The sequence below is a fragment of the Phodopus roborovskii genome, unplaced genomic scaffold, assembly GCF_943737965.1.
Source record: "Phodopus roborovskii unplaced genomic scaffold, PHOROB, whole genome shotgun sequence".
Classification (NCBI taxonomy): domain Eukaryota; kingdom Metazoa; phylum Chordata; class Mammalia; order Rodentia; family Cricetidae; genus Phodopus; species Phodopus roborovskii.
In genome coordinates, this window is record NW_026126599.1 from 9,282,836 (window position 1) to 9,354,924 (window position 72,089).

The following is a 72,089-nucleotide window of genomic DNA, read 5'->3' on the forward strand; positions in this document are numbered from 1 at the left end:
TAATCTTCAGATTAAGCAAATAAAACATAGGCAAGGTGGGCATAGAAATTTGTGGGACACAGAGAATGATGCTCAGAGGTTCTCTAACAGGTCCGTGCTAGATCAACCTAGATCAGCCTAGGCCAGGAAACACTGAACACCAGCTAATAATGAAGAAAAGCTTATTTACCTCGTGGTTTTTTTTTGGGGGGGGGGATCCAAATCCAAAGGTGCGTCCAAGCATGGTGGCACAATCCTGCAATCCTAGTATTTGGGAGATAGAGGCAGCAGGACTAAGAGTTCTAAATCATTCTCTACAACATAGTGTGCCCAACAGCACCCTGGGTTACAGGAGACCCCCCCACTCCCATCACACAGCACACATACACACACACCATGTATGTATGCTAGAGTCTGGCCTTTTCATTTTTTTCCATTTGTGACCAATTTGTGTCTGAGAAATTTGTATGCAAGTAAAGTATATAAAACAGATATACAGATCAAATGTTTCTTGATAACCACAAGGAACTTTATATAAAACAATTCATTTCTGTGCATACAATTTCACCCTCTATGAAAGATAAAAGCAAATTTTCATACTAATGAGATAGGTATGCTTGTTTGTTTTATATAAAGAATTAAATCCTAGCTGAATATTAGATGTCATGGGATCATCTTCAGTACTTTGGTTTTTATAATCACTAATACTGGGAGACCATTTTGCATAAACACTTAGTATAGTGGCAGAAGTGTCCATTTCAAAAACAAAAGTTCTGCCCCAACTCCAACCGAAAACTCAACAAATGTGTATGAAACTCAAGGCAGCAAATCACGTAACACTTTTTAAAAATAGAGCATTCCTGATTGAGGCTTAGAAGGGAATAGCAAAGCTTTCCTCAGTGATCTGAATGGGGACGTGGACAGTACATGCAGAAAATATCCATCATAGTGTTCTTCCCAAATATGACTATCTATACTTATCTTCGTCATCTAGCTGGATCCCATAAACCCTGACTCCCTGTTTATCTCCATGGAATAACCTAGTTTCCTTCTTCAGCTATATGCAGTGACCGTACTTCTCTTCAATAAACACACCTTGATCCTCCAGGCTGCTGAGGTTACATGGTTGATTTTGAGTTAACATTTAGCATTGCACACCAGAAACTTTACTGTGGTCAGATTTTTTTTTTTTTGCTTGTTTGTTTTCAGCTCCCTCATTCACTCGTGGGACCCCCCACAACACAGGAAACTGTGGGCTAGTCATGGGTGAAGAAGGTATGTTGTATTCATATTCTTGGTGACTACCTGGTTATTGAGCCACATAGGAGGTGCTTAGTAGCTACTGAATGGCTCCAGAAAGAAGACTCTTGGGAAGAGAGCACAGGAAATACAGTGGAGATTTCTGGAAGCTTGGTAAGAAGGTGACTGGGAGTCTGGCCTTCCACCCCAGCACTCAGGAAGCAGAAGCAGGTGGAACTCTGAGAAGCTGAGACAAACCTAGTGTACATGAGTTCAAGCCCAGCCAGGGCTGGATATTGAGATCCTGTGTTTTACAAAGGAAATAAAAATAATAATTTACAACTCTTATTCACCCTAAAAAGAACTCTTCTAACATTAGATCTTAGAGGAAACTGAGGCCTCACAAAAAGGACTTTATAAATGGACATTTATTAGGCATCAAAGATCACAAATGTATCTACAAGCAACATTTTAATGATTTATTTTTATCCTTTTAAGTGTGTGTGTGTGTGTGTGTGTGTGTGTGTGTGTGTGTGTGTGTGTGTTTGACATATGGGCAGGTACCCCAAGGAGGTCAGAAGGGGGCATTACATCCCTTGGAGCTAGAGATATAGACAACTAATGAACCCACTGGATGTAGGTTCAGGGTGTCTGGATGTGGGTGCTGGGAACTGGACTCTGGTCCTCTGCAAGAGCCACAAGGTATCATCTTTAAAATAAAGAGCTAATCCAGAATTAGCTGTCAGTGAAACCTCATGCACACAGTGTAGGGAATACACCACATTCTCATGCAATGAACAGTAGAAGACGTTAGGAGGCACAGACTTCTGTCAATGTTATTTAAAAAGGAATGAGTCTAAATTAGGGTTTAGTAGTGGCATCTAAATTAAGAAAGTGACACCCAATAACAGATTAGCTGTCTGGAAATGGTAGGGCTAATTAGCATGGCATAATTTAAGATAAATATATTTTTAAAGCAGAGCAATGAGCATATAGAATTTTTAAAGTGAGCTCTTATTAATATCTTAGATTTGTCTCCTCTCAGGCAAGCTAGAATGGGGGGGGGTATTCACTTAATGCAAATCCAGAAGACATCTTTGCCACTTTCCCTTTGGGGGCCCTCGGGGTAAACCAGAAGCCTCTGTGAGCTCCAGTTGCCTTGTCTGTAAACATTGGGCTTACAAAGATGATAACCCTGGCAACAGTTTATCAGTGGTAACCCACACAAGCGAAGGTATTTCTCTCTTTCCTCACTCCTACTTTATGTCTCCATTCTTATTGTAGTTTCTCCTCAACATATATATGTTTTTGTCTGGGTCTATGTTACTGTGAGTGGCATGGCCGTGTTCCTGACTTTGAATTTTGTTTGCCCAAGGCAAGCCTATGAATGATTAACCCAAGGTCTGTTTGGTTTCTTTTGTTGCATGTTTTCCATTCTTCTTTCTCCTCTCAGCGAATACTGCTTGTGTATTGAATATAAGCTGTGTAACGACATTGAAAACGGCATCCTAGATATGACAGGATGATCAAAGAGAAGATACCCACATCTCAAAGGTGCATGGAGCCAGCCAGGTAAAAGGGCAGGACAATGCCTGGGGGGGAAATGGAGTTCAGAGATGCTGAAGAATTTCTTGGTGCTATGCTGTGGAGAGCAAAGGGGGAAAGTGTGGGCACAGAGCTGAAGCAGCAAGGCTAAGGGGTGGCCCTGCAAGCCCAGCAGGGGACTAACAGTTACCTAGTGTGGCAGGGGCTCACCAAATAGCTTGTACAGCGTAGTGAAGGCACCAAGCCAGAATTTTGAACCCCAACCTTTTTTTTTTTCAGAAGAACTCAGAACTGTCATGCAAGAAGCAAAACATCTGGGTCACTAATATGCCTAGATAGTTTTGCATAGAGCAACTGAGATTTGGATTCAGTGGGTTAAAAGTTAATTGGTTGTCGAAGTCCATGTTCTGCCATGGGTCTGACCAGCCACCTTGGACCCTGTTGGCTCCCAAAGACCAGACCACAGCCGAAGTCATACAGATCTGAGTAGCACATACTACTACCCAGTGCCATGGTGACGCCAGGGCTGCAGCTGGCAGCCATGTCTGGGTCCATGGCCCCACTGCAGCCAGGGTCTGCACTGATGTCCTTGGCTCCTGTTACCATTGAGTGACCTGCTGATTCCAGTGCTCTGGCTGCCACCTGGGGCAGTGTTGGTGTCCAGGGGACATGCTGCCACTGGGGTCATGCCGATCTGGGTAGCCTTTGCCCCTTCCTGGGGCCATGGTGACAACCAGACCTGGGATGCTGCTGAAGACCACGCCTGGGTCCATGAACCTAAGCAGCTGAGGTCTGTGCTGAAGTCCATGGCCCACGTTGCCACCAAAGGCCACAAGGAGCCTGGGGTCTGGGCCACAACCTGTGGCCTTATTGGTGACAGGGAGGGGAGGGACGAATGTTTTTGTTAGAGCCATCCTGATCTGAGTGGCTGGGGCTTCCACCTGCAGCCAGGATGTTGACCAGGCTGAGCTGCTGCTATGGCCCAGGTACCACTAGGGCCCACACAGAGACCCAGGATCTGGGCTGCAGCCTGTGGCCTTGTTGGAGCCTGGGGACCATGCTGCAACAGGGATCATACAGATCTGGGTGGCCTGTATTGCCACCTGGGGCCATGGTATCACCTGGGGCCAGTTTGTTGCTGAGGGCCATGTCTGGGTCCATGGTTCTACTGCAGCCCAGGTCCATGTTGATGTCTGAGGTTCCTGTTATCTTTAAAGGCTATGCAGATGCCTGAGGTCTGGGGTCATATTGGTGTCCAAGGACCACACTACTTCTAGGGCAGGTGACCGATCTGAGTGACCTACACTGCCATCCAGGGTAATGATGACATCAAGACCCAGCTGCTGCTGAGGGCCATGTCTGGGCCCATGGTCCCACCATGGCTGTGCTAAAGTCCAAGTATTGCCACCAAAGGTCACACAGAAGCCCAGGGTTGGCACCACAACCTGAAGCCTTGTTGGTGTTTGGGAATCATGTTGCCACCAGAACCATATGTACCTGAGTGGCCAGTGCTTCCAACCATAGCCATGATGTCATCTGGGCCCAAGTTGCTGCCAAGGACCAATATCTGAGTCCATGGTCCAACTGCAGCTGGGGTCTGTCAGTCATGTCCCCTCTGGGACCATAGGAACCATGCATGATGAAATCAGAGGGCCATGCTGAGCCGCCCTGCCCTTCTCTGGTCCAGGGAAAGCTGGCCCTGCCATGCTGAGCTGGCCCCTGCACCTGGGAGAGATGGTCCCACCCCTCACCACAGGCAGGGATGATTGACACTGTGTGCAAGGATATAGGGAAGCTGCCTCTGCCCCCTCACCTGAGGTGGGTGGCTTCAGTGGCCAGGGCTGACCAGCTCAGCTACCACCCAGGCCCACAGCCCAGCCTTAGGTAGGCCCACCCTAATATGTATCCCATCTAGAACCCACTGGAGCTTGTGAAGGGCCTGGTCCTGTGGAATGACACCGGTAGGATCTCTGTGACTTGGGAAGGCCACAGGATATCTCAGAGGAGTTCCAGGGAGGATCCAGTGATGAGGGTGTACCAGAAACCAGAGGCCTTGAACCAGACCAGTGACTCATTGCAACGAACACTGGCTAGTAAAGCTGATTAGGCAAAAGGGTATTCTAGGTGACACAGCATGGCTCCAAGTGCCCCCAGGATGAATGAAGAGGCAGGAGAGGTGTGAAAGATGGAGAATTAAAGAAGTTTTGGGGGTTTTTCTTCTTGTTTTTGTTTATTTGCTTGCTTGGTTTTACTTTGGTTTTTTAAATTTTCTTTTGTGGGGGTGCCGTAGGGGTGAGGGAAAGGAATGGAGGGACTAGGAGATGAGTGGAATTGGGGTGCATAATATGAAACTTCCAGAGAATCGATAAAGAAGTCAAATTTTTAAAAGAAGTTAATCATTGTTTCCAATGAACATCACTGTAATAGATCTCTCCCCTCTCTCTCTCTCTCTCTCTCTCTCTCTCTCTCTCTCTCTGCACACACCATGTGAAGTGGGAAAGCAATGGGTGGTACGAGTGAGCAGACAGCAATCACCTCTGTCAAGTTATAAACTTGGGGAGAGAAGGAGGGAGGGACGGAGGGAGGGACTGAGGGAGGGAGAGAGGGAAAGAGAGATTAGAGAGGCATCAGGCTGTTCCTGGCTCTAAATTACTTCATACCGTATGAAGCATTCAGGCTGTGCTTTGCCCATTTTACAAGCAGCATTTAATATCGCTGAAGGTACCAATCCTGAGGCAGAATAAGTATACACCTCATTCTGGCTATGAACCCCAGGACCTGCACAGCCTCCCCTAGGGGCACTGAGGAATGACTTACTCCTAAAAGTGCAGGCTACAAACTTACCAAGTAGGGTGGGGACATAGACCTATTAAAACCACATCAGGAAACCCAGGCCGAAGAGCTCATCAAAGAGACCAGGCCAACAGAGGATAAAATGCTCTCACCCGAGCCACATGTAAAGGAGGATGCCTAATGCCGGATGACAATGGCCCCACTAACCTGTCATCTCACCATCCAGTGTTTACGTCAAGGGCAACATGAACAGCAAACTCCTGATTGTCCTCGTGACCTCAGCTCCATCACTGGTCCCCACTGCCTCACTGGTCCACTGAAAGCATGTCCATCTCTCTGTCCATCCAGTGACCTTGAGGTCCAGCTGAGCTCCGTGACCAAGGATCTACTCTGCTTGCCTCCACACGCCTCTAGCTAGGTTCATTAGTATCTATCATCTGCAGCGGCTTACTCTACATTTGTATTGGCTCTGCTGCTACTTCCAGAAAGATCTCTTTGAAGTCTGTGGCCTCTTTTGTACTATTCTATAGCCTACATGTACACACACACACACACACACACACACACACACACACACACTACAACCTATATATGCTGTGTGAAAGGTTATGTATAATCTGAATTAATGTTAGTAATTAAGATCAGAATAAAAGAACCTGTGGTTGCCAAGAGCTGGCTATGAAAGCAGATCAGGACTTCTTGATATATAACAGAAAAAAATAAAACATAGCATAGCTTGAGAATTTATTGTTAACCAATGGCATGGTTGAAAGACATGAGTGTGTTCCATATTTTAGCACAGTAGGCCAATGATAGTTAGGTAATGATATTACTTAAAAGGGGAGAGAAGTGGTTGAGTTCACAGATCAAGACCAAGAAGCAAGAAGTGAGCTAGGAGCTTCAGGAGAGCAGAGGGGCCCAGGAAGAGGAGGAGATGTGCTGGAGAGGGGCCTTGTAGTCTGACATTCATGGTGTCCTAGATTGTTTTCTATTGCTGTGACAAACACCATAACCAAAAGCAACTTGTAGAGGAAAGGGTTTAGTTCATCTTATGACTCCACATCAGAACCTCTCATCTAAGAAGTCAGTGTAGGAACTCACTGTAGGAGGCAAGAACTGAACATTGACTAGAGAGGACCGCTGCCTACTGCCTTGTTAGCCATGGCTTGCTCAGCCTGCTTTATTATATAACCCAGGCCCACCTGCTCAGGGGTGGCACCACCCACCATGGTCTGGACCCTCCCACATCAACCATTAATCAGTAAAATGCCCAAAAGGCCAATTTGAAGGAAAAATTTCCTCAGTTGAGGTTCCTTCTTCCCAAATGACCATAGATTGTGTCAAGGCCTCTCTCTCTCTCTCTCTCTCTCTCTCTCTCTCTCTCTCTCTCTCTCTCTCTCTCTCTCTCACACACACACACACACACACACACACACACACAAAGCACACTGACCTATACTAGAAGTCTGAGGATCAATGCTCTAGAAATACTGAATAGATTTTGAGTCTACTTCCTCACTAGGAAAGAGTTGATGGGATAATTCAAACAGCGAAGTAGGGAAAGGTGATGAAGAACCCTCCAGTGGCTGCTCCAGTGGCCCAGAAGAGACCAGAGCATGTCAAAGCCAGTCCATAGTCATGCCCCAGCACTGAAGTACAGAGATATCATCTTAGCTACTTTTCCTATTATTGCGATGAAATCCCCGACAAATGTGATTGAAGGAAGTAAGGGTTTATTTAGGCTATCTATCCATCATGGCAGTGAAGTCACGAGACAGCTAGCTGCTGGGTATGTTTGCATCTGAAGTCAGAAGCTGAGAGTGATGAATGTCTGTGCTCAGCTAATTTCTCCTTCTGAATAGTGCAGGCCCAAACCCTGGGGAATAGGAGGTGTGGGGCTTTCTACCTTAATGAACGGAATCTAGATAAATTTTTCCAAGCAAGCCAAGATGTGCTATGAGGCCGACAACAATCCCTATGAGGCTGACAACTGATATTAACCATGACAGAAACTGGGTGAGTTTTTCTGCTTGGCTTCTTTGACTTGGGCAAGATACTATTACTATACAGTGTGTGTTGTTTGCATCAAGGAATGTGCGAAAAATACACTGTGTTCTTTCTAGCTAATTGATGAACTCAATTTGTGGATTCATTCTGTTTTAGGATTCTAGAAACTAATGAACAGGAAACTCATAGTCTCTCTCTCTCTCTCTCTCTCTCTCTCTCTCTCTCTCTTCTCTCCTCTCTTTCTCTCTATCAGGCAAAGAGTTCATCTGAAGCTATCCAGAGCCCTAAGTCCCTCTGGATCATTAATGAACACAACCTCCCCATCTCTCTCTCTCCCATGTTCTCCCTCTATGTTCCTCTCCCCCTCTCTCTCCCTCTCTTTATCTCTCTCTCTCTCTCTCACTCTCTTCTTTCACCTTTTTGTCTCTTCATCTCTTCTTGGGTATTTTCTTGTTTTGAGACAAGTCTTCACACATCCCAGGCTAACCTTGAACTTGCTATGTTGCTATGAGCTCTTCTACCTCCACTTCCTGAGCATGAGGGTTACCCCACACCCAGCTCTCCAGGTTTCTTTTAAAGAACTGCATAGGGTTTTGGACATTGTTAGATGTACCATCTAAGATAAACTAATAGGCAGAGAGTTGGCAAAGAGCCTGCACTGTAGTCCAAAGGCCACCATCATTTGCAGAGTCCCTCAAGCTGGGAAGGAGTTTGTTATTCAAACCCCAAACTGATGGAGTGAGATCCACCCACATTAGAGAAGACTTTCTGCCTTACTCGGAAGTCATCTGTTTAATGTTAACTTCATCTTTCATAGGAATATCCAGAATGATCTTGACCAGGTGAAATGTGGAACTGGTTGATCATAATAGGCCCTGAACCTTCCTGAGGCTGTCTAGATCTCAGTGTCACGAAAACTGTGTCAGCTAAGGTAGCAGCTAAGGAGCCCTTGAATAATCATTGTCCTCAGACAGAATTTTCCAGAAAATAGCCATGGAAGTAGAAGGAATGGGAGCTGGAGAGGAAATTACCAGAAGGGTGTGGCAGAGGTGTGTGACCGTGATTGAAACACATTATGGACATGTATGGAATTATCATAAAACACATTGTTATACATAATGAACATATGCTAATAAAATGCAAAAATAGATGACTCTGAAGATCAAGTTTCAACATGAGCCTTGGTGGAAACAGGCCATAGAGCCATCCTACTGATTTTTACTAGTCTTACATGCTAGTAGTCCACATCAGGCCACACGTGTTCCCAGCTTGAGTCCTCCTTCAGCCAGGAGGAGCTATTACCAAGTTATAGATTTGCCAATCTTACATCTTTGAAATAGTTGCCAATAAAATAAACTATTGCTGTATGGTTTTACAGAGGTGCAAATAAAATTCTGTTGGGTGAATCATTGAGTAAGTGACTTCAGAGTCAACTAAGAAATCTTAATGATGAAATTAATGTCCCAGATCTCCAGTTCCTTCCTGGGGCTGCTACTGACTATTTTCTCAATTCAGTTTCAAAAGAAAATTGTCAATCTTATGAATAGAGTTTTTATTTCCTCAGGGAAGAGCTTCATTCTTGGTGTGCATCAATGGTTTATTTCCACTGGTGGAGAGCTGGCTCATAATCCTTTATCATTTTTCTTTTTACTGAACTTAATACATATTTATCCTCCTGTGATGAAGTAGCACTTCGCTCCTTTTTTCTCCCCACAAACTTCCTTTCCTACCTCCAAAATCTCCATGGCCTGGCTCATTAAGGATCTCCTTGAGAAAGTGGTCCTGAAAGCCACACTTGTGCTGACATTTAGTGTGCTACAAAGAAAACCCACAGGCCTCAAGGGGAAGTCTCATAGCTTTTTGACCACAAATTTAATCAAGTACAGGTTGAATGCCAAGAAAAGTTTTAATTGTGCATATACAGTAGATAACCTTTCAGATATAAATGTTAGGCCACCAGTAGTGTTATCAAAATATGTAACATGGGAACACGTTATTAAAGGACAGAAAAAATGATACACATGGTCCATAAATCTGCTTTCTTATGACTATTTGCAGGAATTCACAAATGCAAAACTTTGTGTTTGATTTTATGAGACTGAATCTTCTGTAGTAATAGCCCAGGCTGGTCCTTATATAGCCAGTGGGATCTTGAAATTCTGCTGCCTCCAGCTCCCAAGTACTGGGATTACAGGTGGGTACCACGCCTGGGCGCTCACATAAGCATTTACACATAGACTGGATAATGTTTTCCTTTAAGTGAATCTCACTGGAGCTGTGAGGCAGAAAAGTTTGCTGATGTCCGATGTACTTCGGTAATGGCTTACTTTTCTTTCCATGTTAAGATTTCTAAAAGCATATTTCAAATGCCAATTTGCATGGTGTGCCTGCAGGGGGGAGGGCATGGTCTTGTCACTGCTTGATAGCAGCACCACCTGGCTTTACATTCCAGGCAGGGCTCATCCTGCCACCCTGCAGGTCATTCAGCAGTCAGTATCTTGAATGTCCTCAAGGTTTCCCGTGGGTGGGACGAAAACCCATACTCATCTCCAAGTGAAATGTGATATAGGCTTTGCCTAACACACTTGCAAGAGAAGAGCTTGAGCCAGGCCTTCTGGGGCAGTGAGTCTCAAAGTGTATCCCAAGCAGAGGGCCATTCTGTGACCCATGATGCACCAGGATTAACATCCTAGCCAGGTACCTCCCACAGAAGTTGCCAGGAAAGTCCCCAGAGTGCCAGGCAAAGTTCAGGTTGGTAGGCTCTGGAGAAGTCCTCAGATTCCTCAGAGAGATGTTCAATGTCAATGGCATCCCATGCCATAGGGACAAAACCATTCTATCCCATAATCATAACCCTGATGGGAGGCAGCTGCACTGGGCCAGCCAGGGCACCATGCCCAGGGAAATGGGGAAAAAGGCCCTCTCTAGACCCTTGGAGGACCAGAGACTGGCAAAGGGATGGAAATGCTCACTTCCTTCCTCCTCTTACCCCTTCAACCTGCTGTCTGCCACAGACCTTCAGTCAAAGGGCGACAGCTAGAATGTTCAGACCAATCACATAAATTGGCTGGATGACTCTTCAGATTCCAGAACACTTGGAAATGATAATTCTGCCAAGAGTGGCTCTGTAACCGATGATCTGGGTGACAGGTTGCAGTTAAAGACATCATCTATTGAACCTAAAAACACAGTAAATAAGGTGTTCATAATTGCATCACTGCAGGAAGAAAAGGCACCTTTAAAGCTCATTCAAAATAGCCTCCTCAATAACTAATAGAGAATCCTAGCTTCCACTGGGACACTCAAAAAGCTAAATAGAAATGTGCTGATTTTTGCTATCAGTGCTATTTCTGTTGGTTGGGTGTGATGGCACATGCCTTTAATTCCAGCACTCAGGAGGCAGAGGCTGGTAGATAAATCACTGTGAGTTCATGGCCAGCCTGGTCTACAGAGCATAGTTTCAGCTAGCCAGGACTACATAGTGAGACTCTATCACAAAGTATAAAAGAGGCTGACTGACACCATTACTCTGGTTGCTACTTGCTTTCTATTGGCCTGGAGATTTAGGTAAAGAGCAAGTATTGGGAGACAGATGCTTAGGACAGAGTCTGTTTGCTGGTTGGTTTATTCATCTTGCGGCTAAGGATGAAAACAAGGGCTTCCCACATGCCTGGCAAGCATTCTTCTACTGAGTTATACTCCCAGCTAGAGGTCAGCTTCTGATATGGACAGAACAGACTGGCCGTCTTGGTGGGCCGCCAGTTAGTCTGAGAGCTGGATGCCAGGCTTGGCAACCTGCCAGCGCGACAGGTGTGTTGTAGCTGTGCCATCTGTAGTGCAGGGGCTGTCCTCTCCATTGCTGTAGAGCAGAGGAAGCCCTAGACCTGGCTCAGGGGAAACTTTCTAGGATGTGTGGCACTCATGCCACACATGCCCTAGTGGAAACCATAAGCAGGTACAGGGACAGAAGCTGAGTCACAGTGAAACAGGCATGCTATCCAGGATGCTGGGGCTAGTGGGTGAGCCTGAGGACCAGACAGATGTGGCTCAGTCGAAGCAAGGGGAGACCACCCACGGCACTTTTGGTTGTGATGTAACAGAGAGAGCACAGGCAGACAGATAATGTTAAGACAGCATAGGGTAGGGGTGGGGATGGTGTGGGGAGTGAAACAGACAGCCGGAAATGGAGGGGAAAACAGACATTGAGAGAGAAAGAAAAGCAAGAGAAAGAGGGAAAGGGAACAGGAAGGAGGGAGGAAGGAAAGAAGGGAGGGAGGGAGAGAGGGAGGAAGACAATTTCCAGGCCCACCCAAGCCCTGAATCTGGAAGTGCTCTGGGGCCCAGACTAGCTACCCCTCAGAGATAGGCTCACAGAGGAAGAAACCTTCTGTCTGAGCCAAGTGCATTTCAAAACCAAAAACCCACCATATGTCATGTTAGATTGCAAAATGAGTCCTTCCCAGGAGTTATTCTTGTTCTATCCCAGAACCCTTCTAAACACACTGTTAAGACCCAGACCACAGCCACTGAGACATGCAAGCTGACTGACGGCTCTGTTATCCGGAGTGCACGCAGATGAAATAGAGGAGACAGCACTCTTCCAAAATAATTTAACTCTGTGTGCTGAAGTGAGCACAGATATTCAGATTTAATAGATTTTTCATTTAAATTAGCCTTCTGCATTTGCTGCATCATATAATTGATATGTCATAAAAGTACTAATCTTCCTTTTTCTTTCCTTTGTTCTTTGCTCCTCTTTTCCTTTCTGTCTGAAACAGGATCTCTCCCCACCCCGCATGTTGCCTAGGCTAGCCTCAAACTCCTGGACTCAAGTCATCCTCCAGCCTCACCCTCACAATCAGCTAGAATATGGGTGCTCACCATTGTACCCTGCTTCTCTTTGGGCTAACAAACACCCCAAGTTGCAACTATCATCAGGTTTGTTATTTTGTTGTTGTTGTTGTTTTGTTTTGTTTTGTTTTTTGCTTTTTGCTTTATTTTTGTTACTGAACTCATTATGTAGCCATTGTTGATCTGGAACTCCCTCTATAGAGCCAGTTGGCATTGAACTCATAGAGATCCATCTGCCTCTACCACCCATTGTTCTCTTTGGTCTGGAAGCAGATCTCTGGCATTTCCATTAGTGGCCGCTTGGGTCTCGAAGCTACTATGTACCCTTTGAACTAGCCACCTTTCCCATACCCTGAGAGTGTGCAACAACGTACCTCTAGATGTGACACTAAACTTTCGATCAGAGAAACTGCTCCTCCGGATTAATGGTTCACTCATTTTTTCCAGAAATAACTTAATGGTTTCTTTCTTTTCTGGGTTCATGCTTGTCAAGTTGAGAACCTTTCCTTGTACTTTTACAGTGGAATTGCTGAGCCCAAACCAGTAAAGGAAATCAAACAGGGCATCTGCCTTGAATTCGTAGGCAAAGCTCAAATTCTCTCCATTCAGCACTTTAGTTCCCGGAGGGAAGAAATTCTTCACTACTTCCTGGAAATCAAACTGAAGGAGAGAAAAGTTACATGACACGGAGGACAAAACCGTCACGGACATACAATCAACCACAACCCGGACGTCCGCTGTCTTGCTCTCCCAGGAAAGGAAGCAGTTCTCCTGCTGAAAGTACAGCTCACCTGAAGTCTGTAGCTTTCTCCAATCACTGAGGAGATGGCCATGTCCATCCCTTGCTCTATCTGTCTTCTTATCTTGGGGTGCCTTGTGTTCACAAGAAACGCATAGGTCCTTTCTAGAAGTCAGCAAGCAGAAGTCAGACAAAGTGTTTGTGCGACATGAACACACTTCCTCCGACTAGCAAAAGCGTGCTGGAGCCGCTGGAGAAGGTTTTATGCATCTATTCTCTTTCCTGCCAGCTTCCTCAGGTGCCTGGCCAGATTTCTAGCAATGTTCCCCAGACCTTTGTAAATTTGAAAGCTGCTCTGGGCTACTGTGAAAGCAGGTTTTGGGATCAGCTACCTTGGAAATCATGAGAACTTCCTCTCCACAGTGTGCCTCCTATGTGGAGAAGGTTCTTTTGCAACGTTTTGCATTGGTTTATTGATTGAGTGTGTGGGTGTGAGAGTGTTTGTGTGTGCGAGGGAGAGAACACTCAAAGGCTCAGTTCTCGCCTCTACATGGTGATTTCCAGGACAGAATTTGGGCTCCCTAAGCCTGTAAGCCAGTAGTTGTCAACCTGTGGGTCACAACCCTCATGGGGTTCGCCTATCAGATATCCTATATATCAAATAATTACATCATGATTCATAACTAGCAAAATTACAATTATGTAGTAGCAACCATAGTTTTATGGTTGGAGTCACCACAACATGCAGACTTGTATTAAAGGGATGCAGCATTAGGAAGGTTGAGAACCATCTCCATTGCTCCAGACTAGAGTAAAAACACCAAGGCATTGGAGGTGGAGTCTGCCCCCCAATTCCCAGTCTTACCCAACACATACAATATAAACAAATGGAAGGTTGTTTCCCCATTTAAAAATGGAATCTTATTAACTACTAATCTCTTTTCCAGCCCAGGAATCAAGCCCAAATTACTTGAGCAGTCAAGGTAAGACATGCATGCCGGTCTTGTCTAAAGGTATGGACAGCTGTTATGTGAGTTTGAGAATATTCTATTGTCTTTGCAATATCTCAGAAGCAAAACCCATGGGCCAAAGACAAGTGTTCAGATTTTTAAGAGATGCATCTTTCTTGAAGATTTATTTATTTTTATCTTTGTGTATGGATGTTTTGGCTGCATGTATGTCTGTGTACCCTCAGAGGCCAATAGAGGATATCATATGCCTAGAACAGTAGTTACAGCTGGTTGTAACTCCACCTGGGTCCTGAGAATAGAACCTGGGTCATCTGGAAGAGCAGCCAGTGCTCCTAACTGCTGAGCCATCTCTCCAGCCCTGAATGCAATTATACTACTCTCACTCATTTTTAGTTTTCCCCCCATGTTTTCCCTTCTGAATTTTTTAAAAGGAACTTTAGATAGAAACCACCTTACATGCTATTTGAGACTCGAGATAAAATAAAATTGAGCAGACTAGTTGGAACCTAGAATTGAATTTTATGCAAATCAACCAAGACCTTTTAAATTAAAGGCGCATAAAAACCCAGGTCTAGCCTATCCCACAGCTGGGCAGGTTGCACACTGAACCATTACACACCTGTCAATCTGCATGTTTACTATGATAGACTTCTAGAAGAAGGCAGTGCTTATCTCCAGAACATGGTAACTCCTACCTAATTTGCATAAAGTGTAGTCTAGAATAGCAGTAGGGCTGACATGTTGCCTTAGTTACGGTCATCGCCGTGTAAGCTTAGCCATCTTTTGTTTTTTATATTATAGAACTTTTCTCACAGTTGGCTAGCTGTTGGGGCCTGTACTTCCTTCTGTAGATGTTATCATGCAATTATACACTCTCTGTGGATCTCTTTGTACAGATTCCATCTTGTGCCATTCTTGGAATTTTGATTAAAATGCTTAAGTAGGAGTTCTTTTTAAATACAGTTTATTTTTATTTCATGTGGTCATGTTTTGTCTGTGTGGAGGTGTCAGATCCCCTGAAACTGGAGGTACAGGCAGTTATGAGTTGCCATGTAGGTGCTGGGAACTGAACCTGGGTCCTCTGGAAGAACTGCCAGTGCTGTTAACCACTGAGCCACCTCTACAGCCCCCTTAACTAGGAGTTCTTATTCTTTCTTTAGATTCTTCCTGAGAGAGCAAGTCAGGGAGTGCACAGTATATATGTGAGTTACAATCTTAGAGACCTGGCCAGCTTTCTGGACATCACTAAGCCAGAGCACAAGTGGTACTAGGGTGCTAGGGTGTGGCTGGTCACATGGAGCTAACCACTGCTGGCTGTGCTCTGGCCTTTCCTGTAAATAGTATTCTGACTTTGAGGTAGGGATGATGAACGGAAAATGCTCCAGTAACCACCTGAGAGAGGAAGGTTGAGGAATGGGCCAGTCACTACCCTAAATTCACTTTAAGAATACAACTTAGGGGCTGGAGAGATGGCTCAGAGATTAAGAACACTGGCTATTTTCCCAGAGGGCCCATGTTCTATCCCCCAAACCCACAAGGCAGCTCACAACCATCTATAATTCCAGTTCCAGGAGATCCAATGCCCTTTCTGGTCTCCAAGGGTACCAGGCATGCAAGTGGTACATAGATATATGTAAAGACAAAAACACCCACCTATATAAAATAAATTGAAAAAATAAGAATTGTAAATTATTTAAAAATCATTATTAACTATACCTACTTTCATGTTCAAAAGCATCCCCATTTGTTTGATAGGTCCTGTAGGCCATTGAGCCAGCTAGTGACAGTAAAGCATGCCTCAGACACAGTATGTAATTCACAAAGAGTTTCACCAACCATCCCTACAACCCCAGAAGGCCCAGAATGTCAGATCATCTGACGGCTCCATGTCAGGTCGCTTCCTGCCTGAATAGGAAGTGAGAAGTCAGAGACAGGGGTTTCCATCATTAGAAGTTCACTGAGCCAGCATGTGCAGTGCCTCAAATGGATGCACATAGCAGGCTGTTTGCTGCTTCCCTTGACAGAGCTGACATCTACCCACGCTTCTTTGGGCCACCACCCAGCAAGGCAGGGCCAAAGGAGATTATTTATATACCTACCTTTTGAGATGTCCTTCTTGGTCTGCACGTTAATGAAGAATAGCATGGGCTTGCTCAGTATCGTTTCCCTGTAGTCTTTATAATCAGAGTAGGTGGTCAGTTCCACATATCTATGGAAAAAGCAGAAGTAGCTGCAGATGTAGCATCCATTCCCCCGTGAGGAAGGGGATGCACTGACTGGACATGAGCCTACCTCAGCCATGGTCTTTGAGGGATGTTTCCTAAACTGTGTCCTAATAGAGGTCACCATATCTCATACACATCAGAAAATCACCTTTGGGTCATTGCTGAGTGGCTGAGGGGGTCTATGGTCCTTGGGGTGACTTGATATCAATGTGTTGTTGCTTTCAGAGAAGCCTTTACCAGATGAGGCCAACGTCACACACTGTGTGGGCAAAGCTCATCTGAAGCTGTCAGAGCCCTTAGTCCCCCTGGATCAATAATGAACACTGGCATCTCACCATCTCTTTCACACTCTCCCATGTTCTCCCTCTCTATGTTCCTCTTCCTCTCTGTGTCTGTCTGTCTCTCTGATGTGTGTCTCTCTCCTTCTCTGTCTCTCTGTCTCTGTCTCTCCCTGTGTATGTGTGTATACATCTCTTTTCCTGTCTCTCTGTCTCTCTCTCTCTGTGCTCTGCTTCTGTTTCTCTGGTGGCCAGGTCTAGCCCAGGCTGGCCATGTTCAGTCTACTACTTTCTTTCTCTGCTCTGGACTCTGGCTGCTCTCTCTCTCTCCAGCAACTACAATAAAAACCTTCTCCTTAACCACAAAAACAGCAACAATAAAAATGAACAAAACTAAAGAGGTAGGATTCATTGAGTCTTCTCTAGTGGATTCATCTGCCTAATAGGTCTGGAATTTCCTATCTCCTCTCCACTTATCCCATCTAATCCCAAGATAGCACAACCTCCTGTGTGGATCACACCATTAATCATTTTCCCTACAAACTATTACTAATTCACATTTCCTCTACCCTCAGCTTGTGTAATTACAACAATCAAACTGTTAATGGATTTCTGCCCATATCCTCATTAAGTTTAGCTTCCTTAGTTTTACTCTGTTATTCTACCCAGAATATTTTACTTAGAAAGCTCTCTCTGAGCCCTGACTCTCATCTTTTGAGTTAGCTTTCATCCACTACCCTCCAATTTTCCCAAACAGCCTTTATCTGCTTCTATGTGGCTAATAAAAAGATCCCAGTGCAAACTGGCTCCTTTCAGGCGTGTGGTAACCTGGGTGAGAATGGCCCCCATAGAACCATATGCTTGAATGCTTGGCTAATGGAACTTTTAGAGAAGAATTAGGAATCGTGTGGCCTTGTTGGAAGAGGCGTGTCACTGGGGACAGGTTTCAAAAGCCAGTGTCAGACCCAGTCTCTCTCTCTCTCTCTCTCTCTCTCTCTCTCTCTCTCTCTCTCTCTCTCTCTCTCTCTGTCCGTCTGTCTGTCTGTCTCTGCCTGCTGCCCTAACATCAGAATGTAAAGTTCTCAGCTACTGCCCAGTACCACCCCTGTCTGCTTCCTGCCGTGATGGTGATGGACTAACACCCCAATGCTTTCTCTGACAAGAGTTGCCTTCAGTAGGTGGGTACCGGCCAGGGGAGAATGCCCAGCAGGGGAGGGTGCTGAGCAGGTGAGGTGCCCACCACCAGGCAGCAGAAAAGGTCAGCTTCTGCTTGTCTCCTGGCTTGACTTCCCAGAAATACTGGATTATCAGACTGGAGTTGAAGAGTGGGGCCTCTAAAACTGTTTCCTTCTCCTCTCTCTCTCTCTCTCTCTCTCTCTCTCTCTCTCTCTCTCTCTCTCTGTGTGTGTGTGTGTGTGTGTGTGTGTGTGTGTGTGTGAGATCTGCCCGCCCATTTAGCACTCTCAGCATCTTCCCTAAGGCAATCCCTTTTGCCTCTGTCTGCAGTCTGATGGCGGCTCTCTAGAAGAAGCCCCTGGGGCTCAAGTGCAATGGAGGCCCCAAAGGAGCAGCTTCACACGATTTTCTGATGACACCACAACAGCCTGGTGCTTCTTTCACCCTGTAAGATCATCTAATTGACATCTAACTGGAGACATTCTTGAATTCTTCTATCACCAAATTGTCTTCCAACAAATCCGCAATACCAGAAAAAGGCAGAAATGTCAAGTCAGAAACAACCATTAGCGGGAAGAGCAAACAGGTCCCTTAGAATTCTGTGGAAGGTTCTTTACAGTGCCACAGGGCTCAGAGAGCTGTGGTTGGATGCAATCAGAGAACAGGATTAAGGAAGTCACGTATTGAGGCTATGTGCAAACTACACATAATTCTGTACTGTATATCATGAGCCAAATGAAACAGCTGGACAGTAAAAGCAGGTCTGGCCGAACTGACCATCCCTTGACAATCTGAAGGCCATTTAAAGGGCCATTCATCCCAGGTGTATGCAAACACTGACTATCTGAGAATTTTGACAGCGTATTTTATAGAAATTCCCTATATCTAACCTGGCCACAAAGAAGAACCACTTGTTAACCCTTGTTAACCATCCAGAAGATACCGGAACAATCGGATGACACCACATCTGAACACAGTGCTGCAATCTGCAATACCTAGACAGTGGAGCTAAAGAGCTCGAAGTCTAAATGAGGGCAGGTGAGTAGCATATGCCGCCTGGATACTCAGGACAAAGGGATAAGCCACATGCTGTGGTGGGAAGGAATGGAACGAAAGGCAGCATCATGCGATTCTCAATGGTACACAATTTAAAATGTGCAGTCTGTTGATTCTTGAAGCTTTCAGTTTAGTACTTTTTACCTGAGTTAACCACAAATAGCTTCAGTGAAGGGATGCTACTCTACATCATTAATTTTTCCATTCCCAGCTCCCAGTTATGGTCCCTTTGTCTAATGTGTCAAAATTCCAACGAAATAAGTAAATGTGGGTGGTTATTTGAAATTTACGATTATAAACTTGGAATATAAAAATCAAGAAACCAAAAAGGTCACGGGGTCTCCTCATTCAGTTCCACAGGTGTTTCAGTATCTGCCTGGCATTTAGTTATTGCTTTTAATTCAGGATGTCTTACTAGGTGACATTAGGGACCAGTTATTTCATGTTTAATCATGAACCCTTCTGAATTAGTAATGCAAATATCACCTCCGTGCACTGAATATTATATTTGCTAAAGTTATCATGGGGGTAGCAAAATGTAAACAACTTTAAGGTTACTTTGAGATAACAGGTCCTTTCAACTATCATTTCTTCATTTTACACTGTCCCCAAACTACTTTTAGATTGTAACTTTCTAAGCCTGACCTCAAGGCAAAGATCAGAGGGTAGGATAATTTCAGAGAAAGCCATGTTTCAAAATAAGATGTAATTTGTGTCTAAGCTCAGTGGTGTGTAAACTCTATTCCAGAACCAAGGCTCACTGTGACTACAAAACACAGTTAACTGTGACCCTGAGCCATATCTCTCTGTGACCCATTGTGAGGTGGGTCTTCTAACACAAATATGAGAACGGAAATACCTTTGACACCAAGAGCCACAAGGTGCATTTCAATGTGCAATAGGTAGAGTTAGGAGTCCTTCTTACTCTGGGTGTAGTCCCTGGACCAATAGCATCAGCATTGTTCGTATTCAGGCATCTGCACTGGCCTGCCCTTGGGGTTCTGACAAGATACACCCTCAGCTGCAGCCACTAAGAGCACCACCTGTGCACATTTACTACGTTCTCTTTTTAAAGGTCCCGCCCCCTCCCATCTTTCTTTCTCTCCCTCCCTCTCTTCCTCTCTCCTTCTCCCTTCCTCCCTCCCTCACTTCCCTTTCCCCCTCTCTTCCACCACTCTTGTCCCCAGGGAGCATTCTCTGGTCCCCTCTCTGCTTATCTCCCAGCTGGTGGACTGTGGATGGGGGCAGATTCTATATTTTCTACCTTAAAAATCTCTGCCTTTAGTTCCTTTAAATGGCTGGTTTATACTCAGTGTGAACAACTGATGGAAATGCAGTCATTGATTTGGGGTCCTCTGGAAGTGTGAGAAGCTGCCCCTGGCCATTGAGAGGCAGACAGCTTCTTGTTTGTAGCAGGCAATGTCCTAAAAACACTGGCATAGTCTGACAGTGCTACTTAGAAACTATGGGTCAGCTGATCCCACCATCTTCCACGGGTTCACTATTAACTCTCATTTTCCCTTCATAAAAAAACAAACAACAATAGCATCCACATGGTAAGATTTCACAAGATGACACTGGTGAAATACTTTGTACCCTTCTGGGAACCCATATCAATATTAGTAGCCACACTTCTTTTATTTATTTATTTAGATTACCCAGCAACCTCTTTCATGCCAGGAGAGCAGTGCACAGGCAGAATATGAGGCTATGTTTGCAAACATTGTCAAGCATAGCAGTATAGGCTGCATCCTTGCAGAACGACCTGTGTGTGTGTGTGTGTGTGTGTGTGTGTGTGTGTGTGTGCGTGCGTGTATGAGCATGGTGTGTGTGTGGTGTGTGTATGTGTGTGGGGGGTGTGGTGTGAATGAGCATGGTGTGTGTGTGTGTGTGTGCGTGTGTGTATGAGCATGGTGTGTGTGTGTGGTGTGTGTATGTGTGTGGGGGGTGTGGTGTGTATGAGCATGGTGTGTGTATGTGTGTGTATGAGCATGGTCTGGTGTGTGTGCGTGTGGTGGGTGTATGTATGTTTGTTGGGGTACGTGTGTGTGGGAGCATGGTGTGTGTGTGTGTGTGTGTGTGTGTGTGTGTGTGCACATGATGGTCAATGTGGGTTGGCCTTTGAAGGCACTTGGGAACCACTATATAAGGGGCAGTGTCCTGAGCAGGCTTTAGCTATGACATGAACAGAAATCTTGAACTTAGAAGAAAAATGATGGTGGTAAAGATTTTCTCATTAATTCCACAAATTAAGACAAGTATTTCAAAGCAGGTATTCACAGCATCTTTGTGGCCATCACTAAGAACCAGGAAAGGCTTGGCTTCTGTGGTTTACTTAGTGTTGTGTTTAGAACATGTTTAAGTATTGGAAAGAAGAACCTGAGGAAGGAGAACAGATGTCCCCAGTGAGGGACATCTTTGGATGTCAGGGCAATGGCTCTTAGCATTCTGCGGTTTCCTGGGAAAGGACTCCAGGAGAGGAAGAGGCCCTGTGTCTTGATTACATTATAGACTTATTCCACACCCAAAATGCTCATCATGGGAGATAAAAACCTAATGAGTAGAGCAAGGATTCTTATCCACACATCTTGGAGAATCTGTGTTGGCCAGGGACCCTGGGACTGCATCTACATTTCTGGAAAGGTCTATGTCCAGTTCTCAAAGGCCCCATGGTCCAAAGTGCTTAGGAACCTGCCCCTGCCTCTCTCAATACCGGGGCAGCTGTTCTCAGTTAGATGCCATCCCACACCTAAGGCAGGAATGTGGTAGCTGCAAAAAAGACAAAAATTCTCTGGTGTCCATCACCTCAGCTTGTCACGGCAAATGTGAAGTTTGTACTGTGGACAAGTAGACTCTGCAGATGCCAGACACATTGAAACCAGGCTGATCACCTACACCAGTTGCCCGGCTTTGAGGAAATCCAACTGGAGTGCTATACTAAGAACACTTGAAATTGGTGACTCCTGTGCCACAGTAGCAATCACATCAAACTGGAGGCTATTATAGATAGCTTATGTACATGCATACATATATATGAAGAGAGAGAGAGAGAGAGAGAGAGAGAGAGAGAGAGAGACTTCACTTTGGTGTATATATTGACAGAAGTAGTGTATGCTGTTTAGACAGACATCTTGGATCCACTTGGTTTGGGTTATGCACACTTTTCATATTGCACTCAGCCACACCCTTACTTGCAAACTACACACACACACACACACACACACACACACACACACACACACACCAGAACAATGCACCTAGCAACCTGGAATAACAGCCTGCATGGAGCTGCAGCCCCACACTGGGAAGAGTGGAATAACTTTCTCCCCCACTTAACAGTCATCAAACTAAAATTCTATTTAATTATACACTAGTCAGACAATTGAAGGTGAAGGTGATCTGGGCTGGACTAGTTTGGGGTGCATTAACAATAAAGCAAACTGTGCCCTCTGATGAACTATTAGGAAGAATCTTCGAATTACCGTCTTATGCCCGTGCATTATCAACAGTGCAGATGATGGAAATAAGATGCAACATGGAAAGGATCATGTGCAGTGAGCAGCAGCTTACATCACCCAAGCCCAGAGACCCACCCAAACTGCAGCCCTTAGAAACCAGCTCCTCTGTTCTCTTATGATCTCCACAGGGACCAGACACACAGAAGACAAACATACATACAAGCAGGCAAAATGCTTACACAATAAAAATAATTTTAAAAATGAAAAAGGAACCAACTCCTCCTTCCTTTCCACTGTATAAAGAAGCCCCAGGCAATATGGGGCTTGAATGCCTTCATTCAAGTGGTCCACTCACTCTTAACGGCATTATTCTTGACTAATTTGTACTATTGTTTCGATTTGAACAAAGTTGCCCTGGGGCTGGAGAAATGACTCATCACAAGGGTCTGTAACTCTCGCTCCAGGGGATCTGCTGCCTGTGGCCTTCGCTGGCATCACACACACATGCACACACCCACATTCAAATACACCTACACCTAATTTTAAAATAGAAAAAAAAAAAAAAAAAAAAAAAAAAAAAAAAACCTCTTCCCTATTACTTTGTGATCATTTCTTTTAATAAAATTCTAAGAACCTGGAAACATCCAGGTCAGACCTGGGGCAAGGATAATGCTGTCTTCAAAGTCAATGCCAACTCAATCCACCTTGCAGATCCCAGCCGAAGAATCTTGAGAAGGCTAAATTCAGCATCCTTCCACCTCTAGCTGCTGCACAGAGCTCAGTCCTCCACCCAGAAAGCACTCCCTCCCAGCCCTCTTCAGGCTACCCACACAGTTAGAAAAGCTCCTACCATGACATGGCCCCTACAAAAAGACACGATTCTAATTCCATTTTTAAATCTTTCTTTGGGAGCCTCTGTAACTCCAGGGTATGGAAGCCCTCACTCACACAATTGTCTATGTGAGGAGAAGCAAGTGTGTGAAAAATGCAATTGCACCCTGGTCTGTGCCATCCACTGATTGCAACTACACTTTAACTTGCCCAGGAACCACTTTTATAAAGCTGTTGAAAGAAAAAAAATTAATGATAAGCCTCAAATCTATTCCAAAATATCCAGTATCATGTGCTAATTAGGAGAGCTGATTCTGTCAACTGCCTTACCTTAACCTCAGTTCATTTCGAACATTGTGTGTGAGTGTGCGTGTGCATGTAGGTGCACCAATGCATACATGTCCCCCTTATTAGTGTCAAATAGGTTCTCTCACTGAACCCAGAGCTTGTCAGTTTAGAGACATGGTGGAGGCCAGCAAGCCCCAGTAACTGTCCCGTCTTCACACCCAGCACTAGGGTCCCAGGCACCCGTACATTTTCATGCGAATGCTGAGAATCCGAACTCAAGTCTCTCACTTGAGGTACTGAGCCATCTCCCCACCTAAACCTGCATTCTTACTTAGCTCTCCCCACTTCCACTTACAAACTGGCATTTTCATTGCCCTCCCAAAGATAAATTCTTGGTAGGGAGTGTTTTCTCAGGCATTCAAAAAGCATGCCATCCCGAGGGTTCAAAGAATGCGTTATCAGTATCTCTCGGCTCCACCCTCTCCACAGGGCACACATCAAACTTTCCCAGGGGCAGACACAGCATATCTTCACACCTGGCAAGCTGTATCACTCACACTCCAGACCCACCTGGTTCTGGGGCACTCAGCACCCTACTAACCATGGTGACCCAGTCAAGTGGAATTTAGCATGTGTCCCTTTGGCCACAACAGTTCCTGAGGACCATTGGATGAAGGCTGGGATCTCACAGTGCTCTGCAGCAAGCCAGGAAGATATATACCTTGTGCTTATGTCTGCCCAAGCTGGCTTGCCACTGAAGAGGCAACAACCGCTCTGGGCTGGGCTTCTGGAGACTTTGTTTTCCTCTCTACTATGGTTGCTTGGTTTAAGAAACACCAAGAGAGCAATTGCCCCCACCCCATGACCTTTTTTGCATGATTCTGCTGAATAGTTATTGGTGTTCAGAACCAAAGCTAGGTGTGAAGGTCCACATCCCAGACCTCGCCTGAGGGGTGTGCCTGTGACTAAGCTCATCTGACCCACTTAATGGGCATAATGGAAAAAGCAGCCACCAGCTGGAATGTTGGGTGGGGCTGAGTGTGCGCCCACCCTTTCCTCCCTACACTGTCAGCATGACACCCTTCTTAACTTCAAGAAAAAGCACCCTTTAGGCACCCTTCTTAGCTACAAAAAAAAAAAAAAAAAGAGGGCTTGGGTCGGCGGATGTCAGGGAGGATGGCCAGGTCTCCTGGAGAGGGGACAGAGGCCAGGTAGAAGATTTGCAAGGACAGAGCTACAGGCTAGGGCAAACGGCGTGGCCACCCACCTCTTGATGTGGCTGCTAAGGCGGTAGAGCTGCCCGTCGAAGCTCACGAGGCCGTCCCCAAAGACGTTGAAGCCCCCTCTCATGCCCACCGATTCCCCGGGCCCAGGCACCAGGAGCTGCTCACCACGCAGCTGGAAGGCACCAGGCTGTAGGCGGAGCAGCTGCGACAGGGGCAACAGGGCCAGCTCACAGTCACAGGTCCACAGGCTGCGGAGCTCCCCGGACGAAATGGAGGTCAGGCTGGGTCTAGCCACAGGCTCGCACGCTGCAGTGGCCATAGCCAGGCTGTAGCTCCGTTCCCTTCCTACCGTGAGAGTTTCCAAGTGGGAAGATTAAGTTTGTCTGTCTGCCGACTACTGCACACAACAGTCGCTTTGTAGCCCTCCCGTCACCCTGAAGGCTGCCCACCCTCAAGGAGTGCTGAAGACAGGGATCAGAGAAAGCGGTCCTGCGCTGCACAACCCCTTTTATCAGGCACCGGGCACGCCCCTCTGGCCCCCAGGCAGGACCCCAGATGCTCCACTCCTGCAGAGCAATCAGCATTTCATAACTTGGCACACTCCCACCTCGCCTGCTCACGGCCAAGACTAACTTAGTCATCCCACTGGGGTCAGACACTCAGCCCCAGCGTGGGGCCCTCCCTGCCTGGTGCTCACTGCCTGGTGCAACATCTTCCCCAGGACAGATGCTCAGGCCATGAGCAGCGCCCATCCATCCCCCAAGTGCTACTGCTCCCAGGATCCCTGACCACTTCTCCACCTGGGGCGCAGGGGCTGTCAGAGCTCAGGCTGGGAGTCCCACCTGCATCTAGATTCCCCATCTCATGCCCAGTCTCAAGTCTTCAGCTTCCTTTTCTTCATCCTCTTGCTTCTGCTGCCCCAGAGACCCTTGGTGGCTATGTGTTTTGGATTCAAGGCAGAAGACTCCTAGCAGGCCTCCCTCATGGGCTGAGCTCCCCGTACCAAAATCAGAGCATCAGTTTATAGATATTTGGGTGCTCTAGTTATGTGCTCACAAGTTCCCTGAGGGCCGAAAGAATTGTCCCTTTCTATTTAATTAAATGAATAACAACCACCGTCCAACTGCTGGTCTAAGAGAGGAGCAAGCAAGTTTCCCAACAACACACTGACTGAGGGGAAGTCTCTGCTCTAGGTAAACCTGCATGAGCAGGCAGGAAACTCCAGGCAGCACTGAGGAGTCCTGAAGGCAGAAGCTGAAAAAGCAAGTAGAACGTAGAACTCCTATATTAAATTTTTCTCTGAGTGCCCCCGGAGTGCCTAGGTTTAATGGAATCAGACAAAAACGTGTCTGCTATCCTTTGTTGATTCTTTATTGTTTTGAAGATTTTAAGTTATTCTTATCGTGTGTATGAATGTTTGCCTGCGTGTACGTACGTACGTGCACAGCAATGAGTACAGTACCTGCAGAAGCCAGAACACATCAGTCAGATCCCCTGGAACCAGGGTGACAGCCGCCATGTGGTGCTGGGAACTGAACTTGGATCCTCTGTGAGAGCAGTGAGGGCTCATAACCACTGAGCCGTCTCTCCAGCCCCCGGTGTTGTAGGATTTTTATTCTTTCCTCGTTTAACAGTAAATGCAAGTTGTGTTTCAAATGGCTTTGCCTTTGTAAACTGTATTTCAAACCTCTATGCTATTTTCCATCAAGGGAATGTGCCCTTGTTTGTCTAGCCTTTTCTTTCCTGGAACACTGGAATCCCTATGTTTTTCCCTCACTACAAGCAGTAACACATCTTTGCAATTTAATTCTTTTCGGCACACTCCACCTCTCAGGAATAGAATTACTGGGATAAGGGATATGAATCTATGGAAGGCTCTGGATCCCCGTACGACCTAGTCTGTTTTCTGTTGCTATGACAGAAAACTGATCAAAACCAATTTTGGGGAAGAAAGGGTTTATTTGGCTTAGAAATTACAGTCCTCCATTATCAAGGGAAGATAAGGCCCGGAGACAAACTGAAACAGAGACCACAGAGGAACATTGTTACTGGCCTGCTCCCAGGCCCATCCACCTAGGAAATAGTACATCCACAGTACATCTTACATCAATTAAGAACCAAGAAAATGCCCGCACAGATGTACCCACAGGCCAATATGATGGAGGCAGTTCCTCAGCTGAGACACCCTCTCCCCAGGTATGTCTGGGTTTGTGTCGAGCTGACAAAAATTAACTATGATGGGATGTCATTGTTTTCCAAAGGAACTTTACCTCTTATTTTCTTTCTCTCATCAGCAGTGAATTCTTATGGTTTGTCTTTGGTACTGGGGAAACACACCCCATAACTCTACATATGCATTTGAATTGTTTAGGTTCACAGTACAGCATCCTGTTTTATAGAAGAATGGACGTGTGTGTGTGTGTGTGTGTGTGTGTGTGTGTGCTTATACACACTCAGTTAAGCTTATAGTTAAGAGGACACAACCTGAAGACCTTGCCATCCTCATGTGCCCCTACTAGGGTGACAGTTACATCATCAAAGCACAGGGGCGGCCTTTTATCCTCAGAGCTTTAAGTGGTCCTGTTCAGCAACTGTGATGGTCGGCTTTGACAGTTGATGCACTGTCTACATCAGGCTGGCCTGTGGACACGTCTGTTGGGAATGAGATGGTTAACAAAGTGCCTGACACACAAGAGTGAAACTCTTGAGTTCAGTTCCCCAGCACCCACATAAAAGCTGGGCCCAGCACAGTGGCACATGTCTATAACCCTAACACTGGAGGTCAGGGAAGACAAGTATATACATGGAACTCTGGCTAGTCAAGCTGGCTGAGTTACTGAGCTCCAGGTTCACTGAACAATCCTGTCTCATAAAAATAAGGTGGAGAGTGATCTAGAAAGTCTCCCAACACTGACCTTGGACCTCCACATATGCACACAAGAGCAGTCACATGTCTACAACCCTCATGTACATGTGTACATATCCACAGGAACACACACACACACACACACAGAGAGAGAGAGAGAGAGAGAGAGAGAGAGAGAGAGAGACAGAGAATACACATATCTGTGGTCTTCATCTCTCTTACATAAAATGGTCTTTATCCTTTCATCTCACCTCCCTTTTTAGCTATTTTTCTCAAGGTCAAACTCACTCAAAGAGATGTCTAGATTCCTTCTCTACCATCTCACCCCATGGCACCATTGAAACTGACCTAATAAAGCATCCGTGACCTCCATATTGTCAAAGCTAAAAGGTGTCTCCTGCTCTTGTCTCCGCTCTTGTCCTTGCTGTTCCCTCCTCCCTTGACTCCTTGGGGAAGTTCGTGGGCTTTGTGAGCATTTATTGTCTGAATTTGGGAATCCGTTAGCTGTGTCTACAGAATAAACAAACGCTTTGGTCTTTAGATGTTCTCACCTCTAAAATCTGGTAAAATTTGAAACTAGGGAGTGGCAGGGCAGGAAGACAGTCAAGGGCTCAGGCTTTGGTGCCTCGTTATATAGGTTCCAAATCCAAGTTAGCTCCCTGGTCACTGAGCACACCGGCATCAACTCTGTGTGTCCAGGCTGCTTCACATGTAAACTGCAGAGTTTGTAAGTAAAGCACTCTAAGCAGTGTCTGGCCCACAGCAAACATCACACGTGTGTGTGTGTGTGTGTGTGTGTGGGTGTGTGTGTGTGTGTGTGTGTGTGTGTGTGTGATGCCCGCATCAGGGGACTTCTGTGAGTTCAATGACAGTATACACACTACATCTGGAAGTCATCACAACACAGTGCCAACTCCTGTTTATTCCTGGTTGTCTTCTCCCATCTCAGGCCATTTGTTTTTCCTGAGTCTAGGGGCTCTGGCTTTGGCAGTCCCTTCTTTTATGGATGATGTTGTTCAAACCTTTGGCTCTAGTAGACCCCTAAAGCTGGTGAGCCCCATATATCTAGGTACAGTCCAGACTTCTTGCCAGACTCTCAGTCTACCCAACTCCATCCAGCCCTTCACGTGGCTTCCTATTGGTTGCTCCAAGGAATCTTTTCCCTTCTATTGAATGTGCACATTCTCCTGCATCCATAATCTGATGAGGTTTGTCCATCCCTATCCACATTCTCCTGCATCCATCATCTGATAAGATATGACCATCCCTCCCCTCTCGTCAGAGTGCTGAAGGCATCCAAGACTGCACCCTTTCACAGACACACACACACACACACACACACACACACACACACACACACACACCAGGCCTTCCTCCACCACCACTCTACCTCAGTCCCCCAGGGTCTTCTGAATCTGGCACCTACAAATTCAGGCCATTTTTGCTTCCTTCTCAGCTCCTTTCTCTTCAATTTTTCTCTGGATGTGGCTTCCCAGTTAAGGTCCATCAGGGCAGGGAAGCCAGGATAGCAAGAATTGAAAGCAGCTGTCCGTGGACTGAAACCTGAAACTCTGAAGTAAAGGAACCCTTCCTCCCTTAAATTGCTTTCTTCCGCAGAGTGTTTTATCGCAGCCACAGGTGAGAAACTGTGACAACTGGTGTCCTTAGAAGAAGAGACTCATGGGAGTTGGGGGGCAGGCAAAACTAAGATGCACCATCATTGGACCCAGCAAGGTCATTCCAAGCCAGGAAGATACCAGAAACAGAAGGTGTCCCTTAACCTTGCCTTATAGTCTCGCACATGCAAGAAATTAAGTTTGTGGGTTCTTAAAGGTTTTGTTTAGGTTTTTAAAGATTTATGCTTTATCTACTTTTTAAAGATGCATTTATTTTATGTTTGTATTTCACCTGTCTGTATGTATGTGTACCACATGCATGCCAAATGCCCATGGAAGTCAGAAGAGGTCATCAGATCCCCTAGAACTGGAGTTACAGACAGCTGTGAGCCGCCATGCGGGTGCTGGGAAGTGAGCCTGGGTCCTCTCCAAGAATAGCCAATGCTCTTAACTGCTGAGCCATCTCTTCAGCCCTTAATCATTATTTTTCATTATGTATATGTGGTGGGGAGAAGAGATGTGGATTTGTGCACTTGAGTGCAGTGCTGATAGAGCCCAGAAGAGGTTGTCAATTCCCCTGCAACTAGAGTTACAGGTGGTTGTGAGCCACCAGATATGGATGCTGGGAACTGAATTCTGGTCCCCTGCTCTTAATCAGCAACTCATCTCTCCAGCTCTTAAATTTGTGCTTCTTAAGCTGTCCAGTCTCTGGTGCTTCATGACAGCGAAACCCAACCAGACTCCTGATTCTCACATACATGTCTATTGGCTTAAGAATTGTAAAATGCGACTTGCAACTCTTTGGAAGGTGGGGCTGGCATTCCCTCCATGGTGCACAAAGGCTGTTCCTGATGTGTGGCTCTCATCTCACTTTACAGATCTCTGCTCACATTTTAATCCAACAGACACCCTACACTTGAGGTTAAGTTAGATGGCCCCTCCTTCTCCTAGGGGCAAATGACCTTTCTGGTGCTTGCCTTTACCTCACCATTTTCTAAAAATGCTGCCATTCATTGTGTCTCTGTATCTCTCATGAGGAAAAGACCAGCTCCATCCTATGCCTTTTTATTCCAGGCACATTGTGACTTCATAAAAATTTCCGATTTATTTTCACTGAATGAATGAATAAATAAATGATAAACAGTGCTGTGTCATGGTTATGCATAACATTCTAAAAACAGTGCCTGGCATAAATAAGTACTATTGAGTGTTTGTTAAATAAATGAACGAAATACATGGAGCATGCTTCAAATCGTTCCTTCCCCATGGTGTAGCTGTCAAGCAGCGTGGAAGCCAAAGCAGGGACATATGGGGCAGGGAAAGCCCCGATTTGCCAAGATGTTTTATGCAAAGAAGTTCACATTCATATTTACTGTAGTGACTCCACAGACAGCTGTAGTCATAACTGAACCAGAATGGAAACTTCTCCTTCCTCCCCTGGCCATGGTGTTCACTGAGCTCACCGCTTCTGTCTGCCCAAATCAACACTCCCCTGCGGTCCACATACATGCCTACCCAGGCCAGTGGGATGATCTGTCAAGGTTTATTCCTTGGCTCTTTGATTGCATCTTCTTAATCGATGCTGGGACACTCAGTGCCCCAGGGCACGGGGGCCAGTGTGGTTCAGGAAACTGCTGCAGCTGTGAGATTCTGAAAACAGGCCAGAGAAAGCGCACACGGTTCCTGGGAAGACGGGGCTGGCCCATGAGTGTGGCACTGGGATGTGGTTCGCATCTACAGAACACTTGCACAGGATAGGACTGGCTGCTTGCGGCCATCAAAGGCGGTCTCCTTGCCTGGTCCTGGGCTGCATAAAGCAGAGAAGTGGTGGCACCTGCCCTGAAGTGCCCCTGGAGGAGGGAGGTCTGCCTCTGTGTTGCTAGTTTTACATATTAGAAACCTAGTCCTAGACCACTAAAAAAGAATTGGTCCTGACTTACAGTTCAAGGGGATCAGTCCATCTTAGTGGGGAAGGCATAGATAGCATCAGGCGGCAGAAGGCGGGGGAGGGGCGTGCACCTGATCAGATTGCATCAGCAGACAGGAATCAAAGAGTGAACATAAAGTGGGCCAGGGCTGTCAAGCCTCACAGCTGGTCCCCATGACCCACTTCCTCTTATGAACTCCACCTCCCAAAGGTTCCACAACCTCTCCTAACAAGGCCACCAAGCTTTCAAACATGGGAACCCCTAGGGGACATTTCCCATCCAAACAGCACCCTGAAACTACCAATCCTAAATTACTCACCTTACCTTGTCTTACCTTCCTCAGAAAAGCCCCAATCAAAGCACTGGCCTCAGCCTTGCCCTCACTCCAACCTTCTGCCAGCTGGACGCATGCTGTCCTTCTAGGCATGGCCCTGCATGGCCTGCTGTGCTTCTTGACTCTAGAACCTGTTACTGTCACAATTCTCTACTTTCCCCAGCAAAGTCACACCTCCTAAACCTCTCCAAACAGCGCCACCAGGTGAGGAGCAAGTGTGCCAAAAACTGGGGGACCATTCCCCATCGGAACACAGCAGCCTCTATGTTGTACTTAGTGCATCTGTTGACTTAGATCGCTCTTCTGACTTCTTTAAAGATACCCTCATTAAGCATTCCAATCGTTGGAAGGCTCATTCCCCAGTGCCACTTGCAGAGAAGGGAACAGATTACTTTCAGATGGAAATTCTTCTTCCTTCACCCACCAGGGATCTGTGCAAGCACATAGCTTCCCACTTATCTGTCTGGTGCCTGTTATTTCCAAGTAGCCTTCCACTTGTTCTGTGGGTTTCCAGAGGGCTTCCTGTCTTTGGGACAGAGTGCACTTGTCCTGATGCTCTCCTTCACTTGGTCATCACAGATGCCATTCATTGCTCACCATCTTTTCTGGGACGCTTTGGAACTATCTTTCACTATGACCAATGTCAGTTGCAAGGTCCTTCCCCACCCACCAAGTCATAATAATAAACTTTCTTTTTCTTCCAACCCATTTACAATTTCCTGGTTATACTTTAAAATGAAATATATGTCAATTATTTCCCCCTTAAGTGTAATCTGTCTTTGTTCTCTAGACTCAGTGACTCTATAAGCTGAACATGATACAAGTTAGTAATGGATATATAAAACAAAATTCTTTGACCTTCCATGATCTTGTTTAAAACATGGAACTTTAAAATATTCTCTGGGAGCTAGAGAGAATGCTCAGCAGTTTTAGCACCAGCTGCTCTAGCAGAAGACCTAGATTCAATTAGGAGCAACCACATGGTGGCTCACAACCATCTGTAACTCCAGTTCCAGGGGATACGGTGCCCTTTACCAGCCTCTGCATGCAATGTACATACACATTGCACATACATACATACAGGAAAATACTTAGTACACATAAAATAAACAAATGTACTCTGTTAAATTATACTGTGGGTAGACATGACTTGAAAGGTGTCAGCTATGGTAATGTATACAATTATGAGCAAATCCAACTTCAGGGTATGAAGGGTGAGACTCCAAAGGGTGAGATCAGAGTGTGTCTCCTAAGGGTTTAAGAGAAGGTGAGACTGTCCAGCAGGAAGCCTCTCACTCAATGGTGCTGATAATCTCATTAAAACTCCTAAGCCAAGGGACTGAAGAGATGGCTCAGTGGTTAAAAGCACTGGCTGCTCTTCTAGAGAACTCAGGTTCAGTTCCCAGCACCCACATGGCAGTTCACAACTGTCTGACACCTTCATACAGACATATACGCACATAAAATAAAAATAAATCAATTATTTCAGGAAACAAAAATCTCCTAAATCAAATGCAGGGAAGAGAAGGGATCAATCACACAGGACAAACACTCTTTCAGGGATACTTTATACTGTTTGTCTATCACAAAATTGATTGTTGTTTGTCATTAAAGAACAAACCAAAATGTTCATAACTTTTTTAAAAGTTAGCAATAACCAGATATTTCAGCAGAAACCCCTACATTGCCTAAATTGTTTTGATCCTCCGGAAATTTATTGCCAAATTTGTTAATTTTGCCCAACAGTTCTGCATCTGTTGGGCAACATCTGTGAGCTTTTGTCCTGCTTAATCAAGAAAAGATGCAGATGCAGACCAGGCTGGAGAAGCCAGACTGAAGAGCACTTGCTCATCTTACAGAAAATCTGGGTCCTCTTCTAAGCACGGACATGGCAGCTCACAACAGTCTGTGGTCCAGCTCCAGAGGGATCAAACACCCTCTACTGGCCTCTGCTACCTATAGTACACACACATAGTTACAGACAGACAAACAATAAAATGGAAAAAAAAATCTTGAAAAAATAAAGGTCCCAAGTGATAGGCTCCACATAGATGCTCTTGGTCCTGCTAAGACCTGTGAGGTTTTGCCAGGAGCTGGGGGGTTGGGTACTGAGAGCTCATTCTGCCTCTGCTTTGCTCCTGATTGTGAATGGTGTGGTCTATTTTTGTGTGATAAGACTCATGTTCCAGGATGACAGAAATCGCCCAGGGGCAAGCATCCCAAGTCACGAGTGAAGAGTTAAGAAATTGTTTTTAAAATCCCTGAACATGGGCCAAGAACTATTGGATAACTCACAGCCATCATCTCTTTCACAGTTTGGCCAAGGGCCTGAGTGACATCAGCAGAAGCCTGAGCCACGTCCAAGGATGTGAGCTAAGCCTTCCCTGTTTTCTCAGACGAAAGCTGCTGAATCTCAATGAGATACAAAGAGACAGGCTGCATCCTTGCCATGTACCTGTGGTCACACAGTAGGACAATTTGATTCTCTGGAGCTCACCATGGATTCCTCATCTTCCCCTTTCTGTACTGTTGATATTCTAGGAGACACTTTTTTTTAATATATTTTAGTTACAGCAGGAAATAAGTGTGACAGCGCCTTTTTAATGAGCCTGAGTTTGTCCTACTTACGTAAAAAGAAGAAAATAAATAATACTTTCCACTTCCTACGAGCTTGGCCTTATTCGGGTCAAAAGGATCAGTTTTCCAGTGGGGAGATGAAGTAACTTGACGGAATTGTCAGAGGTCAGGGTTAAAACCCTGCTTGGTCTCACTCTAAAGTTCTTGATTTTTCCATTCTTGGGGATAGCGCTCCCAAACTTGATCTCCAAAAAATACCCAACATGCACCCCTCTCTGCTTTTTACCCAGGTCAAAGCCAAAGGAAAAAAAAACATCAGTGGGTTGTTTGCTTTTTAAAAAAAAAGTCTTAAAATCATTTCCACCCATCAACCCATGAATTTAACTCTTCCAAGCCCCTATTGGGTATAAGCTAAGTTTCTTGGCCAAGTCTTTGCTCACTTTTGCATCCCATGTCTAGGGAACTCCTTAATAGATTGGTGTGCAGTTTCTTTTCACCTGATGTCTCCCTGTTGTGACCGGACTATGGGACATATCAAATCTGCATATTGCCTTTATCTGAGAAGTATGGACTTTTGATATAACAGACACTGAGAGAGTAAAACTAGGCTCCCCAGAGATATAAAAGGCTGGCCATCTTAACACACTGTTGGAGACTTTGACTTCAATAAGCAGTCTGAGCTAAGCACACACAGCATAAAACAAGCACAGGCTTTCTACCCTGAAGGTAAACCAGACAGAAACTGTAGACACATGAGACAGAAAAGGAATTTTGAAACCCAGGGATCCTCCCTAGCAAGTTACTGCAGGATTTTTAAATGTAAATAATCTTTTAACTTCAAAAGAAGCACAAAGACATTGAAGATAGTGACAATTCTCTCTCTTTTACAATCCAGGTCCCAGTATAAAGAGCATCGGGTTCTCAGAACTTGGACTCACGCCTAGCCCACAGCAGACATTTGGTAAATATTTGCTGGGAGGGGGGAATGAATGAATAATTGTCATAGTCAATTTCCTGTTGCAGTGACACACTACCATGGGATGGGCAAGCATTCAGGAGAAGCAGTTTGTGTTAGCTCCTGATTCTAGATTATAGACTTCACATTGGCAGTCTCAGGGTAGCATGGGGTACCACACATCTTTTATAGCAGTACCCTTAGGATGCCCCATTAACTCCAGGTGCATTACATTATGGTGGCAAATACTGGAAAGAAAACTTTTAAAGGAGGAAAAATTCATTTCTGTTCATGATTTTAGAGGTTTTTGTGTATGGTTGAGTAGCTTCTGCACTTCTGGATTCATGCACAATGGGTCAGAATGATATTGCAGGGAGCATGTGGGAAGCAACATGGCTCATCTCATGGCAGACAGGTAGCATAGACCAGGAAGGGGTGACAAGACATGCCTTTCAACGGCACCTCCATAACCTGCTTCCTCTAACTAGACCCCACTTCCTAGACGAACTTATCATCTAGTCCCCCGTGATTCAATCCCCCCGCCATAGTGTCACATCTGAGGACTGAACCTTCAACACATGTGTTGTTGGGGCAGATGTCACTCTATGTTTAAACCCTAACATCTGTGACCTGAGTCATCCACTCAGGGGGGCAGGATCTCTCTTAAATGTCCCACGCCCTCCTGTCTTTAATATCCCTAAAGGCCTGCGATTTAGAGGAGACAAACTATATTCAAACCATAGCAATAATCAAAGACAAATCCCTTTCTTTTGCTATTGCTGCTTCATTTTTTTGATTTGTTCATTCAGTAAACATGTAGTCTATCCAGTTGGCAGGTACATAAAACATGCTAGAAATACAGTCTTAAAACACACATTCTTCCTGGCATTCATTCAATAAACATGTAGTCTATCTAGTTGGCAGGCACATAAAACATGCTAGAAATACAGCCCTAAAACATCCATTCTTCCTGGCTCTGTGTGACTTGATATAGCTTTTTTCTGCCTACTCACGTTTTCATCCTAGAGCCATACCTCTGGTGTTTTCTCCCAGTTAAAATGAGAGAAATAACAGCTTATATGACTACCCTGTGGAGCTATTCTGAAAATGAGGTAAAGTGATGTGATTTGTAAGCTGTTGATGTTTCACCAATGAAGTATATATGCTATGTTACTGCATGTTTAGTTTTAATTTTGGACACATCTAACAGAAGAATATAGGTCCAATGGAAAACTTTAAATTAGGAAATAGTTACATAATTGTCCCAGAAGCTAGATGAGTTGGTGTCCTAAGAAGTTTTGACTAGTAAGGCCAAAGGTCACCTGAAGAGAGTCTCAGCTGAGGGATTGCATGGATCAGATTGGCCAGGGTTGTGACTGTGGGGCATCTTCTCCATTGTTATCTGATGTAGGAGAGTGCAGTCCACTGTGGGCGGCACCATCCCTGGGCAAGCAGGCCTGAGCTGTAAAGAAAGGTAGCTGAGCATAAGCCTTCCTGTGAACCAGCAGTGTTTTCCTGTGGTTTCTGCTTCAAGTTCCTACTTTCAGTGAAGGACTGAGGCCTGGAAGGGCAGTCCAAATAAACCCTCTCCTTCCCTGGGATGTCTTCTGTCAGTGGTTTATTACGACAACGCCAAGGAAACTAGAAACAGCTGTCCTGAGGGTAGGAGGGCCACTCTCTTCATTGCAGGGGACAGGTAGCAGGAGGTGGGAACCAGCTCCTCCTTCATTGGTTACAACAGACGACCTGGTTTCATGTATCCTGGCCATCACAATTCTGACAAAACCCAGCATGGGTGGCTGCTGCTTCTAGAAACTGAGCCCTCAGAATGTCAACTTTCTTTTGGTCAACAGAGCCACTGAACTGGCCACTCGTTCTTCCTCTACACCCATTTCGGAACTGCCAAGTTAGTATATTTATCCATTCCAAACTCCCTACCAGGGTTGACCTGGACCCGCCTAGTCAGTGTCTTCTTCAGGTATTCTACAGTATGGCCATCAACCTCCTTCGGAGGGTCCACAACACACTGATGTCTCTGACCTCCTCGTTAGGGCTTTCAGTTCAGGGCTCTCCCTTCACATTCTCTGAGGCTATCCACATGTCAAAATCCCCAACAAAGATAGTAGAGCTTTTGTTCAAGTAAACTCAGGAATGCTGCAAGATAAACTGAGGACAACCAGCCTGCATAGGAAGGCTGGGTGAGACTGGCTTTACCCTCGTATTCCACGCTACATCGGCAAGTGCCATTATCCTTTTGGATGGCAATGTTTCTGATGGATCTCTGGAAGAATTTACCAGTGTTTCTTGCAAAGTTGATGGTGTTTTCACGGGGGCTGGGTGTCAGATCTTGGGGAAGTTCCAAGTTGAGGTTGCCCTGTGGTGTGCAGCCTGTGTGGCCCTTCTTCACAGTCTGGGCACAAAATGGCCTCATCACTCATGGCTGTTTCTAGCACTATCTGCAAAGTCTTCAGAAGCGCTGACCTCCCAGGAGAAAGAGTGGGTGGCAGTGGGCAGGCCCACTCTCTCCTTCTGCAGGGCTTTGGGATGGCCACCGGAATCTCCTACTCTCGGAACTCTTTGCAGGGCTCCTGCGTGGTCTCTTAGGTCTCCCCGTTTGTGGTTTCTGAGTGAGAATCCTGCTCGACTTTTTTTTCCACTAGAACCAAGATGAAAGACTCTGAGAGGCTGCGGTGGTCAAAACATCAACAACAGAAATTTGTTTGTAATATGCTTGCTTCTTGCCACCATGGAAGTTAGTGCATTCCGCGCAGGTATTGGGCATCACGTTCTTTTGGTGCAGTGGCTTCACCATGGTAACAGTGCTGTCAGGGACCAAGGAGTCCTGAAAGAGACAACAGATAATGCTAATCCAAAAGCTTCTGTAGGCTTTGGGCTCTTCTGAATTCCACAGGCCTGAGAGCAGAAATGGGTGCTCAACGCCAGGAATTCCTGAAGACCCTACCAGACCCTACTGGATCCCTTCTCCAGTATAACCAGGTTGTGGCCCCAACCTCTCATCTCATACCCTAAGCAAGCATAGATCTGTACAAGCGATAACTCACTCAAAAATGTTCATTTTTTTGGTCTGTGTTGATAATCGTGTTGATAAAACATCACAAGAATGTAAAAAAAAAAAAATTGAGTTCATTTTTTAAATAATAACCTGAAAGTAAAAACAACTGAAATGCCTTTGTCAAGTGGGGACAAGCCAAACAATGGGTAGAACACACATCTTTTCAAGGACTGGGTGCATTTTATAAATCACAGAGAAAACGTGACATACCTAACAACAGTCATTTGCAAGTTGTGGCTTAAAAAGCCAACTTTAATAACTGATAAAAAGACCTAACTGTGAGAAAAAACATCAGCGTGCCCAGTGGGAAGGCGACTGGGCCATGTGGACACGCCTACACTCTCTGGTGCTAGCACCGCTGGAAAGTGAGATCACTGGCTCCAGCCTGCTCACTCTTGGTGGCTTTAGGACTAGACTGGCATCCTGACTGGAGTGTGCCCTTCACATTTCCAGGAAGATGGTTGTTTCCCAGACCTCCAGTGAGGAATCAGCGACACAGTGCTTCAGACTCATAACATCGCTGGCCAGTTGGTCCCGGTATTTAGGCACAAAGTAATGTCTACCCTATTTTAATTATTAACATGTCCCTGCAAGACATCCCCTTCCAAAGGAATACACAGTAGCCAGATGCACTGAGCTTAACCTTCAGTCCTAACTGTACATAAAAGATAACCATCACTACAGTGAAACAGTAACTCCAGCTTCCTGTTATTGGATAGTATTGGGTAGCTGTTGTAAAGCCCATATTGGGTTTCAGCTTGTTTAGCTACCAAGCTACAGGTCCTTGTAAAAGAGCTCAAAGTGCAAGAATGTGAACTCTGGTCTGCAGCCTTCTAGTTCTTTAGATCTCCATAAATCAACTCTTAGAATTAAAAAAATAATAATAAGAATTTCAAGGCAGGTCCTCAAAGGGCCCCAGGTTTGTAAATGAAAACCAAAAGTTCTCATCTCTGTTGAAGAGACAGCCTATTAAGATGACGGTACTGTTGTGTGTTGTTGACAGTGAGTCATGATGCTGGCCCAGGGAGCGACACCACAGCCTACAGTGCCACTGTGCTCTCTGCAGCTCCTCACAGCCCTTGTGAAGGGCAGGAATGCTTGCTTCTGTGGTGGCCATTCTTCAACCACAGGCTCTTTTGCATTGTCAACTCCCAAAATTTCCTTCAAACCCTTCTTTTTCTAGAAGTGACAGTAAGAACCCCAAACCTGAGTTTCCAGACATGACAGAAAATATGTGAAGGTTCTCAAGATGCAAGTAGGAAACCAAAACTGAACACCCCTAAAAGATAGAAAGGATGGGACAGAAGGGGATAGACAACTTCAGCTGTGCAGAAGGGACCTGCCACCCAAAACAGAGGCAGCCCCAACGGGTGACCCATCCAGTGGGTGGAGCGGTGGTGCACAAGGGCTTTGAACAGGAGATAGGGTGCTTTTTGGAGAAGAAAGGGGCCTTGTTGCTCTGCCTGGGTAGAGAACAGAAAGGCAGGGTAGAGCACAGAAAGGCAGCCATCTCAAACCTCTCTCTCAGCAGTCTGTACACACAGTGTTAATGTATACCTTTAACACAGAAAACTCAACACAAGGGCCAAAATCCCAAGTGATGTAAGAAAATGAGTGATGGAGTCTCCCAGAAATAGCACAAAAGGTAAAGAATGGAATGTAAGAATGAAAAGTAGACAATCAGGGGACTAGAGAGATGGCCTAGTGGTTAAGAACATGTATGGCTCTTGAATAGAACCAGAGGTCCAAGTGCCTATGTCAGTAGCCACATCACCTGGAGCTCCAGCTGCAAGGAATCCAACCTCATCTTCTGACTCCCATGGGCACCTTACACACACACACACACACACACACACACACACACACACACACTCACACACACACAAAGGCATGCACACACATGCACATGCACACATATATGCACGTATACATGCATACATGCACAAAAATACACTTTAAAAAATAAAATCATTTTCTGAGTGTTCACAGTACGGATGAGAGTCAGGACAGATGCCAGAAGACACCTTTGAACAGTTCCAGTATAAATGGTACAATTCCTTTCTGCATGCTGTGAAGAAGCAACTGTTCTAGAATCTTCTACCTGATCCAATTATCCAACCATGAGGGGAAATTTCAGATATTTTAGAACATTTAAGAGATGAAAAAATCCCCCAGCCTATCAACTAGAAGAGATGGTCTAGTAAGAAGAAAACTCCATCAGCAGGCACTACCAAGACCAAAGGCAGAAATTGATAAGCAAAGAAATTGACAAGAATTCTAGTGGGCCTGACAATGAAAGCATATAATCATGTATCACTCAGTAACAGGGGCACATTCTGAGGGTTATATTGTCAGCACTGGTGACTGTCATAGTTTGCTGTCTGATGCTTATGATAAAACATTGACCAAAAGCAATTTATCAGGAGCAGGGTTTATTTCTTACAGATTACAGTCCATCATCAAGGAACACAAAGACAGGGACTCAAGACAGAAACCCAGAAACAGTAATTCAAGTAGAGATCACAAAGGAACATTGTTTCCTGGCTTGTTCTTCATGGTTTATTCAGCCTACTTTCTTATATAACCCAGGTATGGTGGTTTGAAAGAAGAAGGCCCCCATAGGGAGTGGCACTATTAGGAGGTATAACTTTGTTGGAGTAGGTGTGGCCTTGCTGGAGGAAGTGTGTCACTGTGGAGGTGGGCTTTGAGGTCTCCTATGCTCAAGCTACTCCCAGCACACAGTTCACTTCCTGTTGCCTGCTGATCAAGATGTAGAACTCTCGGCTCCTTCTCCAGCACCATATCTGCCTGCATGCCACCATGATGACAATGGACTAAACATCTGAAACTGTAAACCATCGCCAATTAAATGTTTTCCTTTACAAGAGTTGCCATGGTCATGCTGTCTCTTCACAGTAATAGAAACCCAATCTAAGACACCAGGACCACCTGCCTAGGGGTGACACCTCCTACAGTGGGCTGAGCCTCATTAATCAAGAAACTGTCCCATAGACACACCCATAGACCAATCTAATGGAGGCAGTTCCTCAGCTGAGGTGCTCTCTTCCCTAGGGGACTCTAGTTTGTGTCAGGCTGATAAAATCTAGCAAGCACATTCACACACCACAGCATTGACAGCATAGCTGTTATTCACCATGCTGCTTGGAGTGTGTAGAGTTGCTCCTAGGACTACAATAAATGGAACAACATGACTTTAAGTCAAGTACAAGAGAAAAGGATACACATGGAGACGAGATAATCAGAAGCATGAGGTGGCTGCCTGCATTACAGGTGTGTTTCACAGCAGTGCCTGTTCAAAGAGCAATAAAAGTACAGCATGATAAGTACATAACCCAGTGACACAGTCATTTACTGTCATTGCCAGGCATTGTATCACACACACACACACACACACACACACACACACACACACACACACACAAACACATGCCGTTTCTGTATAGTGGGCCACATGACAGGCTTGTTTGCACCAGCATCAGTGCCAGCACATCAGAACTGCACTGCATCTGGATGTTACCACGGTTACAACATCCCTGATCACTGGGAACTTTTCAGCTCCATTATACTCTATTAGACTCACACCGTCTGTGTAGCCTGTCACTGACTGGAATGTCATTATGAGGAAAAAGCATGGAACTGTGTGAGAGGAAAAGCCTGAAACTAAATTTGGTGCCTTTACCTTAAAGGTAAAGTCTTAAAACTGCTAGTAAAGAAATGATGAGGGTTGGGTGTTGGTGCCACATGCCTTTAATCTGAGTACTCGAGAGGCAGAGGCAGGCAGATGTTTGTGAGTTCGAGGCCAGCCTGGTCTACAGAGCTAGTTCCAGGACAGGCCCAAATCAATACAGAGAAACCCTGTCTTGAAAAACAAACAAACAAACAAAAAGTGATGAGGGCAAGCATCTGTCCTGTCGCCTCTGGGATGTTAGTCATGGTTTTGAAGGCTTGTGTCCAAAATCTGGCAGACATGGTGCTTTGTGTCTTTGATGAGAGGACTTAGTAGTAAAGGCAAGCAGTGCAGGGGGAGCCAACTGCTTACTTGATGACTAAAAAGTCAAAGGGATAAAGGAAGAGGATGGTGTCCCATGGTTCTCTTCAAGGGCACGCACCCAGTGGCCCCCAGGCATCCCATTAGGCACCACGTCCCATCAGTACCACCATGTTAGACTAAGACTTTACCACATGTACCGTGAGGGATACTATTTAAATCATGGCAGTTGTCAACTATGGTCACAGGGCATCTCTGCTTACACTCTGGAAGGATGGCATGACTTGAGAAGTTACCCTTGTAGTCTCTGATGGGCACGGTTTTCTCTGCCATTTAATGGCTTGGGGGAGATGCTCTGCCTGATGTATGGTCCTTTGGAAGAAGTCAGATATACAATACGTCCTCCTTTAACCTCCTGATGCCAAGTCTCCACTATGGAGTCTGTACATACTGCAGAGGTGAGGAGTGGTCTCCTCTTCCACAAGACAAATTGGCCTCTGTGTCAACAGAGCCTCAGGCAGAGGGTATCCTCACTGGGAACCGTCTGGGGTCCTCTAAGCTCTCCTCCAGGCCTATCTGCCCCCTAGAAGTCATCACACATTCAAATTTGTTTAAGTTGTAGTAAGAATACATGGAACAAAATTTTTAACCACTTTCAAGTGTGTAGCTCGGTACATTCATGTTGTGGGCAATGGTCACCACTGTGTATCTATTATGGCACTTTCTTCTGTCCAGGCTGAACTTCTCTTCTTTTAGGGGGCTGGATGCCATGCCTGAATGGCCAAGGACCGAGATTGGTAGAGGGTTCAGGATTGAAACTCTGAACAGACCACCATGAGAAATTAAGAAGAAGCTGCTGCACCATACATTACAGAGAGTAATGGGCTTATATACTCAAACCATGGGATGAGCTAAGCATAGGAGGAAGTCATGCACCACCCACACCTGGGGTCAAGACACACCTGCACTGCACACCAGAAAGTTTTGAAAACAATCTTCTTTGCTCAACCTTGGTTGCATGGAAGTTCTACATATGGGTGGGGAGGAAGAGAACTGTAAGGGGCAAGTACTTAAATTTCCCAACAGCTGGAGAGATGAGCAAGAACTCTAGTTGAGTTCAAATCTCCATCATCTTCATGAAAAGCCATGCATGCCAGAGAACACATAACACCAGCACTGAGGGCACAAAGGGGCAGGGAATTGCTAGGGCTGGTCGGCTACCACCTAACTACAGATTTAGGAACATTCCCTTATTTTAAAGAAATGAGGACGATAGAGAAGGACACTTGTCAAGCCTCCTCCAGCCTAGTACACTGATGTGTAAATCCTGACACATACATATACCACACACACACACACACACACACACACACCTTGATAGGAGATGTCATTCTGTAAATATGTTTCTCTTATTGGTTAATGAATAAAGCACTGTTGGCAAATAGGAAGGCAAGATAGGTGGGACTAGGAGACAAGGAGGATTCTGGGAGATATAGTGGGAGAGTCAGGATGTAGGGACTTGAGAGGAAGAAGTCCGGACCCTCTCTCCAGTAAGATAAGATCATGTGAAAACATTTAGATTGATAGAAATTGGTTAATATTTAAGACAGAGCTGGCTAATAAGAAACACTAGCAACAGGCCAACAGCTTTATATCTAATACAGCATCTCTGTGTGTTATTTGGGGCTGACACGACAGTGGGACCAGGCTGGCGGGAAAAGTGCTTGTCGTAACACACCCCACTCCCATTTTTTTGCCAGATCCTGGTAATCTCTCTTTTTCTGTGATGAATCTAAGTACCCCATATAAAGCAAATGAGTCACACACTATTTATTCTTGCATACATTATTTATTATTTTGTACACACAGTAATGTTCCAAAAAGCAGATTACCAATCAATGTGCAGGGTTCCATGGTCTTGGTGGTGTTGAGTTAAACTGAATAGGATTTTCGAATCCTTAGCAAAGTCTGCATGTGAACTGCAACCAAACTCGGTACACAAACTTAAAAGCTCACTCAGGAATTTGAAACCAACCTGAGTGTCAGGTAATCGACGAAGCTGTGTGGTCAGCTAGCCTTTGCATCTTGCTTCCTGATGGGGTATGTCCTTCCATATATATGTTTCTCTTATTGGTTGATGAATAAAACAGTGTTTGGCAATAGAGGCAGGAAGATAGGCTGGTCTAAAAGATGAGGAGAAATCTGGGAAAGGTAGGCAGAGAGAGTCCTTCCAGCCCCACTCACTACTTTCCAGTCATGTCCTCACCTGAAGCCATGCCCAAAGGGGTATGACCACTAACACAAATTCACTGGCAAGGCAAGATGCTACCACCGCTTCCAAATTCTCTACATGCTACTTCTCCTTTTCTGTCCACACTGTTATTCAATCACATATGGGCCTGGGTCACCCTGACCCCTTCTGGGTCTGAGAACTGACTCTCTAACCCTCCTTGCTCAGTTAATCATCTCAAAAGGTTTTCTTTGAATGTACCTGCTACCTCTGATGTGGGCTCCAAGGCAAGAAAGTGACACCAGCTGTACAACAGTGAGGCTGCTGTAAGCCATGTCTTGACACACTCAGAGCTGAATAAGACATCCCACCAGGAAGATTCACGGAGGTCTTCTCCAAAAATGGAAATGGGTTATGAGCTAATTCCATATATTTTGTAAAAAGAAAATGCATATATATATATATATATAGGATACAAAAAGTCTCTTGCCCTAGCCTGGGCAACATCTGCAAAGTCTTATCAACAGCCATTAAGCAAGAGAAAAAGGTAAGTGGTTTTGAGGAGAGACAGGAGGATGAGAGGCAAAGCAGATCAAGAAAGGCTCCTAAGGGCCCCACATCAGGGCCACCTCTGGGAAGCCTTTGAAGGACCCAACGTGGTCCTTGTCTTCACTGTGGATATACCAGTTAAAGTCAATTGGATTAAAGCTGCCTTAATTGGTATCTTAGTCCAGGTTACTATTGCTATGATGAAACACCATGACCAAAAGCAACTTGGGGAGCAAAGGATTTATTTGGCTTAGTCTTCCATATGGCTGTTCATCACTGAGGGAAGTCAGGACACTCAAGCAGGGCAGGAATCTGGAGTCAGGAGCTGGTACAGAGGCCATGGGGCAGTGCTGCTCACTGACTTGCTCCTCATGGCTTTCTCAGCCTGCTTTCTTATAGAACCCAGGACGACCAGTCCACAATGGGCTAGACTATCCTTCATGAATTAGGAAAATGCCCAACGGGCTTGCCTACAGGAATTTTCTCAATGGAGGTTCCCTCCTTTCTGATGACTCTAGCCTGTGTCTAGCTGACATAAAACTAGCCAGCACAGGGTTGTATTTTTAAGTTTGGTCAAAGGTTTCTGCACAAATACTGGACTGCAGCCTAGCGTGATATGGAACCTACCTTGTAACAAATCACAGAGCCCTGGCCTGTCACCAACCTCCAATAAGAAGTTCAAATAAGACAGACACAGATGGGACCAGTCAGACGGTCTCAACCTCAATCCAATTTCTTCAACTTATTTCCTTCTCTCTGGTTATAAATATAACCTGCTCTCTTAGTCAGCAGTCTGGAGCATCTTTGGTGGCCAGTCTAGAGCCACAAGTGACACCAATCATTCATATTCTCCCTCTGAATCCCCTTGAGTTTATTTTTATTTGTTGTGTATAAGTGTTTGCCTGCATGTATGTATGTGCATCATGTACTTGCAGTGTCAACAGAGGCCAGAAGAGGGTGCCAGATCCCCTGGAGCTGGGATTACAGATGGTTTTGAGCATCCATGTGGGTGCTGGGGATGAAACCTTGGCTTTCTGCAAGAGCAGCCAGTGCTCTTAGTCATGGAGCCATCTGTCCAGAACCCTGTAATTTCTTTTTTGACACCCCCCAGGTGGGTGGCATCTGTTTCAGAACAGAAAACAGACAGAATTAGAAAAAAGACCACAGTCGGAGCTCAATTTCCCTTCAGTGGGCAATTTAAGGCAGTTAGCATTCTCTTGCCGAGCCTCAGATGTCTGCATAGAAAAATCAAATCCGTAATTGTTACAAAATCTTACCTTTTTTGTTACTGATACGATTGACACAGCCCTTTCATGTAGACATTATCCAATTTAAATACAGTAACACAGAGCCAAGTGTTTGGGGAAGAATGAAATGCTGAACACATGTGGGAAATTCTCTCCCTTCTTGAAACAGTGCCCTGGGTGGTCTGGCTCTCTTATTCTTAAGAGAGTTGCAGTTTTGAACTACAGCTCCTTATCTTGCATAGAAAGATGTTCGGTTATTCATGTCAGACTCTGAGGTAATGAAAGGGCTGCTTCAAAGGGTCCACTGACCCAGTGGAGAGAGTTGAGCAGAAATGGAAAGCCAAGTATCATTTCCTCCCGGCATACCTACTCCATATGGCCCCAAGCAAGAATTTCAGACCCATCCGTGGAGAGAAAGAGACAGGAACAAGGTCGCTTTTCTTGCTGTTTGACAGCAATTGTCTAAGAGGCACATGCAAACAGCCTTCCCCTCTAAAAATAAACCCAGAGAGGAATGGTTTCATCGCTGTGGGCCAGGATTGGTCAATTGTGAGGCAATGTCTTTTTATCCAAAAAGAAGGTCCCAGCAACAAAAGACAATTATAAGTGGACATTAAACATGGGGAGTTCCTGTGCTACTCACCCAACTTTCAAGTACAAGTGTGGGGGCGACTATCGGATGTAATAAAATCATTGATCCACCCACAGCTGGCCAGGCGACAGGGATGTTCCAGATCCAGGACCCTCCAGATCTAGAAAAGGTGTAAAGTCAACAGCAAACACAACTGAAAAAAAACCAAGGCCACCCACACCACACCTCCACTTTCACCACTGCCTATCGGGTACACTCGACTCTCTCTTTGTGTGTGCACCCAGTTTCCTTGCTTGCCCTGTTGAGACGAACAAGTCCAAAATCCAGACACAGCTGTGAGCTACGTATAGCCCATTCCATCAAAGAGCACTCAAACACCATCTTGTGAGTAAAATGATGTCAACTATAAGTATTCTAGAAGCCAGAGGGGATCCACAGGCATAATCCACAGTGTCCACAGAGAAAGCATCATCTCCTGTGTATTTTCAGTCTGCCCCACAGTTGCTCAACCCACTGTTGCACCCTCAGCTTGTTCAAGCACCCAGTTCCCAACCTCCCTGTCCCTATACCCCACCCTGTCCAATTTTCATTACAGAGCTGGGACTGGACAACAGTCAAAAGTTTCTTCATTTTTGGAGGAGCAATTGAGGCATACTGGGCTTGGCTGTGACAGAATAGGCTGCTGTGTGGAGGGTAGGATGGTCACAAGACATGGGGAAAGGACCGAAGGAACTTTGAGTTTCTTTAGTTCTGCCTGGGGAATCCAGCCCCAACCCAGCTCCTCTAATCCATCAACCCAGGAGCTGGGGCAACATCAAAGCTAGAGTTCTTGCTCAACATTCTGGGTAAGACCGTAACAGCACAAATGAAAGCCTTAAAAAGAATTAGGGGGGTATTGAGGTCTGGAGAGATGTCTCAGCAATGAAAAGAACTTGCTGCTCTTCCAAAGGGCCTTGATTTAATTCCCAGCACTCACATGGTGGCTCACAATCATCTGTAACTCCAATCCCAGGGACCCAGCACCCTCTTCTGATGTCCTTAGACACCAGAAATAAATGCAGGCAAAACACCTATACACATAATTTTTTAAATTTGACTTTTTTTTAAAAGTTCTCTTACCACCTCCCTGCCCCCACCATGGCCCCTGATGGTGCCACTAAAATCTGCTTTTGCCTCATCAAGAACATGGTGAAGATGGACAGCTTCTGCCAAGCGTGGGTTTGTGCCATGCCCAGGCCACAGCCACGCCCTCCTCAGCATCATAAGACCTGGATGGAGTAGAGCCCAGCATTTCTGAAATCTTTATTTCATCCCTGATTGGAGTAAAACTGAAAATTCAGGGAAAAATTTGAACCTTTTTGTTTTATTTTGTTTTTAACTAAATCTGCCGCATGGACAGATGTGGGGGTTGGAGAATATGCCTCCAATGAGCATTTGCTCTGCCCAGTAACCTTTGGTGCAATGCCCTACCATTAGTCATCGCTTGCTGGGAAGGAGTTTAGAATTCCAGAAAGTATTACCGAACTGGCTACGTGGTTCTAAATCACAGGGGGAAGGGTGGGGAGGCAGCTGGCTCCCCACTCAAAGGTCACAGAATATTATTTCTACTTTAGTATCCAGAGTCCAAGTGGAAATAAAGGAGAAGGTTAAGATCCAAGTTTGTTTTCACAAAAGAAACCGAGGACAGTGAGGCAAACCTCACTGGCTGCCGTGCCACGAGCACTACCGAACACAAGACACAAGCAACAACAAAAGTGGCCATGTGTCACACAGAGGCGGGGGATGTCCAGATCAGTGGGCGGAAATCACTACCTCGTGGACTCTGGGAACAGAGTAGATATAGGAGTTAAAGGAAGATCCGCAGACAGTAACCCCATTGTGTAAGCACTAGACCCTCGGACAGCTCCAGTCTGGCGAGTCACTCTAGGGGACCTGGACATAATGACCAATAGGCATTATACTAGCACAGTATCACATAAAGTACATAGATACTAAAGTGGAAAGGCCTGTGTCATAGCTACCTTCCGTGGTCAACAGGACACACTTGAAAAGAGGGAGCCTTAGCTGAAGAACTGGCTTCTCACATAGGCCTATGGTCATGTCTGCTGGGAATTTTCTCAGTAATTGCTAACTGATTCTGGAAAGTCCACAAGACATTGGATTAAAAATAAGATGCATGGGAAGTAGCTAACAGGATGTGTATACATTCAAAGAGGACTGTGGAGTCTAGCTTTCTATATGATTCCTCCTCTTCTTTGGTGAACATAAAATGTACTGAAACAGAAAGAGGTGAGTGCCTTAGGAAGGACCTAATGACCTCCCTGGAGGAGCTTAGGTGACAGGAAGGGTCTGGTAAGTCACTGAAGTGACTGCAGGTGAAGACGAGAAAGACAAGTAGACACACTCTAGGCAGAAAAAGGGTATGGTGGTGGGAAAGGGTCCTTGGGTTTGGAAAGAGACTCAAATTGAAGTGGGTTGGACCAACATGATGAATCTAAGCATAAAACTGCCTGAATTTATCGGCACTATTAGCAGGGAGGGTTCTCTAGCATTCCCAGCATACATGTAACCTGGAAAGATCTTGGTCATGCCAGGAGCAGAAGAATTCTGTGTACCTGTGCCAGGGAGTGCTGCTCTGCCCTTGCACGCTAGCCACTCTCAACAGCCACCTCCTACTTGACAAGTGGAAAAGTAGGATCAAACACATCCATGCACTGGAGGTCCTTGAGAGACCAGGGTTTGGGATTGGATGACTCAGCTTGCCACCAAGCCTGATGACCTGAATTTGATCCCCAGAAACCACATGGTGGAGAGAGAGAAATGATGCTGCAAGTTATCCTCTGACCTCCACACATGCATCATTATATGTGGATGTCCCCCCATAAATAAGTGCAGTTAAAACCAAGATCATGGCTTCCAAGTTTATATCACAGTGCCCACACAGTGCCCAAGTGACAGAAGCAGCGTCTCTTCTTGTTTGCAGCTATGTATGACCACAACCACAGCTGAATTTGCAGTCTAGACTTGGTTCTTCCTGCCTCATCCCCTTTGGCAGGGATCTAGGTTTATGAAAAGCAAACAAACCACCACTAACAGAAATCCAGCTAGTTTCTTTCACAGGGACATAAAGAGTGTCTCTTTTAATCAACAGTCACCTAACACACTGGCACAAATCTACTGATAAGTGTAAAACTGCTTTTGAGTTTCAAACAACTAAACCCAAGATGTCAAAAAAGAGCTGACAATGAATTTCAAAATAAAACACAAAGTACTCTGAAACAATGAAAGCATTCAGCTCCATGTTTGACCAATTGTCTAGTTGTCTAGTTCTCTACAGATAAACTAGCTTGTTTGGATATGATCTAACAGATGTCCAGGGGTCCCCTTGACTGTAAAGAAAAAACTTGACCCCCAAGGATGCAGCTCTGACAATGCTATCTGCTTGGACACAGACCCTGCCTCCCTCGGATAGAGTGTAGGCTTTTTCACATAGCAAAGTCTGTCTTAGTCGATTGATGCCCTCATTACTGGCTTTTATTACTGCATGAAGTTGAAAGGCTTGATGTTAATGCATCTTAAACTTCAAGACCACAGCCTACACTTCCATTAAAGCGTGGTTTCTTGATCAGCTGCATGTGGTATGCTTTGAGCACTGCAGACAGGGGACTTTTTTTTTCTCTGTCTCTTTTCTGGTTGTTCTGTGGCTCGCTCTTTGGAAAATGGATAAATGATGATTAAAACTTGTTAATAAGGCTCTGCTCCCAGAAGCAGGATTTTGAAAAAGAATTTGGAATAAAAACAGTGGGAATGAAGCAAATTGAAATAATTGTGACTATGATTAAGGAAGAAACAATTCCGATGCTTCCTGTTTTGGGATTCCAATCTCCAAACATTTCACAAATCAAAGACAGCCAGCTGCTCGACGTCAAGGTACATACCGTGCAAGTCACACACAAGGGGGGCAGGCTGTTTTTCAAAGTTTCTGCCCCGTAGAGTCAAGCTTGTTCTTACTGCTGCTTTTAACCCTGTCAAATAAGACTGTTCCAGATGAAAGGCTACTGATAATGCCCTAGCACAGTGGTTCTCAACTGTCACAACCCCTCTGGGGTTGGATGACCCTTTACAGGGGTCACACGTTACATATCCCGTATATCAGATATTTACATTATGATTCATAACTGTAGCAAAATTACAGTTATGAAGTGGCAATGGAAGTAATTTATGGCCAGGGGTCACTACCATGGAGGAACTGTGTTAAAGGTTTGCAGCATTAGGAAGGTTGAAAACTGCTATCCTAGCTCATTTTAATATAAAAGCTTAAAATTTGTCCTTCACTTTTTAGAAATGTCACACCTAGCTATGGTTTTGGAAGATGTGTTTATTTTTAGTTATGTGGGTGGGTGTTTTGCTTGCAAAGTGTGTATGTCCTCTCTCTCTCTCTCTCTCTCTCTCTCTCTCTCTGTGTGTGTGTGTGTGTGTGTGTGTGTGTGTGTGTGTGTGTGTGTGTGTGTGGTCTTTGGAGAATAGAAGCAGGAACTGGAGTTACAGACAGTTGTAAGCTGCTGGGAACTGAACTGGAGTCCTCTACAAAAACAACAAGCACTCTTGACACTGAGCCATCCTCCACCTCCTCCCTGATTATGTTTTTAAAGAAATAAAAAGTGTGTTGCTAACACACAGTAATCATTGTGTTAGTAACTACTCTATTGTGTGAAGAGACATCACGACTAAGGTAACTATTCTAAAAGAAAGCATTTAATTGGGGCTTGCTCACAGTTTCAGAGGGCTATACCATTATCTCCATGGCAGGGAGCACACATGCTGGAGCAGTAGCTGAGAGGTCTACGTTCTGATCCACAGGCAGCAGGAAGAGAGATAGTGATAGGCAAGACTAGGCCTGGTGTGGGCTTTTGAAACCTCAAAGTTCTACCCCCATGATGCACCTCCTCCAACAGAGTTACACCTCCTAATCCTTCCCAAACAGTTCATCGACTGGGGACCTAGGCATGCAAATCTAAGAGCCTATGGGGCCATGCTCATTCAAACCACTACAGCCACTGTCAGAAATAAGGTAACATGCATACACTCATCTATATAGTCATGCATAGCATATAAATGCATATCTGTTTTTCCTAAGTGTAACAAAGTTCATACATGAAAAGCTATCTCAGTTTACTTTCTGTCCCTCTGGGTCTGAGAATTCACAGGGGAAAAAAAGCTTATTTGTTCATGCCTAGGAAGTTCTGGCATACTTGAAATGTGGTGAATGGAAACAATGGTATAAAATACTTCAACGGAAACCCAATGGGAGCTAAGAAACTATTTACTTTAATTATCTAAGCTGCTGTTTTTATAATCAAGGCATGCAAAGACATGGAATGACCCAGATAGAGCCTTTAGGTCCAAGTCTAAGTTCAAACCAGCATAACAAATGAACTACGACCATGTGCCAGGCCCTGTTAGCTATGAACAGACAACACCAGGATGAGTTAAACAGTGGTCCTCAGAAAAACATTCCATAGACTGAATCAGAATTCTTTGTGAATTTAACTTCACTTGGAAAGGAGGCCCTTTTTAGGTCTATACAAGTTATACAGCTTTAGTTGAAGCGCCCTGATGTATTAGTTACTTGCCTCATCACTGTAACAAAGAAGCAACTAAGGCAATGACTGGTTTGTTTTGGCTCACAATTTGAGGAGGTAACCCATCATGGCAGCCTGAACAGTTCTGACTGTGGCAGCAGGAATGTGGGGCAGTGAGCCACAATATGTCTGCAGACAGGTAGCAGAGAGATAAATGTTGGTGCTCAACTCATTTTCCCCTTTTCCTCTTTCTGTCTAGGCCCTTAACCCCAGCCCGTGGAGTGATGCCACCTACATCTTAAGGTTTGTTTTCCCTCCTCAGTTCAGCCTCCCTGGAAGCATCATCAAGATATGCAGTGAGGTGTGTCTCCTAGGTGACTCCAAATCCAGTGAAGCAGACAAGGAAGATTAAACTGGACTAACTGAGTAGACCCTAAATTCAACAGTGCACACAGGAGTAGCATACAGGAGGAAAAAAGAGCTATGTGAAATTGGAGTCTGAGACTGGAGTTATGTAGCCCTTGGCAAGGAGCCTCCAGAACTGTCAGAACTTGGACAAAACTAGAAAAGATCCCCCTGAGAGCTCGAAGGAGAAACGTAACTCTCCTGACACACTGATTTCAAACATCTGCCCTCCAGAACTGTGGGAGAATGAATTTTTGTTATTTCAAGTCACCATGTTTGTGTTAATTAGTTACAGCTGCCTTCAGGGATGAATAAAAACAGTACTTAGGAGCTAAAGGATGCTGTGCAGGGCAGAGGAAGCTAGCTAAAAATTGAGACTGTGACCAAGGAAACAACAAGCGGAAATGTATAAGGTATGTGTGATCTTGTCTGTTGCTTTATGAAGTGGAATTCAATGTGTGGCCCAGGCTAGCACCAATCCTATGATCCTCCTGCCTCAGCCTCCTGAGTGCTGGAATTACAAGTGTGTATCTCCATATCCAGCTTGGATCTGTGATTTTTAAAGAGCACAGGACTCCCATAAGTGCCTTTTCAAGAGACACTGTCTGGGAGTCTACCTACATAGCTGCAGGAATCCTGCAAGATTTGGGTTTGGAATGAGACCTTCATATGCAGACCTTGGGGATGGCTTAAGCAGAAAAGCTTGCCTTTCCTGGTTGTGCATATTCAGCAGGAATATTGGAAATAAACATGCATGTTCTGAGGGGCTCTGATTGGCCTAGACCACACCCACGAGGGACTTGTCTATGGCTGGGTGTGTCTGGCAGCTTGTGAGCAGGCCTAGACTGAAATCCACAGCTGGGGCTAGAAAGTTCTTACACACACACACACACACATACACACACACACACACACACACACACACACACACCCTACAATAGTCACCCATGGAAAATAGGCATGCCTGGGAACTCTGAAAAAGATGGAAATAAAACCCCATCTGAGGGAATAATAAGACTAACGGAATTCTAGTTTTCATGTTGCTGGTACCTTATTTCCACCCACTAATATGGGTGAGTTGAAGCAATACACCATTATAAAAGATGCAAGATTTATCTTCCACAGATCATACAAACATCCTCATGTCAATCATTTCACATTAAATTGGTGACAATTTTAACATTTACTTCTATTTGAAACATCCCTTTGATTGATGCTAAGATGCTTGTGACCAAAATGGTAACAATAATATTTATGCCTTATGTAGCATAAAATATTAGGCAGAGGTGAGGCTGGAGAGATGGTTCAGCTATGAGGAGCACTGGCTGAGATCCCAAGTTCCATTCCCAGCATTTACACTATGGCTCACAACTGTCTGTAACTACAGTTCCAGGCGATGCAATGCCCTTTTCTGGATTTCCTGGGTTCTGCACACAACCATATATACCAGCAAAGACTCATAAACACAAAACTAAAATAAATATATTTTTTAAATTAACCAGGTGTTTCAGTCAAGGACAATGAAACTGGAGAATTCTCACTCAGAAGCTGTCACAATGTGTAGCCCAACACAGCACTCACATGTATGTGCTGATGCTAGTGTGAACACACCTCCTGTACCGACTTGCTAGCTGAGTAAAAGCCCAGCATATACACTTGTGCATACCACATGATGCTTAATCAATGTATGTCAACACAAAATAGCTCTCATGCCATAGGGAGTTGATAGTTTATTCTGAGCCAAGTATGTGTGACCATGGCCCAGAAACACAGATTCAAGCTGCCCCGAATGGCACACTCAGCCATGGAAGTGGTTATGTCAACTTTGCAGTCACAAAACAAAAGACTGAATCAATGCATTCCACCAAACACACTGGTGAGTGGGTTCCGGCAAACAGGGAAAGCTCTGCTATGGGTTCCAAATGATGACACTCTTAGCTTTTGTGTTTGTGGAAGCTGGTGGTCTGCTAAGTTAATGCATTACAATGCTCTCACCTGAGAGTCAAAATAATGGGGGGGGGGGGGAATAGGTCAGGGAGTGAGAGCCATAAAGACTGCCATGCAGGCAGGGGAAAGAAAACCGTCAGGCAAGAGGAAGGCTGGAACCCTCCCTCCTCCTTCAATACAACACAGTGTCAGCCCAAAACAACTAGATCTGGCTGAAGCACAGAAGGCACCTCACACTGTGTAAAGGTGACCTGCAGCTCACTATAATACTAAAACATACACAGAGAGAGAGACACGTGGAGATTTAAAATGCTAATTTTAAATGCATGGAGGATGCAGAGCTGGTAACTGCACTTGTGAGAAATCCTGTGCTATGCAAATGAGCCAAAGGCCATACTGTGCAACATACAAGTTCCCGCCCTTTGTGCAGTGGCTGCCCTTAGCTTCCAGACTTTCCCTCAGCGCTGGCCTGCTTCCTCTCTTCCTTCTCAGAGAATGCTTCCCATTAATTGCTACCAACCATCTACACAACTCTGTCCAATCCAGACACAAGCACATGGAAACCCTTCAGAGGAAATTACGGAACCCCAAGAACACTGAGTTTGAGTTAGACACAGAGGTGGGCAACAAACAGGCCCAGGTAATGTTGGCTCTTCATCTGCAGCATTCCAACCTTCCACAATCGCATGAGTTTTACTTGGCCAATCAGCCTGTAGAATGTTACACATGTGTGTGGCTTTGTGGGGGAACTCTGGTCCCTCAAAAGACGATAAAATAAACACATTACCCTTCATGCCGCCATTCTATTACATTTTATGGTTACTTGAGAGTTAGGACTCAGGCATTATGCTGGCCTGACCCCTGTCATCTAACAGAATGCACTCAGGCAATATCCTGGCCAACCCGGGGTCCTATGGCTGCTGGTCACTACATTGTCTGCACGCAGGTGCAAAGGGCCCTATAAGAGGAAAACTCCACCCACTTTGGCTCTCTTTCCTGCAGTTCCTCTGAAGAAGCAGAGTTTTCCTGCCTCCCCATCTCTGTCTCCCTCTCTTTATCTTCTCCACACCCCCTTATCAATTCCCTTTCTCCACCCCCTTCTTTTTCTCCCAATCTCCCACACAAGCTCTGTCTGTCAAGTTTGTCCCTTGCCCACCGTGGAATCTGCAAAGGTCCCCCTCGCACCATACTATAACACTTTCTACTTCCAAATAATACTTTCTAACAGTTTACTGTAAATAGGGGCCACGTTACAACAGCAGCAGCCTTAGGCTGTTACCATCTACAGGAGCATCTTGACTGTATAAAATGGTCCATGTAAAGAGACTGGCCTCTCCAATGTTTGCACAGTGGCATCAGCCAACAACGATTCCCCCAGCATATTGCAGGTAGACAGATCTACAACGAGAACACTGGGAACATTGTAAGAACACATCAGTTCTGATGGGTCTACCAAGCAACAACAGGATGCTTACAACTCCTGCTCAGCCACCGATGTATTGGCTGCTCAACCTCTGCTACTGATGCAGTGGTTGGTTGGACAGGTTTTCCATCCTCTGGGGTCGGGGTGGGGGCTGCAGGCATCTGCAAGCAGGCTGTAGGGGTTCACCAGAGCCTGTAGACAGAGGCAAATGGGAAAAGTAGACTCCCATCTCTCCCTCAGACAGTTGTAAAGGAGAGAGAGAGATCCTGTTTCTCAGGCTATGTTGTACTCGATTGGGGTGGGTATGACAAGATTGTACTTATATACGATTTGTTTGTTTGGTTGGTTGGTTTTTTTTTTTAAATAGTTTAGGGAGTTCCCATTTTATCCCATTTTTTTAAGCTCAATTTTCAGCCTTAGTCACTACTGAAAAAAAAAAATAGAAGAGAAAAAACTAGAAAAGGGAACTTATGGGAAAGTGCTGCGAGTGCCTCTCTCCCTCAGGCCTGCTCAGCTGTCACCATGGAGACGCCTGCCTGGTCCAAGAATGACTCCCTGGATTCACTGGCAGCGCCTTTGAAATGGAAGCCGCTAGAAGCACAAAGACAAACTTAACGTGCAGTCCTTGAAGAGAGCGCCTTTGACTCCTGCCTGCCAGGAATGAAGGACAGCAGACGGCAGGCATGCCCCTCTCCTCTCCCAGGCATCATTATTTGAGGGCCTTCACTACAGAAAGCAAAGATCCAACTATGCCTTTGCCTTGGATCACGCTCTCCCATCACCGTTGAAGAAACACCTCTGCAATGCCTGGAGGTGCATCCTGGGAAAGGGAGGCCAGGTCTCTGAGAGCTGGGGAGGGTGTATGAGAAGCTCCCTGGACCTGTGTGCAGATGGTGCCCTGGCTCAGCACAGCTGAAAACACTCTCCTAGCTGTCCCTCCTGCTGCTTATGGCCCCAGTTCCTTCAGAACAGGAGAAGGCAGGCTCCCTGTGAAAATGGCTGTGGGTTTCATCTCACTGTGACAAGGATCATCCAAATTCAGAGAGCCACCAGAGGAAGACCAAGGTTGAAGGGCACACAGGCAGGTCCAGGGAATGCCCATAGCTGCATCCACACAATTCCCCCTGCAAGCATCCTGTGCAACCGATGATACTAAAAGTGCCATGCCCAGGGTGGAAATGGGTGCTGGCCCTGGGAACCCACGTATGCACTGACAGTTCAGAGGACTGGTATCACTTACAGGGAGGGCATTCCACAGGTGCCTAGGTTTCCCAGCATAGTTGTATCCTTGAGGACATGTCACCACCCAACGTGCCAACCAACACTGCCAACCTGGCACCTTCTCTGTCAAGGAGGGTACCATCTCCTCCAGGCCTTGTTCCTGGCTTGTCACTACTACAAGTCACAGTTAGCAGGACTCTGCCAGGGTGTCTCCACACTTCCTGCTAAAGGGAAAGCTTGCCGGAATCGCCAAAATGCGTGGGAGCTACCCCCTTTCTTCCCTGCTAGGGCGAAGTCAGAACTAAGCCTTGTGTTCTTTCTTTCTCTGGCCCGGCATCTGGGGACCTGCCTAACCTGGAAGACAAACAAGAAATAAAGTCCTTGTGAAGCCTCGGCTGCTTCCTCGAAGCTATTTATTCTGCTTTCCCGACAAGTGAGTTAATTGGGTGGGCTCCAGTGACAGACATCCCAGACAAAAACTCATAGCTTCCTGCCAAAACAACACATTGCACGCTACTCTACTTCCACATTGGGACTTGGAGCCACTGTGTGTCCAGAAAATCAAGATGGGCCACAAGGACCCAGTCCCACAAAAGCATTGATTCCCTGCATGTTTTTGCTGTCATTTGTGGGTATCGCTGGGTTCAAAGGCAGCAAGGGAGGGGGAAGAGAAGAAACCGGGCGTGTTTGGGCAGGCGGGAAGGAATTACACTGTCTGACACTGTCTCCTGGTCCCAGTTGCCTTTGACACAGGCAGGGTCCCTCCATACATCCCTGTCCTGTGTTCTCATGCCCATGGTAATACCTACTGAGGGCATCTGGATTACCCCCCACCCCAAGACAGGGCTGGTCCCAAGTGACCAAACAGAAAGGCTAAACACCAGGGAGGCCTTGCCTCCTGGCCAGACCATTGACCCGCTTTCCTGCCCTCCCCATCAGCTGGCCTGGAGCCAAGCACTGCAGTTAGAAGGTTTTCACTGCAGTTAATTCTTGCCACCATGCTATGGAGAAAGCCCAATTTTAATTCCAAATTTGGAAGCAGAGAGGCACTCTGGTTTAGAATGGTTAAGAAAGGTGGCAGAAGTGGTTAGAGATTCTTACTCTATAGGCAGGATGTACTGATCTCCCTGCAGTCAGCCAAGACACGCTTTCCCCAGGGCAGGACCCCAGGGAGTGGAGGCAGTCCACTTTTTTCAGAGGAAACAAATTCAAAGCAAGTGGGACCTACCCAGGGCCATCAGCACCAACTCTCCCTTCAACACAACTACCTCTGAGGAATGGAGCCCCAAGACAGCCATCAGAGCTCCCTCCTGGCAAATGCCAGCTGAGTATGGCATTCCCGTGTGACTTCTAGGCATCTCAGTGGTGATGAGCCATTTCATTTCCATTAATTCATTCCTATTGATTAAACTTTCTTAAGTGGCTTAAGTTGTAGCATGAAAGGTTTTAAGTTGGAATGTTAAAACAAGAAAACAAATAGGGTCTAGGGAACTGGGAGATTTTATACTTCCTGTTGAGGCTTTGTCTGCTAAGAAAGTCTTTGTCATCTTGTGATTTCTCTCTTTCTCCCTCTCTCTCTCTCTCTGTCTCTCTCTCTCTGAATAGCTAAAGTCCTGCTGTAGCCAGATGAGTTTGAAGGAATCTAAGTGAAGAGGCCCCCTTGAGGTATTTGTGGCTAACTTGATGATCCCCAGCTTATAAAGAAACACTGGGTGGGTTGTAAGTACAAGCTCCAGGTTCCAAGCAGGCCGGATACTTACATCTGCAGACTTACTTCTTTTGGCACACTTAGTGTTCTCCATGAAAACCCCAACTTTTGTTGAAGAAAATCAGTTGACACAACTCAAGGCTGTTTGGCTCAGTAGGCCACGCTGGAGTGGGTCTGCAGACCTCTTTAGACAGTGCCTGCATGCTCTGTCCCGTCTACATAGCCATCCATGTGACCTTCTCATGTCTTTAGTAACATCGTGGGACACTGTCGGGTGTCAACCTCTCAGACATGCCCCTTTCCATCAAGGTAAACTCCGAGCCCTGCCAAACGTTGTAAAATGGCATTAAAGCACAGATAACAAGCCCTTGCACTGAAGGATGTGACTGCCGTACTCCAGTTTTATCTCTCCATGAAAACACGGTCAAACCAAGTCTCTAGTTTTCCTTGGTGGGGGGGGGGGGGAGGAAACCAGAAGTACTCACCAAGTGTTGAAATCCAAACTTAGTTCTTCCAATTGGCAACTTCCCTGCCCTGAGGGGCATGTTGGTTTCTGCCTAATGAGAGATCCAGGGTAGGCAGGAGTCTGGAAGACATAGCCCAACCCACTGTTTATTTTGGTGCTAATCCAAAGCATGTTTACAGGAAAATGGCCTCATCTGCTTCCAGCAGCTCCAGCCACTCAACTGCATGAGAGCTGTCTTCAAAGTCAATTGCCTGTCATTTTACTGATTTATGTTGAACAATGAGCAAGGACCCCTCGAGCTATTTGTAGCTAGCTTGATGATTTCCAGTTTATAAAGTGGCACTGGGCATCGTGTTTGGGTTCAAATTCTATCAAGGCAGAATTAAAATCCCCAGCCAGTCACTGTGTTCACAAAGTGAGCACTTTAGATAAGCAGAACCATCAAACCCTAAATGAAGGAGGAAATTCAGAATGGGTTTCTTCAGAGCCTGAGCCCACATCTTCCAGACCAGTGTTTAAAACAGCCATCCAATAGGACTTTTCCCAAGAAGTACCTGTAAGTGACAAGGGGTAAGAATCATCAGACAGGGTCAGAGGACCTAGGAATTTTGCTATTTGCCCAGATTCTTGCATTCTAGCTCATAGTACCTGATTTCTTGGGAGCCTTCTAACGGAAAATATCCCTTTCAAATTTGACTCTTACAGAAAAGAGTGGCCTACTCAATTAGTTCCTGGTTTCGCATTAGTGTTCCACCAGTCTACCTTCAGTCCACACCAGTTCCTTCCCAACACTCCCACTACCCAACCTCCCCATGCCCTGAAGAACTACAAGTTTATGATCTCTGGGAGCTAGTTCTTCTCAGCTGGTACTGAGAGGTTTGACATCAGGTTCTGAGTTACCACATCCTGGGGAACCCTCTTCCACACTTTCCAGAGGAGTCTTGAGCTACAAGATGTTGAAGACAGGCAAGATGGAGGTGTTTAAGTCTCCGGCACAGCAACCTAAAGTCACACAGCTGATTTAGGGATTGCCAATGGTATGCAGTCTGTACTGTAGTTCTCAACAACAAATTCATACAATGTTTCAACTGAAAGGAGAGTTAGATTGCCTTAGCAGACAAAGCAAGGGAACCGAGGCACAGTGAGGCACAGTGATTTCGTGAACTCAACAGGGCCCCAGGATCCCTAAGAATCCAGACTCTTGGAGATTCTAGCAGGGGAGCACACCTACTCCTATACCCTTGACCGGTGTGAGAGGAGATGAGGGGTGTAGGAGGAGGAGTGGGAGGGAGAACTGTGGTTGGAATGTAAAATTAAATAAATAGATAAATAAATAATGTTAAAAAAAGAAGAAGAATCCAGACGCAAGCCAGACTAAGCCATATAACTAGAAGTTGAGTTGAAGCTCATCCTGCCCGCATCTCCAGCTTCCAGGAAAAACTGCTCACGCCTACCAATTCATTGCTTTTAATTCCTCCCTTCACACTCCAGCTCTCCCGCCCCACCCCCACCCCTGCCGCCCCTTTTTCCTGTCCCCTGCACTATTTAGCCATTTTTGCCACCCTCTCCTTTGAGCTTCTGCAGGCGGCAGTCCTGTTGCCCTTGCTGCGTAACTGTCGTACCTCATCACGCCACTTGGTGGCAGTGTTTCAGAGCAGTCCTGAGCCCTGCAACGTGGCTCTGGGCTGGGCCAAGGTTCTTTCCAGCACAAACAACAGTGGGCGAGCAGGCGGAGAACAGATTCGCTGTCGTGTTTGGGAAAGGATGAGCCTTCAATATTACGCTAACGAGGAACAGAGGTCTGTAACCTGTCCGTGTGCTTTCAGTGCCGGCTTTATCCACAAGGCTGACATCTGCTGTCACCTTAACAAAGGAATCTCAAATAGGGAAAGCTGTTTGGGAGGTGACTATCACCTTCTGCCCTCCTCGTTTTTTTTTTTATTTTTCAACCCCACCAATGGGCCCTGATTTCATACACACACACACACACACACACACACACACACACACACACACACACACACAAAAGAAAGAAAGAAAGAAAGAAAAGAAAAGAAAAGAAAAGAAAAGAAAAGAAAAGAAAAAAAAATCAAGCAAAGAGGAAGAAAGGCAGTCCCTGGAGCATTCGTGTGTGTGCTGGACAGGATAGTAATGGCCTAATCCTTCTAATGGCTTTGGTCACTGCAGGATGCTAGCTATTAGAAGGGTCTGTTTTAAGGGAGGAGGAGGGAGGGGAGGGGAGGGGAGGGAAGGGAGGGCCATCTGCTAACTATAGTACAACCAGGAATGGAAAGTACATTTAAAGGGACATAGGCTATAGACCTGGAAACAAGTAAGTTGTTTGTGGGTTTAAGGTTTATCTAGGGCTTGCACTGTAGCATGTGAATTATTTGCATAATTCAAACTCTAAATGTGATGTCTAGGGGGTAGACGATTCCAGGAACTACCCAGCTCCACCCCCTTGTCAGGAAGTTACCAGGAGAACAATCAAGAATGTAAGTCCTTTACCGTTTACATCATGGTCGGCTCCCATGGAAGGCAAGCCAAGGGTTTTTATTATAAACAAGTCAGAGCCAGACCCATACCATGAGGGACACGTTTGATTGTCTGGCCTTCTCCTCCAGCCCCCCCCCACCTCTATCCCAGCCTCCACATAAGAGACAATCTTCAGATCCCACTGGTGGGCAACCCCCTTCTGCCTCCCCCACCCCCACCTTCAATCCTTCTGCATTGTGCCTTCCCTTCCAGACCTACTGTGGAATGAGGAAACTGAAATCTTTCTCCGCTAAAGCTGGGGGCTGCCCTTCCTGGTGTCCAGAATGGAGATACGATGGGGCTTCCCCTCCAGTCAGGCTCTGACTCAATAGGTAGTAACTGTTGGTCTATCTGGGGTTTTTTATATCCCAGATTGATGAGAAGGGAGATGCCAATGTTAGATATCAATGCATCCTCTCACTGAGCAAAATAGCAAGCATCTGTCCCCTGAACTGAGAGTACATAAAGTCTGGAGGAGAGAGAGTTCCGGAACACAGATCAGGGAACAGCTGGTGATGCCAGTGTGGAGAGAAAGACACATGAGGTCACAGGAAAACTGAATGTAAGATCTTGAAGAAAGACAGTAGTTTTAGCTAAGGGGAGGACAGGAGTTGGTCTGAAAGGTAGCCTCCCATTGATCAGGCACAGGGACAGGCTTTTTACCAAGACAGCCTGTAGGCTCGCTCACAGGCTTGGGGAGCTTGGATCAGAAAGGGGAGAGACAAAGATCTGATCTGAAAGAGAATGGCAAGTCACCTGAAGTAAGACAAATGGCATTTAGTGTATTCATCTAGGGCAAGGTGGGGATCACCACACAACCAGACTCCACAGAGATGGGTATGTCATGTAGAATCTGAGTTTTTAGGATTGAGATATAAGAAAGCCAACAGACCAGGATGCAGCCACCATTGACATGATAGTTCATTCTGGTTCCATGAGGAAGGAGTACGCTATGCAAGGGTGGACCGCAAGCATTGCACATGGTCAAGAGGATGGAGGAGGGTGGTGGGTAAGAGGTTTTGCTGGATGTTGTGGGAGGGACTAGACAGAGCAGAATCCAGGTTCAGCATAGGCTAAAAGGTATGCTTCATAACTCTGGGATCTAGGGACCACTTCTAGCTTGGTACCTGGACTAGAGGTGATCAAAAGGAAGCTGGTACCCTTGAGAATAAGAGCTCAATAAAGTAGGTGATAAGGATGGGGGCTTCGGTTGATTTGTGTCTGAAAGGCATGCTAAGATGGCAGTGGAGAAGGGAAATTGATTACTAATCCTAGGACTTTTCCCTCCAAAGTCAGCAAGGCCCCAGATATCAAAATATCAGAATACAATGTCCCATGAGATCATTCAGGACAGTGTGTCTCTTAGCACTATCATCTCGTTATCCCCTGGCTGTCACTCCAGGGCTCTGGGTTGGGTGACTCATCCTCAGGCCCTTGCTGACTCTTCTCTGCTACTCCCTTCAGGAATGAGACTCCCAGGAGAGGTTCAAATTGATTCAGTGGCATCTGTCCAGCACTGGCTGTTCTGCACGGGCTGCTCTTTATGTCAGACAGCCTATGCTAGCTGCCTATGAATCAAGTGCCTACTCCTGGTCCAATCCATCTCCTAGTGGGTCTCATGGCTTGGCAAGCTACACCGAGAAGCCCTCCTTGGTAGGGTGGGGGCTGCATCGGGAGAGATGTTCTGAGCATTCCGAGAAAACATAAGGAGCCGGCACGTGGCTTTTCTCATGCAAAGATTGTAGAAATCAGGAAATGAGTCCATGAGTTGCAAATGTATCTGAGGGTGCTAAACTAGGAGACAGGTGGAATCATTGTTTTTATACAGGAGATTAGCTTGGTAATAGTTCGTGAAATAAGATGGGGAGGAAAGTGACTGGAAACGGGAAGGTTCATGGGAATCTTACAACAGGTCCTCTTGGATCCCAGCAACAGGAGGGGATCCTGGCTGTGGTGACAGGGAAGAAAGGATAGTTCCCAGGGGCCAGCTGAGGGAAGTACCAGAGAGCTTCATGGCTAACCTGCCAGGAAAGGAGAAAGAGAGCAACTCACAGTGTTGAGACTAAAAGCCCTGGAGTGAAAAGGGCGATGTCTCTCATTAACAAAAACCAGCAAAGTATGGAAATGGGACAGAGGCAGGGGGATCCATTTAGACGCCTAAGTTATGTTTGATGATGGACACACAACTGATCACTTTTGTACCTTGGTAACCAAAATATTTGAGGAAACAACAGGAAGGAAGACTGATTTGGGTTTGTGTTTTCAGAGGTGTTACTCCCTCACGGCAGGAAGGCCATGGTGTGGCAGAACAGCTCAACATTATGGCAGAGGGGATGCACAGGGGAGTCACCCAAAGTGACCAGGGCAAGATACAGCCCCTAAGACCATACCTCCAGTGACCTACTTCCTCTAATCAGGGAGGAAGTTGCAACACCTTCCAACCATTGGTTAGTTCAGAACCATTGCCATTGCGTTGTCTCCAGACACACCCTCAAAGGCTTGCCCATGGATGTACTTCACCAGTCTCCTAGGTGGCCCTCAGTTCAATCAAAATGGCAGTCTAGATTAACCACGGCACACAGCGATGGCCCCAGCTGCTGCTGGGCAGGAAGCCGTGTGACTCTACCAGCAATGCTCTCCTAAGCCATCACAAGCATTTCACCCATGTGTTCAACCCCTCTACAAACACAAGTACCATGTACTCAGGTTCCTTCTGAGACCTCACAAGCCGAGATCATGTGTGCATAGTGAATAGGTGCTGGTAACACTTGTTGGGTGATCTCCCCCCACCTCTGTCTTAATGCTAAAAGGTGAAAACATGACTCTCTGAGTGCCTGTAAAGGACTTGTCTCCCTGCCTAACGCTGGAGCCAGCAGGATGGAAATCCAGGCTCAGAGAGCATGTGTGGAGTTGGCTCTTCTGTGCATTCTTGAGGAAGAATCTTGGAATGTTTGTTAAGCTGGACGCAAACAAGCTAGCCTTTTATGTTATCTTTTCATTCTTAATTTTGTCTGCTTGTATATATGAGCACCACACATGCATGCAGTGCCTTACACAGGGCAGAAGAGGGCATCAGATCCCCTGTTCCTGGAGTCATAAACAGTTGTGGGTGCTGGGAATTGAACTAAGGTCCTCTGCAAGAGCAGCCAGTGCTCTAACCACTGAGCTATCTCTATGTTATCTGTTCTACTGAACAGAAGTTTTCCCACTCTCATACATAAAAGCAACAATAATCATAATTTGTAATTTAGCGATATCCTGTGAGTTAACATCTAATGTTGCATATCTAATTGATAGCTCATAGAAGCCAAACTCAATAGGAAATTGGGTTGTCTTGGCATGAACTTCTTGGACAGTGCCCTCATTTATGGCCCTGAAAAGTCAGACACCATCCTTTTGTTTTCTGGCTATACTTTGGATAACTTCTAACGTCTGTCTTGCCTTCAGAAGTCAGAGCTCACCTCAAGTATCATTTTCTCAAGAAACGATCCTAGTTACTTTCTGTTGTTATAACACAATACCTGAGACAAGGTTATTTATGAAGAAAAGGGGGTTATTTAGCTACAGTTGTGAAGGTAGGAAGTTCAAACCGGGGCAGCCTCATCTGACAAAGGCCTCCTGCTACATCACAACAAAGATGCTACCTATTGAGTGACGAGATGATGGGCAGGAGTGGCACGTGGGTATCTGTGAGAGAGATGAAGGCACAGAGGAGGCTACTTTGAACAGTCCACTTTTATAAGAGTGGATCCAGTCATGATTGGCCACACCTCCTAGTGTTGCTACTCTGACAACTGAATTATAACATGGGCTTTTACGGGGACAAAACACACCAAGCTTTTGCACCAACCTTTCTTGGCTCCCAGACAATGTCAGACTGCCTGTTCATTTGCTTCCATAAAAACAAATGTTTTCCTCTAATAGAAGTTATAGAAGAAAATCACTCTGACAGCTATTTAAGTAACAAGAAAGACTTTGTTCAAGATTATTGCCATAGATGTTATGCAGCCCAGGCCTACCTGCCTAGGGATGGTAATGCCCACAGTGGGCTGGGTCCTCCCTCTTCAGAGAAGCAATTCTTCAACTGAGGCTCCTACTTCCCAAGTCTGTCAAGTTAACAACCAAGTTAATCCATCACAACTAGAATTCTCTGATCAAGAATCATGATAAAAAGAGCCTTGGGATTGGATATTACTAAGAAGAGATATGAAGCTTTTCAATAACCAATTGTTAGTCTACTTTCTATTACTATGATAAACTACCTGAAATAGCCAACTTATAAATAAGAAGGTTATTTTGTTTCAAAGTTTTAGAGGTTTCAATATATGATTGTTTGGGGACCCAGGTAAAGGAACACACATGTTGGGAACACATAGCAAGAGTCCAGGAAGCAGAAAGGAAGACAGCAGCATCCCACAGTCTCCTTTGAGGACACCCTTCATGTGACCTAAAGACTCCCCACTAGACCCCATTGAAGGTCCTGATACCTCTCAGTAGTGCCACCCCAGGGCCCAGCCTTTAACACACTGGCTATGGAGAGTACTCAGAATCCAAACTACAGCACCACTGAACAAGAATGCTGCTGAAGACAGGCCCGCAATTATCAGAGATTGGTGTCCAGGGATAAAGAGCTGATCTGATCGATTGCCCTTTCAAATGTGGAGTTTCTTCCTAAACTGACTTAACAGGAATCACAGTGACACAGACCCAGCAAGGACAGGACAAACCTAAAGTCTAAAGTCATCTCCAGGGCTCAACTGAACCTGACCAAAGCTTGTCTAAGGAAAGACTATCTGCTTCCTCTCTGTGACATGGCCACATGGTGATGTCTGTCTGCTCTTCCAGACGGACAACAAGGATGTTGTTGACTTCCTGTTATCATACCAGCACCTGCCCTGTGACTGAAGATGCTCAGGAAGTATCTCCTGCCCAGACCCGGGGGTGTGACTCATGGGTAGAGCACTTGCCCAGGGTGCTTGAAACTCTAGGCTCTAGCACTGAAAATAAAAGCATACATTAATTTTTACATACTAATCCAAGATCCCCCTCTCTCCCCTCCTCCCATTTCCCTCACCTTCCCCTGACCTCACCCCTCTTTTGCTTCTCAGGGAGGGTGAGCCCCCCACCATGGGGAGTCAATGAAGTCTGTCCCATTACCACTTTGAGCCAGGACCAAGGCCTTCCCCCCTGTGTCTAGGCTGAACAAGGTATCTCTCCATAGGAAATGCATTCCAAAACGCCAGTTCATGAGCTAGGAGTACATCCTGGACCCACTGCCAGTGGCCCCACAAACTGCCCAAGCCACCTACTGTCACCTGCATTCAGGGGGCTTAGTTTGGTCCTATGCAGGTTCCCCAGCTGTCAGTCCAGAGTCATTGAGCTCCCACTTGCTTGGGTCAGCTGTTTCTGTGGGTTTCCCATCCTAGTCTTGACCCCTTGGCTCATATTATTGCTCCTCACTCTCTTTGACTGGACTCCAGGAGCTCGGCCCAGTGGGTAGTTGTGGGTCTCTGAATCCGCTTCCATCAGTTACTGGATGAAGGTTCTATACTGGCAATTACAGTAGTCCTCAGTTTGATTACAAGGGAAGGCCAGTTCAGGCACCCTCTCCACTGTTACTTTGAATTGTATCTGGGGTTATCCTTCGGTATTCCTGGGAATTTCCCTAGTGCCAGGTTTCTTATTAATCCCATAATGGCTCCCTCTGTCAAGATAATTCTCTCCTTGAAAAGCATACATATTTATGATATGAATTTATGTAATAAGATACTTTGTGCACACTTACTTGGAGAATGAAAGAAAGAACAGTCAGTGCTCTGAGCCAGGGGAAAGCCCCGGAAGACAGGAGGCAGGGCACACATAGTATGCGCTTTTGCTGTCTGGCGGTGGTTACATTATTCTTTGTTTCTATTTGCTTCATTGTGCTTTTTCTCAGTTGGCTTCCTGGCTGGGAATTTATCTCCAGAGGATGGGAGAGCAATGCTGGATGTGAGCTCCCAGCCGCATGTTGGGCTGCTGGCTCAGCACTTTGCCTACAGAGAACCAGGAAGGGATGTGTGGGAAGCAATTGCCCTCTCTTCCCTCCATGTGCCTGCCTTTGGCTATACATTGCCTACCCTCTGGTGGCAACAGAGCAGTACTCTGGTGTGCTTGAGAGGCAGAGAACAAGTGTGTTTCCTGCAGAGATGCCACCCAGGAGCACCATGATGCTCTCTGTCTTTGCCTTACAAGACATAGCTCTTCACTGATGAGGCCAGGGGATGCCTAGGCCATTGATTGGCCTGAGACCTGTTCTGCTAGGAAAAATACCCAGGACAGAGACACGCACAAATCATCTAACCAGGTGAAGACTGTCTCTGCTTGCTGTCCACACAGCCACATGAGACAGACCGCATGCCAGGAACTGGGTGTTCTGCTTCAACACACAGTGAGTGACATAAACTCATGGTCTGTCCTTCAGCTGGAAAGGTGATGAACACAGACTGATAAGAAGCTAATTTGAAGTGTGTGTAGTGGAGGCTCATCATAACCTAGAAATACAAACTTTTCAGATGATGAAAAAAAAAATCTCAAATACTTTAATCCTGACAGATCTGAACCTCTTAAAATCTGAAATCCTAACTATTGAAATCCTGGGGACTGTAATTCACGTGTAAAAAGAAGACTCCACCAGGGGTGACAGCCATTCAGGAAGAGCTGAGTATGTATTTGGATGCAGTCAGGAGAGCTACTTGATGTTAGGTGAAATGAATACTAGAAATGTAGTAAGTATTGTGGGGTGTGTCTGCTTCTGTGATTAAAGTCCTGATGGCCTTCTCCTGAGGTACCTCCTCACTCCGCCCTTGAGACTTCCTCACTCCGCCCCTGAGGTACACCTCCTCACAGAGTCCCTGAGGTACACCTCCTCACACTCCACCCCTGAGGTACGCCTCCTCACTCCGCCCCTGAGGTACACCTCCTTATGGCCTGGCCTGTAATTTACCTCATCACACTCTTCTCCAGTATTTCAGTGATGATATGCCAAATTCTCTCCTTAGAGTTTTTGGTTTTGAGTTTTATTTTTGTTGTTGTTGTTTTTAAATTCACGTAGGCAACCTAAATTTCTTAGAAATCACTATGCTGTTCATTTCATCCTTTTTGTTACTTCTAATATTGGAGGCATAAATTGTTCAAAGACTTTTAGAGAGTTCTTATTTTGTGCAGTTTTGTAAATTTAACTCACTAACATTCATTGTGATGCCATTGGCTTTGCATATAAGCTCTTTGGGTTTGTGTGTGAAAAGGTTAAGATTTTCTCCATACATGAAGACATGTCCTTTTTGTGTATCTACACTTGTGAATGGCAGAATTTTCAGAAATATTGGCTCCTCTGTTGGCTGCATCCACACGTGTTGCCCTTCACAGTTTTGATGTACCACACCAGATGACATGGGTGTCATTTACAGTATTGCAGATGACCAAGTGTAACACCCCAGATGTATACACTTCATTTTTTGACAGATATCTTTATGAACACAATTTTTCTTTTCACAACCGTGTATATCATTTAGACCTGAATGCTTAAGCTTGTAAACACATTACGATTGCCTGTTTTATTGTGTGAAGTTGCCAATAACTGTTCTGTCACTTTTCATATGTTCCAAAATGGATTTCCTTTTTTAAAAATGCTTGTTTTTTTTCCAGATATTGTATTTTTGGAACCCCGAGGGGTGGGTGGGTGTGTGTGTGTGTGTGTGTACAGGTACCATGGTATGTGTTCAGTATTGGAGAGAAACCTTCAATGTTGGTCCAAGCCTTCCATATTGCTTGAGAGAAGATTTCCTGTTGCTCAGCAGTGTCTACACAAGCGAGGTGACCCACAGGTGTGAATTGCTTCTGCAGTCTCTGCTTGTCCCCTTGCTCCAGGAGCACAGGGATTGCAGATGTACTGACTTGTGTGGATGTTGAGGACCCAAACTCACCTTCTCACAGTTACATGGAAAATGTTTTACTCCTGAATAAGCTCCCTGGTCTGGCCTGCTTGTTTGTCTGCCTTTCTGTTTGTTTTTAAGAGGCCTTCATCTAGCATTATCCAAAAAAGAAATTAAAATACTAATATTTTGGTGACCATTTCTTTTTTAAAGCATACATCCTTGCCATTATACATTTTTCTTTTAATTTTTTGCATTTATTTTATCTTCTATATCTGAGTGTTTTGCTCATACATATGTCTGTGTACTATGATGCCATGTGGTGTCCTGGGACTCAAACCCAGGTCCTCTGCAAGAATAAGTGCTTTTAAGCACTGAGCCATCTCTACAGTACTGTCGACCACTCTTCTAGAAGCTGAAGACAGAGCACTGAACAAAAAGATGAGATATGTTACCTTTGAAAGTTTATTTCTAGCTAAAAAAAGGCTTCATGAAAAAAGACATACTATGTTTTATAGCATCATGTGTCCTATGTACAGAATGAAAGAGAACGGAGACCTAGTGTTGTTGGGAGTCAGAAGTATAATTTTATTTTTGTTGTTGTTATTATTTGTTTGTTTTTCAAGACAGGGTTTCTCTGTGTAGCCCTGACTGTCCTGTAACTCACTCTATAGACCAGGCTGGTCTCAAACTCAGAGATCCATTTGCCTCTGTCTCTAGAGTGCTAGGATTAAAGGCGTGCGCCACCACTACCCAGCACCAGAAGCACAATTTTAGAAACAGAAGTCAGGCAATCTTTTGCTAGAAGGGTAACACTGGGGTCCATACCTCAAGGAAATGAACCAACTGAGTATATAGAAGACTGTCTGAGACAGAACTAAAAATAGGATGTGCAAAGGCCCTGAGGTAGAGCCTACCTGATGTGTTGAAGTGCAGAGAGACCAACGAAGGCAGGTGGACTTAGAAAGGGAAAAGGAGAGGGACCAGGCAGGGGCGAGTGTAAAGATCATGCGAAGGCTGGTATTTTGGGGTTAGGATATTGGACCACCAGCATCAACCTCCCCTGAGAGCTTAAGAAAAATGCAAAATGTGAGGCTCCGTTCATAGCCACCAAGGCATAGCTATCCCATCACGTGATCTAGCTCCAGAGCACTGATGTAAGGCTTGAGTGACCCACAGGTTACATCTCTATATCTCTGAGCCGCAAGGCCAATGCCAGCGGGGAGTTCTAGATGCAGAGGATCTGAGGCCCTGACTGGAGCGAGAAGTGAAGAACAGCAAGACTTGTCCTCTTTCGTGTTCCAGCTCTGCTTGGTCCTCTAGCAGACGCCCAGGCAGCATCGGGCTAGGGAGTCTCTCCCAACCTGTAAGGGCAGTCATACCCAGTCCCTCCTCAGTGGGTCTGAAGCTGAAAGTCTCTGTAGAGAGACTTAGTCAGCCCTCATGTCTTCTTCAAACCATGCTGTTCTCAGAAACATGAGCATTGAGTGGCTAAGCACAGGTGCTGAGCCTAAAATTGAATGCAGGTGTGGTGCCAGGCTCTGAAGACAGAAGAAGCCTGCAGGCAGATCTGCCCACTACAATGGAGAGCAGCTGCCTGTGGGCAGACCCTGCCAACAAAGGGCAGTTCTGTGGTTAGGCAAGGGAGAGGCCCACAGGGCAGACCTCTCTGCTTACTCATGGCTCTTAACTCAACACACCTTATTTCTGCTCTCTTCAACACCTGCCCACAGAAATTCGTGTGTGTGTGTGTGTGTGTGTGTGTGTGTGTGTGTGTGTGTGTCTGTGTCTGTGTCTGTGTGTGTGTGTGTTTGCAGGACTAGAAGTTGACTGGCCAGCTGGCTTCCAAATGAATTCTCCAGGAAGACAGCCACCAGCGCAAATGTCAGTCTCCACCCAGGAAAATCACCCACGTGTTGTCAGTAACTTTAAATCCTCCCTTACCAGGAATTGATTCTTGCTATCGGAGCCTTCTTTTTTCTAAACAAATCATCATTAATTGCCAAGAACATAAAATTAAATGCTGGAAAGTAGAAAGTTCTGTCCACATTTTGATTCTTTTTTTAGATGAATGTCATGACGTGCGAATGCCCAACAGTCTAAGATGCAAGCGGAATAGAAGCTGGACTCCTCCGGGTAACAGCAAGCTCACGTCGCACCCAGGAACAAGGTCCCCCTGTCCTGTGGACTGATGGATGTGTCCTCATACTCACTACTTATATTTGAATGCAACATCAATGTTCTAATATCATGA

At 45.6% G+C, this 72,089-nt stretch overlaps 1 protein-coding gene across 1 annotated transcript; it reads right to left on the minus strand.

The window, feature by feature from the left end:
• Window positions 1-9,450: 9,450 nt before the first annotated feature.
• Medag (mesenteric estrogen dependent adipogenesis) lies at window positions 9,451-25,128 on the minus strand. Its single transcript, XM_051205251.1, has 5 exons — window positions 24,704-25,128; window positions 16,224-16,333; window positions 13,206-13,318; window positions 12,789-13,074; window positions 9,451-10,742 (listed from the first exon to the last, which is right to left on the minus strand). Exons 1-5 carry the CDS (start codon window positions 24,979-24,981, stop codon window positions 10,618-10,620), a joined length of 912 nt encoding a protein of 303 aa, XP_051061208.1. The 5' UTR covers window positions 24,982-25,128; the 3' UTR covers window positions 9,451-10,617.
• Window positions 25,129-72,089: the final 46,961 nt, after the last annotated feature.

Bases quoted from the DNA above. Each gene is read 5' to 3' on its own strand.
- Medag (XM_051205251.1), bottom strand. From the start codon at position 24,981: ATGGCCACTGCAGCGTGCGAGCCTGTGGCTAGACCCAGCCTGACCTCC. The intron at 13,319-16,223 runs GTAGGTATATAA...GCTGACTTCTAG, and splicing joins CAAGAAGGACATCTCAAAAG to AAAGGACCTATGCGTTTCTT. The intron at 10,743-12,788 runs GTACGTTGTTGC...CTGTGTTTTTAG, and splicing joins GTTTAGTGTCACATCTAGAG to GTTCAATAGATGATGTCTTT.